General features: G+C 51.8%; 1 protein-coding gene across 1 annotated transcript; it reads left to right on the top strand.

The window, feature by feature from the left end:
* Positions 1-11,731: 11,731 nt before the first annotated feature.
* NTN3 (netrin 3) lies at positions 11,732-51,290 on the top strand. Its single transcript, XM_026071632.1, has 6 exons — positions 11,732-12,698; positions 24,318-24,506; positions 36,061-36,210; positions 37,548-37,601; positions 49,238-49,312; positions 50,962-51,290. The coding sequence occupies exons 1-6, from the start codon at positions 11,732-11,734 to the stop codon at positions 51,288-51,290; spliced, it is 1,764 nt and encodes a 587-aa protein (XP_025927417.1).
* The last annotated feature ends 19,093 nt before the right edge of the window (positions 51,291-70,383 follow it).

Here is a 70,383-nt window from a genome sequence, read left to right as displayed (position 1 = left end):
GGGGCATGAAATATTGTACCAATAGCCACGGAGAAAAAATGAGATGTCAAAGTGGTGTGTGTTTCCGGCCCTGTTGTCATGAGCTGTCCTGTACCCTATGTGAGAGATCTTTCAAAGCTGGCCAAATGTTGTCATCTCTGAATACCATTTTAAATATTCATCCAGACTATTTTCAACATCTGTGCCCGGCATGTTATGAAAAGGCAACAAGGGACGTTATGGAAACCAGACCACTTTATTCCCGTACGGAGTGGAAAGGGGCAGAAGTGATGAGGCCTTCTCTGATGGAACCACAAGAGTCCCATGCATCAGCTGGGATCAGCAGGAATAAAGCGCTCTGCATACCAAATGATATTCCTGGGAGCATGTGATGAATCCGAACAATGCAGCAGGAATGTGCAAAGGGGTTTAAGATGGCTAGGATGGGATTAAAGTCTTGTAAAGCAACAAGTCAAGCAGTAGTAGATGTTAATAAAACGGGGTTGCATTGAGGCAACCATGCTTTATGCTCCTTTGAGAATGGTGGCTCCAGATGTCTCCTTTAGCTGCTGTTGCATTAGGAGCGTTAGGAGTAGAACTCCAACATGCATTGGTGGGAAGCACTGGCCAAGGAATGCAACAAATTGAGTGTCACACAAAAAGGATTCAGCTCCGTAGTGTGCAGATAATACCATGCATAAATCTCACCTCCTGGTCTCCTCCAGGGAGAGAGGGGCTGGCTTCATCCAGGGCTTCTGGTGAGCCAGGTGGACTTGGGAGGATCCAATGGCAAACCTATGGACGCTACTGTGGTCTGCATAGCTTTATCTGTCTTTCCTGTGGACACTGTGACTTATGAATTACCAAAATGGGTAACTAATAATGCATTTAAGGATCCATTCTTTGACAGCTCTTTGCACATGTTTGAGTAGTCCTTGGACTGTTTGTTTCTTGGTGGATTTCTTCCTGCGTTTTCGATAACCTAGGAAATCTGGGCTCTGTTTCTTCTTTTTGCAACATCAGTCTGAAATTAATTCAAGCCAGGCCAGATTCTGACCACAGGTATGCCAGTGTAAATTTGAATGGAGTCGCTTACGTCTTGTTTGGCCTGATCTGAATGGAGTTGCTTCTGTTTGGTGCCAAAGGGGCTGAGGTCAGAATCTGGCCCATCCTTTCCTGCATGCAGTGTAATTTGTATGTGTCTCCTGGCACCGCAGTGGTATCATATGGCTTGTGTAATGCTGTCTCTGGCCTGTCAAAGTGCATTGCAATATCTATCACTGTGAGTGCCTGTTTCGGAAATACGGTCTGTCTCGTAATTGCCCACATGAATTGCGCATACTTTGCAAAGCAGAGGCTGAAAGCCCAAGGAACCTTTCTGATCTGAGGAGCCGCACAGTGTAACTGGCTTCACAAGTAAAAATGGATGAAAGTATGTATATATTTTTAGACTTCTGATATTTAAATTAAAAATGGACACAGAGGAGGGAGCTCATAAAGAATTAGTGCCACAGAGATAGAACACGCTGCACTGTGCAGGAGCCATTAGCCATGTCCCAAGTGGGCACCAATCATTCCATTAACACGGGCTGGAAATGCGATTAGCTCTGCTGCTCCCTCTGCCCCTCCTGCTCGCAACGTCTGCACCCCTCTGGCTTCTCTTCTCCAAGCCCTGATGCGCACTGCCCCTCACGCGCTCGGCCTGCCACCGTTTGCTTGCTTTTGCTCTCCTCTGCCTTGCTCCCTTCCGTCAGAAGGCCGAGCCTGGTCTCAGCGCCTTGGCTGTGTGGGGTTTTTCCTTTCATTTTAAATATTTCTCAGTTGTGTTTTTGTCCCTGCGACACATGGAATGATTTATCCGTGTCCGGAGCTGAGTTTGGTCTTGACGCATTCCGCTTGTCGGATGGGGGCCGAAACATTCCCCAGCTGGCACTGGGCTCCTCATGCAAGGGACCAGCACCCGCAGGCGGGTGCAAAGAGGAGGGAGGCCAGTGGGGAGGCTGGGGGCCCTGTCTGCTCCCCTGGAGGGGTCCCAGTTATGGGGGACTGGGGCAGGTCTGAAATGGGTAACTTCCTCAACACAGGTGTCAAGGTTGTGGGTTTGCCTTCATTAAAAAGGGCCTATAATGAGATGGTAACCTGCAAGTTCTGGTAGCAGATGTATCCCATTTAAGGGACACACTCTGGTCGTTCACACCCGTTCGCAGCTTCTCCACTGCCCTCAGCTATCTCCTACCTCCAACTGCATCTCCCTTGGGAGCTGTGCTGACATCTAGGCTGAGCGTGGCCACAGCGAGAGGAGCTGGGCTGAGAGAGGGCTCGGAGCGAGGTGGGCTGGGGTGCTTCTGTGAGCTGTTGGCCCTGGCCTTCTCTCAGGCCTCAGCATCTCTGCCCACTGCTGGCCCACCGCACCAGGCGAGTGGCGTGCCTGGATGTGTCGTGCTGCCGTGCAGTGAGTGCACCAGCACAGTGATCAGCCGGGGATCCGGGAACCCTAGAGGGTCCCTTCTCCAAGCGTTATGCAAGCACATCATTTCTCTTCTCCTTACAGTCCCCTTCCAGCCCTCCCAGTGCTTTCCTGCTCGGACAGTGCTTGAGCCGGGCTACAGGGCTTTTCTAGGGCTTTCCTGGGGCTTGCACAGCTCATGTACAACCAGTCCTTCAAGAACTGAATACTTTGGATCTGATCCCTAAATCCTTGTTTAGCCTCATGTGCTTGGGTCCTTTAGTCCCTGTTCGGGTGATTTCTGGAAACGTGCCCCTTGTTCCCTGGCAGGGCTGTGCTGCGAGGAGCATTTCAGTGCCCCTCAGGGGTGGGCACAAGCCTGCTCTTCCCTGCCGCGTGCCGCCTTCTCCCTGCCCAGTGCGCAAATCTAGGATCTCATGTCTGTGTGTGTGCAGGGTGAAGCAGCACTTTGAGGGGGATCAGACATCCCCTGTCCAAACTAATTCCAAATAAGGCCAAGTGCTTTCTTCAGGAATTGCTGGGGCAGAGTGAGTGTGAGCACCCCATGCACTGCTCTGCCCTGGCCCAGAGGAAAAAAAAGTCTCCTTTACTCTTATTGCAGTCTGACAGCATCAGAAAGGACCCACGGGGGAGCACTGTTGGTCCCTTGGAGGAGGGAAACACCTTTTCCCTGCCTTTGTTCGGGTGCTTTCCCCTGCCCCTCCCCTGGCAGTTCAGATGCAGTGCTGGCTGCTTGGGTTTAGCAATTGCCTGCCCTCTGTTAAAGACACATTTTTCAATGCGTGACTCAGGCCTCAAACGCGTTCTTGTGCGGATTAGCAAACGATATGCAATAACCCACTGCGGTGGCTGGGCTGCAGTGTGGAGAGCAGACTATTGCTGGGGTCAGCTTGCAGTTTCCCTCTCTGTTTTAATTGGAGAGGGCTGTTCCAGCATGGCAAAGGTCCTGGGTTCAAATCTGCCTAATAACTCCCTTCTCTTCCCTTCCCTCTCTCTGTTGTTCCACTTAATCCTGTAATTACCTCTGCAAAGCTACCACTGCCCTGATCTGTGCTGGGGTGACCCTGGGTCTGTTGTAGATCCTGGTGTCACTATTTGGGGAAATTTATTCTTTTTTGACTCACCTGCTGCACCTGTCTGTGTGCATTTGATCTTTGGAACAAGACCATTAAGCACCCAGATTACTGGGCTGCACTGGCACTGAAATGGGGAAGATCAGGGATGTGAATGGGTGCCTGATTTGCAAATACGCACCTAAACCCCAGTATTGCTCTCAAAGGTGGTGCTTCCCCTGGCAGGCAGTGGGGAAGGGGAGTCCCACAGAAGACCAGGCTGGAAGCATGGCCCCAGCAAGCCTCTCCTTAAGGTGTGGGATGCAAGGAAACACCACAGGTCGAGCTTATTAAAGTATTACTTTGAGGAGAAGTGGTGTGGAGGTGCTGTATGTAGTAGCTAATTTTTAAAGTGAAAAGCACTTCTGAGTGTTAAAGTATCATGATTTCCTTCCAAACCACATAGCCTATTAGCATTCCCCAAATAGAGAAGTGAGGAAATCGCCCACCTCAAAAATGCAGCCACTTCTGGGGAGGAGTGAAGCCGCAGCAGGGGCCTGAGACAGCGGGTGCTTCCTTGGGAAGGGTAAGCCCCAAACTGACATGCTTCCCCACAAGCCTCTCTCAGCTGCTGTGGCAGCATGAGCACTGATGATGGCTGAAAGCTGGTGACCATCAGAGATAACCTGATGGTCCTAATCCCACAGCAGAGTCAGGAAGACACTAGGGCACTTTCCCCTGCAATGCCATCTCTGCAGGCTTGGAGATCCACCCTGCTGCAGGCTTGTGTGTCAGGAGCCCGTATTCCTCCTTACACCAGATCCACGTGTCCTGTGCTGCTTTCAGCATCGCTGCTGGCATGCATGGGGCCAGACTCAGCCCCTTTCTCCTATGCTTAGTCAACAGTGTCTCCATTTGATTTGAACTGGGGGCAGTGAAGATGAGAAATGGAAGGGGGGCAGGTGGGAGCAGGGAGAGAAATACCCACTCCCGGGCCTCTCTGGCAGCTTGCCGGGAGTCCAGGGGTCATGCTGAATATGCATAAAACGGAGCAGATTGCAGCTGCCCTCCTTTCCGATACAGAGGTGAGGCCCGTGGAGACCGCAGGCCCCAGCTCTCTTTCAGCAGGATAATGGGGTGAGCTGAGTGCGGAGCATGTATGCATGTGTGTGGTCTCACAGATGATAATGATTTCCATTCATGCGATGCCTCCGGAGCGCTGATACACTGCTTGGCGAGCGCTGGAGCATTGGCTCCCAGGCGACTGCTCCCTGGCAAGAGCAGAGGCCTTAAAGGTTAGGCGTTAAACTTTTTGGAGCCCTTGCCCAGGTCCCCTGGCTTGGCTGGACTTGTGGGAGAGCTTCCAGGAACAGAACAGAAAAGCCTTTGCTCCGCTGGTGTCAGAAGTCAGCTGCCACAAGAGAAAGGGCAGAAAATGCTCCCGTTCCCCAGCACTCTGGACCTTGTCCCCAAGGCAGCATTAACCCTGGCCCATTGCTCCTGCCCTGCTCGTAACAAGCTGGCCTTCACGGGCCTTCATCTCCTCTGTGAACACCGGTGAGAGGCCAGCTGTGCTCTGGGCTTTTCCCTTGCTGTTATTTGATGTAAAGATATCAGGCCGGCTCTTTGGCTGGTGAAAAAGGGCCCTGCTCCGCTTGAAGGCAAGGAAGCTGTGTCCAGCTCTGGCCTGTTCTGGCCTAGTAGCAGTGTTCAGGCTTATTCCTGCAGCTTCTGCTGACAGATCCCAGCTGATGGTGATGTTTTTACATTTTGAGAGCTTTCATTCATTTTCAAGTGTTTTCACACTGTGCCTTGGGACACAAAGTGGGATGTGCTCTGGGGAAAGGAGCCGGCTGCTGGCTGCCCGTTCCCCACTGCAGATGACTGTGCTGTGCTGGGAAGGCATTTTCCAACATCTTCATTTACTAACAAATGGGGAATTGAAAGGTCTTTGCAGGTAGGAGACCTGATTATAGCCTTACTCATGCCTTCTTGCTGCCAGTGTAACAGAGAAGAGGTTATGGGGGTAAAAGACTTCTCTTTGGACGTGGTTTAGCTGGTGCCTCGTTAAATGCATCCTGAGCTGTCCTGGAGCAGATTGAGGTTGCTCCCAGTAGTTTCAGCTCAGGCAAGGAAAAAATCTTCCTGGCTGCTGGGAGATCTCTATAGGTTTCTCTCTCTCTTTCCTGTGTGCTTAGATGTTTTCCCATGTGGCTGTTCTTCCAGGGTTGCCTCGGTGCAAGATGCTGCCATGCGTCTGCTTTAGGGCCCCTGGCTGCAGGGTCCTGGGGAAGTGGCTGCACCCTGCTGGGTCTCTCTCCATGGCAGGAGGGAGAGGCCTCCTGCATGTTTGTGTGTGATGGGGATAGTGGGAGAACTGGAAGCATCACAGGGCTGTGCTGAGCATCTGCGGATATGCATGTGGTCAAGTCTCCAATGGCACTGCCAAGGGATTTGTGAGCATGTTGCAGGCTGCTGTGCTGGGAGAGAGGCCTGCACTGTGCCAAGTGCTTTCCCAGGGAGTGAAGAGAGGTGAGAGTTGGAGTCCCAGGCGCTATATGGGAGCTGGGACTCTCTGCCCGTGGGCTTGCAGAGGCTCTGGCTCTGTCCTCACGAAGTTCGGCTGCTTGGCACAAGGCAGGTAGTCCGGGAACAGCTGAAGCACCTGCTGACGCTTGCCTGCTGAGAATGTCCAGTAAGGCGGGGGGAAGGAGCTTTGTGCAGCAAAGGACACAAACCTGTAGGAAGTCAGGTTCACTAGTTCTACCATGATATAACTGATTTTTAAAGTAGGTCTCTCCTGTGGGAGAGCAGGTTTAAGGGCACTGGGATGCATGGTTAGTGAGTGTTCAGGTTTCCCCTTTCTCTGGAGAATGTGTGTTGCTTGTCCCTTCCCATGCAGGGCAGCAGTGTTGGCATAGCAGAAAGAGGGCAAGAAAGAAAGGACTGGCTCCTTGCCTTGGGAAAAAAGAGCCTGTAAGAGCCGCAGCTTCTTTGCCCAGGGCTGAGAGTGGGAGGGAGAGGGGACCTCTGTGCTGAAGGACAGAGATGTAATTGGGGATGCAGCTGGCAGACCCTTAGCCACACTCAGCCCACACTGAGCTGACTCAGCTCTCAGCAGCCCAACATTCCTGGCAGGTTTGTGCAGCGCATCCCAGTCTGTGCAGTCCATCCCATTGGGGCTGTGCAGTCCATCCCATTGGGTTTGCACAGTCCATCCCATCAGGTTTGCACAGTCCATCCCTTCAGGTTTGCGCAGTTCATCCCATCAGGACTATTTGGCCGATCCTATCAGGACCTGTGCAGTCTGTCCAGGTGGGTTTGTGCAGTCTATCCCATTGGAGCTGTGTGTGGTCTGTCCTATCATCAGCTTTGTGCAGTCTCTCCCGTTGGGGCTCTGCAGTCCACCCCATCGGGGGTCTGCAGTCCATCCTGTTAGGGCTCTGCGGTCTGTCCTGGTGGGGCTGTGCAGTCTGTCCATCCCATTGGGTTTGCACAGTCTGTCCCATTAGGATTCAGCACTGATCTGTGCTCTCTTGCTGGACAGTTCCCAGCGCACTGGACAGAGTAAAATTGGCAGTGTTCACCCTCCCCAGCACAGGCGGCCTGGTTGCTCAGCAAGGCCTATGGCCGCTGCTTCACCTCCCCCTCACTCTCGTCTCCCCACCTGGGAGGCAGCTGCCAGCCAGTGGGGCTGGGGGCTCCAGGCAGAGCACTGTCCTGCAGTGCAGGGGAGGCTCTTTATAGCTTGATGTTGGGGGGAGGGGGTTGGAAGGGCATTACTAATTTGCCAGGGACTAATGTCAAGCACTTGCTGGGGGACAAGAAAGAGGGGGTGTCTGCGTAATCAACTTGGGCTCAGTCTAGAAGCTGTTAGCAATGCAGAGAACAAGACCTCTCCAGTGTGTTTCTGCAGGCTGCCTTCATGGTCCCCCAGCAAACAGCGGTAGGAAACTGCTACCTAGCTGTAAGCCTGGGGCAGAGGCCCAGAGCAACTGTGAGCGCTGTGCCGTGTGCCTGCCCTGCCCCCTTTCCCAGCAGCAGCTATGGCTTCTCCCCCTTTCACCAGCAATGTGGTCCCACTTTGATCTCAGCAGGGCTGCAAGGCTCTTGCCATCATCCCTTGTGCACAAGCAAAACAGACATGCTTAGCTGCCGAACCGCGCCACTGCAAGCCCTGTTTGCCAGAGAGCAGGAGGGTGGTGTGGGGTCTCTATGGGGCATCTGGTGTGGGAGAGCACTGAAGGTGCAGGATGCAGACAGACTGGCTGATGTCCTGCACCACAGTGCCTGAAATAAGATTTAGCTGTGGTCTAGCAGCCGGGAGTGCTCAATTCTCTGCCTGCCCTGTGCAGCACAAAGCTATTGGGTTTGCTGGGGAGAGTATTTGCTTTGTACCTCCAAGGGAGCATTGGTCTGGTTTTCCTGATTGGAAAAGTTTCAGGGGAGCCCATTCACTCTTCTTCTGGAGAGATGCTCTCCTTTCGTACCTGATGCAGCAAATGGTGCAAACCCAACTGGAGGTGGTGAGGCACTGGCAGTGCCAAGCTGAGCACCATTGCTGTCTCTCGGCTACATGCTAGTCTTTCATCTCCCAACACTGCTGCCCTCTGGTTCCTGCTCTCCCTGTCTCTGCAAGGGTATTGCTCTGGGATTGCACATGACATGACAAGAAGCAGGAGGTGACTTCAAAGGCCCTCAGTCTCTGGCCCAACACAAGGTTGAATGAGTTGCAGCAGTGGGGCTGAACAGGCCAGCCCTAGCGAGCATAATGATCCTGCCAGTGCAGGAGCTGCTGGTGGATGGGCTCAGAGATGGGGTGGTAACACCTCTGCAGACACACATCACAGTCTGCCTGAGAAGAAGAGGGAATTACATGAGACACATCTCCTCCAGCTCCAGCTACTGGCCAGGGTTGGCACTCCCTGGTACGGCACTGCTTGCTCCAAGCCTGGCAGAGTGGCTCTTTGCTGCAGTGACTGGCATGTCCCCACCCTCTTTCTCAGAGGGTGAAGACAGCGCATGACCTGCAGGAACCTGCCTTCTCCCGCCAGCCTTTGAGTATGGCTTTGGGCAAGTGGTTTAACACTGGCCTCTGTTTCCACCTCTGCTCCTGCAACCCTTGTGTGTCTGCTACACTGATGGAGTACAGGGTTCCTGGTGCTCTGAGAGCCCAAGGGATCTCCCTGAAAAGCTCTGCAGCACTGCCAGATAGCAGAGGCTACACCTACTAGGGAGAAGCAAAGACCACCAAGGGAGCCTCTGAGTTTTAGCAGCAAATATCTCCTTTCCCATCAGCAATGGATGAAGCAGCAAGTAAATGGTACAGAAGTGGTGGGATCAGGAGTCCTTCTGGGGGAGATCTCTGGGGAAGGGATGAGATCCCTTTCCCTGCTCCCCCCTTGGCTCGCTCGGAGTCGCAACATCAGCTCTGCTTTTCCAGAGGAGCTGGCTGCATGGCTGTGCTTGGCTGGAAAGGGAGGAGCTTCCCGCCCCATTAGTGGTTTGGCAGTCAGGAAAGAGCAAGCTTTCTTCCAAAGCGACAGTTCCTTTTTTTGTGAAAGGAAAAAATCCCAGATCATTTCAAACTGGCTGTTCCCCGCCTGCCTCCTTCAGAAGGAACAGGCAGACGGATAGCCAGGAGCAGTGTTGGGGGCAGGGGTCTATAAATTAGTAGCAGAGGATTTGCCACATTGAGTCGTGCCTCTAGTGTTGGCCAAAGCTTCATTCCTGAGAGCAAAGTGCAAAACCCAAGTCATCCTGTAATGATTTACTAGTGGGAGAAGGGACGATGTGGGGGGGGGGGGGAGGGATCTCTTCCGCCTTCCCTTGCTTCAGCAAAGGACTGATGCTATTGAGAAGAGGCCAGAAAGTCTTGGCTTTGCAGGCAAGCCCTCTCTGAGGTTGGGCAGCAGTTGGCATTGCCCCTCCAGCTAAGTGAGTGCGGGGATGGCTCTCACTTGGCTGTGCAGGCAGGGCAGCGCAGCCAGTGCTAGCTGCCCAGCCTGGCTTCTTGAGGAAGATCTGCCCCTCTCCTGGTGGCTTGCAGCACTCAAGACATTTCCTCAGTAAATGTGAAACCTGGCTCCTTGGCACAGAGCCGCTCTCAAGGCTGAGGATGGGGTATGACTGTTTCATGTCTCACTGCTTCATGGGACAGTCCTGATTTGGTCAGAGCCAGAGGGAGATGAAATGACCTCACATCCCTCATCCATCCTTGAAGCCAACAGCACATCAGCAGCTCATAACTGGGTGATGTACCATGTCCTCTGGGAGCAACCCAGCATTACCTAGACCTGTCCTGCAGCTGCAGGGAGAGGAGCCTAGTAAAACCCTGAGATTTCTTTCTCTTGCTTTTTCTTTTATTAACACATGGGCCAGACCCAGACCTCAGTTTCTTGGGGACAAGGCCAGAATAATCTCTTTTGGCAAGTGGAGACACTCTGGTAGCATGGCAGTGTGACTCAGAGGAGATACGGCCCCAGGCTCATAATCCCCTCAGAGAAGGTGGTATGCTTGTGGCCAGCTGGATGGCCACACTGGGTGTTTGGAACAGCAGGGAAGGTGGTGCTGACCCCAGGAGCCCCAGCTGAGCCACTGGACTTAATCCTGGAGAGCTGCTGCCTGTCATAGAATGTCGCCACAACATGTTTTCACTGTTGTTCTTTTTCCTAGTGCTGACAGGAAGTGTTTCAGGCTGTGATTTGACAATACTGGGCTTTCTGTTGCTATCATGACTTAAAGATCTCCTCAGCCTCTTGGGTCCTCCTGCCCTATGGTGCCGCAAGCTGTGTTACTCCCCACAGCCCCTCCTGGGGCACTCAAACAGTGCAGAAGAGCTGAGTACTGACTCTCCTTTCTAAAGGTGTTTTCCTAAGTCTGGATCAATCCTCTGCTTCAGCTCCCAGTGGGGCTGACCACAGGAGAAGTGCAGGGAGGTGTGGGAGTCATGATGGCTGAGCCCCCATCTTGCCGAACAACTTCAGGGCTTGGGGGATAGTGCTGTCAGCAAATTCTACAGGGATGTAGCCCCTATCAGCAAAAAATGTGTTTTTCCAGCACAAGTTTTTGCATGCAGGCAAAGGGGGGCTCACCTGTCCCCCTTCTCCCTCTGTCCATTAACTCTGACAGGTGTTGTGAGTATGTTCTTGCAGGATAAACTGCCCATGCAGTGGGCTTAACTGGTGAAGGGATGTCAAAAAGATATTGTCTCATTCCCTCCTCTGTGGCATGGCTAAACCAGCCAATGCTTCTTGTGCAAGCCTGGCTGAAGAAGAAAGCCAGCAGCAAGGTGAGAGGATAGGAGAGATGGAGATTGCTTGATTAGCATCCCATCCGAGGAGGCAGCTCCAGCATTGCTGTCAGAAGTCCCATTCAGAGAGAGCGGCCACCAAGCAGACTGCCCTCAGTGCTGGCATGTTTGTGCCTCCCACGCCTTTGATGTAGCCTGCAGAATTTAGAGGTGGGCTGACTCCCATCTGGGAGCTTTGAGAGGTCAGTAAATCTTTGCAGCTCAATCGTCATTTGTGATGGGAACACACTGGCCTCAGGCTGGGGGCAAGAAGGACACCTGACGCTCTAGAGTCACAGAAAGGCAAAGGAAAACACAGTGGGGGTCTCGGCCAGCCACGCTAGCATCACTGGGCTAATTTGCCTCCTTCTCTGCTGTGTGACTTGAGCTGCTTCAGCTCAGGGACATTACCTTGCATGTATGGGGCTGTACATAAAAGCCTGGCAGCTGCAGGCAGGATGCTGGGCATTTGTTCCCCCTGCAAAAGGCTCTCAGGGGGTCTCAGAAGTCCCTGTCATGCCCAAGATCTGCAAGACATCTGTAAGAGTCCTGGGGAAGATCTGTGCACAAGTGCCTGGTTTGGACCTCCTTCATTCCTAAGCCCAGCTTGTTCTGTCACCTCCCCAGGTATTTCATTCCTGCTGAGGTATAGATGAGGGATTGCTGTAAATAGGATGTCCCAAATTAACTACCTTCTCCTTTCCCAGGATGCTCTTTCAGTGGAAACAGGATGGGAAGATGTGCACAAATCAAGGCCCAGGTATCTGGGTCTTCCACATGCCTTGCCAACCCCCACATACTGGCTTTGCTGTGCTGTTTTAGCCTCTGAGGTGGAGCAAGCGTGGGAACTGCTGTCCAGCTGACCTGGACATGAGCTGCTGCATGTATTCACCGCTCTTTGCTTTTCCTCCAGGAAGGATCTGGTTTTCTTGCCCCAGGAGGATGGAGGTCCTGCAGCTCCTGCGCCTGCTCCTCACTGCCTGCATGCTGGGCCTCTCCCAGACAGTAAACCCCTTTGTGGCCCAGCAGACACCCCCAGACCCTTGCTACGATGAGAATGGTGCTCCACGCCGCTGCATCCCTGAGTTTGTCAATGCTGCCTTCGGGAAGGAGGTGCAGGCCTCCAGCACATGCGGGAAGCCTCCGACACGGCACTGCAATGCCTCAGACCCCCGCAAAGCCCACCCGCCAGCCTACCTCACTGACCTCAACACTGCCTCCAACATGACGTGCTGGCGCTCGGAGACCCTGCACCACTCACCCCAGAATGTCACCCTCACCCTCTCCCTCGGCAAGAAGTTCGAGGTGGTGTATGTCAGTCTCCAGTTCTGCTCGCCCCGTCCCGAGTCCACCGCCATCTTCAAGTCCATGGATTATGGCAAGACATGGGTGCCATACCAGTACTACTCCTCTCAGTGCCGCAAGATCTATGGCAAGCCCAACAAAGCCACTGTCACCAAGCAGAACGAGCAGGAGGCCCTCTGCACCGATGGCCTCACTGACCTCTACCCCCTCACTGGGGGCCTCATTGCCTTCAGCACCCTCGATGGGCGGCCCTCTGCCCAAGACTTCGACAACAGCCCCGTGCTCCAGGACTGGGTGACAGCCACTGACATCCGGGTCATTTTCAGTCGCCCTCATCTCTTCCGTGATCTGGGGAGTCGCGACAATGAAGAGGAGGATGGAGGCACTGGCTCATCACCCTATTACTATGCAGTGGGTGAGCTGCAGGTTGGTGGGCGCTGCAAATGCAACGGGCACGCATCACGCTGCGTGAAGGACAAGGAGCAGAAGCTGGTGTGTGACTGCAAGCACAACACAGAAGGCCCTGAGTGTGACCGCTGTAAGCCCTTCCACTACGACCGCCCCTGGCAGCGGGCCAATGCCAGGGAGGCCAATGAGTGCCTCGGTAAGTGATTCCTCCCTCTCTGTATTCCCTGTCTCATTTTCTCCCTGCAGGCCATAACCCCAGAGATGAGTTGCAAAGGAAAGAAGTGACGGGATTGTGACAAACTTAAGAATTGTGCTTCTCTTGAGATGTTTTTCAAATTCCTGGTGCGCTTCCCTCTTTTGGAGGGCTGAGAAAGGCTCTGGCATCTGCTCTGTCTCTTCTTTGGGATATCTCCTCTGTAACTGCAGTGATTCAGTGACAAGCCAAAGCACCAAAACCCTCTGAAAAATTACTGTTTTTCAGCATGTCCGCACAGGCTGAGGAGGCATCAGCTGTGCTTGCAAAGGGGTGTTTCTCTTGGGTAGCAAACCAGTTGCCCCTGGACCAAGGGAAAAATCATGGAGGTTCCCCATTGAGATGTAGTTTGGGTCAGGGAGGAGGCAGTGTGGCTTAAAAAAAGCCAAGAGATTAAGGAAATATTTGGAATACCGTGTTTCAACATTTTATCATTCAAATTTGGTCTGGCACAGTGTTTTGCATGGCCATTTTAGCTTATCTGTTCTTTAAAAAGTTTATGTGAATTACAAATGTTGTAATCTAAATGAAACATTTCAAAAATATCAAAACGACATTGTTCAGTCACCACGCTTTGACATTTCTTTTTCTATGGGATTTTTGTGGAAGCTTTTGCCTTTTATCCTAATCTCTGATAGGTGGGGGGATGCCGGAGACTTATGAACTCCTGGGAGAGGTAAAAACAACCCCTTACCTCCTCCTGGACCAAAGCCCAGGTCCCAGAGGGTGGCACAAGGATGGAGACAGGGGAAGCCATACCGTTAATCAACCCATGAAAGGCTCAGTGGATGTGCCAGAGGTCAGAGGGACTTGTTAATATTTCTAATCRATGTCTTGTTGAGATCCCAGCTGTCAGCTTAAATATGTATGTTACATAAGATTTCTTCTAAGAATGGCCAGAAAGGCAGCTATTTCAAAAGAAGTGCTTGAGCTGGTATTTTAAAACACCATATGCCCTGTGGAAGTGTGTCAGCCCATTTGTTTTCCCCCTTGTCTCAGAAAGATAAGTTTTTGAGCAAAACTTGGAATGAAAAACAAATCCGCACCCCTGGTCGTTTCCAACTCCTCCAGTGGTCTATGTCCAGTGGAGATTAGCCTAGGAAGATTTCAGACTGGCAGATAGATGGGTCTAAAAGCACACTGAGGGGGCAGTGGTTGGGTGCATGTCCCACCTCATCTGCCTTGTCAAGGCTGCTGTCGTGATGGCCACCCTGCCCCAGATCAGCCTCTGCCTCTGGCTCTTATGCTTTGTTAAAACAGTGTGATTACAGCAGAACAACTCTGCTGGAGCTGGCATAGAGGGGACTCCTGCCTGATACTTTCAGAGAAGGAACTGGATTTGGGGAGAACTTTTGCAAACCTCCCATCCTTCCCATGGGGCCCGGACCCTAGCAAGAGCTGCTGCCACGGCTTGGGTGCCCTCAGACCAGGTGGCCGAGCTGAGCCAGCTGCATGGCTGAGCAGTCCTGCACGGGATTGGGAGCAAGGCCAGCACTCCCCAAGCATCCCTGTGGTGATCTGCATGCCCTCCCTGCCCCCAGCGAGGTCACCCCTTTGGCAGATGGGCCTGAAAAGATAAACGAGAGAGAAAAGAAAAACTGGGAGGAGGCAGGGGCGCAGAGCGGTCCCTTCAAGACACCCCTGACAAGCCCTGCACACAAAGGCCTGTAGCCGAGCTGCGTGTGAAAGTAGTTTTTCCTGTTGATTCGCTCGCCTTCTTTCTCCCTTTCCTCTCTCGGGCTTTGTGCCCTCTCTGAAGGGACCTGAAAGAGCTTCTCCATCACACGCCTCCAAAGGGCTTAGCGGCTGAAAGCTGGATTAGCTCTCGGAGCCTTCCCCTCTGTGCCTTTCAACAATGACATCTCCCCAGCCAGCATGAACAGACGCAGCAATTAGCACCAATTAAAAGGAGAGGGCCGCCCGGGAAGTTCCCTTTGCTCAGTCCAGGCTGTGGGTGTTTCCCTGACTCCATCCCCCTGCGAATGCAGCCCTGGACATGGCGCAGGGATCCATGCTGCTGGCCCAGCCTGGATCACTTTCAGATGAACCCGAACCCACCCATGGGAGCAGTGTGGGAGGGCCCTGGGTGTGAGGTGCCGTTGTGATGGAGACTCACATGGAGTAGTCGGCATCACATGGAGAGCTGAGGAGGAGGAGGCTGGACCCAGGAATCCTTGAAGCCTCATGGCAGTCCAGAGCTGATCCAAGGGGCAGAGTTACAGGGTAGTTTCCAGCACCCTGAGAGCTGCTTGAGATAGAGCTAAGGGTCTGCTGTAGCTTCTGACCATGTTGGGACTGTTGCTTCTTGCCTTGGTGCTCCAATGGTCAGGTCCTTCCCTTGCATAACTCAGAGCTGTCCTGCAAAGGGGATTATCCTTGCCTATTGCCCCCCCTCCCCCCACAAAGTCTCTAACTGCTCTGGGGTGATGATGAAGTAATGTCCTGTAACATGTCATGATACTGGGACAGCCATGCATGACTCTGGAGATGAGAACAAATAAACCAATCTGAGAAAACCCATCCCAGGTTTTCCTGGAATTTACACCAGAGGCTGAGCTGGCCCAAGGTGTCAGAGGAAGAGAGAGGACTCAGGGGGTGGCCACACATTTCAGGGTGGAGAGCCCACCAGAGCCCCTTTGGTTCTGCTTTAGTTATTTCACAAGATTTTCTGCTTTTTGCCTGTTCTTGGAAATGCAGAGGCGAAAAAATCAAAGATAAAATTTGAGCAGCAGTGTAGAGCATGACCATCATTTGGCCATCATAAGGTGGCCATGGTGTTCATGGGACGAGGTGGTCACCATACCACATTATTACAGGGGCAAATGTGACTTTGGAGTGCAGGCAGCGTTTGGGGGTGCTGCAGCCGGGATGTCAAGACTGGATTTGTCAGGTGGCATGCTGCAAGCTGAAGACAGTCATGCATCAGCAGTGTCCATCCACCATGTGGGCTGGCTGGAGTGCCATTGGCCCACTGGCACCACAGAACTCTCCTTGTGCCCTGAAAGGCCTGCTTGACTGGCAATGTGCTCGTCCTGCCAAAAACAGGACCCCACCTTGTACCCTCCAGGGCGCCTCTCTTCTCAACACAGTGCCAGGAGCTCCCAGGGCACTTCGCTGCCAAGGCTTTTCTTGTCCAGGCCTGTGGAAATAGGCCTGTCATTTGGGGTTCAGGTGGCTATTTCTGGCCTATTAAAACTAAAAAGCAGCTACCAGCTCAGCAGCCTTGTGCAAGGAGCAGCCCCATGGTGCTGAGCTGACTGAAAAGTTACCACTTCTGATCCTCCATTTGGGATAGGAGACCTGGGGATGGTCCCTGCCCAAAAGGAGAAGGCGTTCAAGGCATGGTGGAGAGGTGGAGAAGGAGCCTGGTGGCCAGCTTGCTGGTCCAGGGGAACCAAGCCAGATCAGGATGATGGGAGACGAGGGGAGGGGAGAGGCTGCCTGTCTTCAGGTGCATTGTTTTAGGTGGGTTTTCTTCATTTGCCAAACCCAGGTAGGACTATTTGTATTAAAAACTGCTTGAAACAGGGAAAAGAGAAGGGCACAGAATGAGAGAGGCTTTCTCCCCCCACACACACACCCTCTACTGCCATTGAGCCCCCAGTCTTTTAGCCTGGGACAGAGAAGAATAATCCCTGCAGAGGAGCCGATGGGAGCAGAATTGCCAAAATCCAGAGACCCCTGTGTGATGCATCAGCTTCATTCTCATAGACCTGTGCCTTCCCTTTCCCTGCTGCATCTGGGTGTGCCAAGATGGACTGACGAGGGGCCTGTCCCAGCTGTCATCCGTGCCTGGGGGAGGCAGGGCAATGCTTCCCCACAGCAGCAGCAGGTCTCTGCCTACGCACAAGGAGTTGCTTGGACTGGACTCCCACTGCCACAGTGAGACTGGTCATTGGGTCGGCAGGCTGTCCTTGAAAACACCCGGGGCTGGAGGGGAACAGATTAGTGCAGTGCAGCCACTGGAAGTAATTGATCCACTCCTTGGTAATTCTGGAGCTCTTGTTCCCATTGTTGCCACCACGGCTGGAGAGCCTTTCTGAACGCCATACAAAAGGGAAACCTTGCTCCAGCATGCAGAATCCGCTCCACAGAGCAAGAGGATAATACAAGGGGCTTGCTTTGATCCAGGGCTCTCCAGGGAAGTGGCTGCACTCTCTTATGAAGACCACGCTGGCCACAGTTCCCTCCACTTTGGGCTGGGTGGCAGAGTGGCTGGCGGGTCTATGGTGCTACAGCTGATCAATCCGTGACATTAGTACCCACAAATGCCACGTCCCAGGTTGGTGAAGGGGTTTGCAGGCACCTCTGTGCTTCACCCATCTCCTTTGCCCTCCCCTCCCTCCACATGTTTTCTTTCTTTTTTTATCTCAGTGACTTGGATGCAAAATTCTCTCAGAAAATGCCATTTTGAAACCAGTGAACTGGCCTGGGCTGTTTTACACTGGTGCAGCCTATGGTCAGATGAGAAGAGGATCCAAGCTGCCCATGGCCTACTGGCAATCACATCCGCAGGCACAGGATTAATGCCAAGAGGTGCAGAAGATCTGAGAGCTCAGTCTGTAGCTGGAATTGGGCCAAAGCACCCTTACAGCTTCAGCAAGTTAATTAGCCCCCTTCATCTTCTCCTGGCTGTCCTGGGTCAGCTGCTCATTCAACCCCTTTTGCAGCCTGTTTTCAGAGGCTGTGAGATGGCTCCCCATGAGCAACGACAAGGGAACCCAGCCTCTATGGAGGGGATTAATGCTCTGTCTGATGGTCCAGAATCCTTTTCTAGGGACAGGGCTGGGGAAGATCAGCCTTGTACCTCATGTTCCTGGCTGTCAGCTCTTGCCTCTCCCAGGCAGGCACTCAATTTTTCTTTTCTCCTGCTTTCTGGTATCAGAGGTAGGAGCCCTTGGCCCTTCTGTCCAGCATCTTCCCCGCGACCTTGGACCACATGTTCCTCTCTGTGAGAGTCCTCTGCACTGCTGGGGGAAAACAAACTAAGCAGTAATTAATGGGTGAGGAGGAAGGGACCACCCCAGAGAGGTGCCCAGCACAGAGTAGCCCATTGGTAGTGCCGGGGTGCTGCTGTCATCTCTTGTCCCAGGCTTGGCTGTGCCACCTTCCTGCAACCATGTGTGAATCACTCGCACCCTGCCTGCCCTGTGTCCTCTCCAGTGCAGCGGGTAGTGGGGCTGTCCTGCTTTGACGCAGGGGAAGCAAAGCCCTGCCGAAGGGCAGCAACAGAAAGGCACACAGGGAGGTAGTGTAAGATCATGTGACATGACCATGGCCGCACAGCCCCCAAACCCTCCAGGCTGTGGCTGCAGTGCTCTGAGGCAGGGCTTCTCCCTGCCCAACATGATGGATATGTTGTTAGGGTGAGAGAGGAAGGGGGTTTTCTGGTCTGGATTCCCCTTCCCTCAGGGTGGAGGTAACATCCCAACCGGGCACTCCTCCAGTGAAAGCAGGGGCGTAGCTCAAATCCACTGTGGGCTGGCAGCAGCAGCCAGTCTAAGGTTTCGCTGAGCCTGTTCCATTAACTAATTATTCCCAGGGAACTTGTCAGCACGGCAAGCCCCCTTGCATCCCATGCCCAAGCAGGCTTCATGGTCCCCAGAGGCACAGCGGGTGCCTCCTGCCCCCAAGGGCCTCACCCTGCTATGCGATGCTGGCTGGGTACATCACTGCCCATCCTGCACCCGCTCTGGCTCTGTCACACATGTGCCAAGGGCTCCTGCCCCAAGCGCACTTGTGCCCTGATACCCCAGGCTCTTCCACCTCTGCGAAGAGGAAACATTTCCCTTGTGCCCACTGTCATCTGCATTTTCTCAAGCCCAGGCTTGACATTTGCTCTTGTAGGGTACCAGCCTCACCTGTGCCTGGGTGCCTTGGGGCTGAATCCAGAGCTGTAGGGTCAGGTCACCCAGCAAGGGAGAAGGGTTGTGCGGCAGTCTTGCTGCAGGGCAAGGGGGAGGCTGCGGCCTGGTCAGGGGTTCAAAAACCATCAAAAAGGGTAAAGAAGGTTGCTCCATTGCAAGGTGTCGATGTTTAATTAGTCTATTATTGCAAAATATTAGATCTTGTGATTGTTTAATTGATCATATGATTGTTTAATTGGGCATACTGTACAAGGGCAGAAGCAAGCTACCACGTAATTAGCCCCAAACTGTGCAATTAAATTCTTATTAATACCCCAAACAGCAGGGAACATTCAAGCCTTTAATTAGTGATTAACAGGAGACAGACAGAGCTTGCAACCAAGTCAGCTCTGAGGAACAGTACAAACATTTAGCCCGGTACAAGGGGGGACCCGTCTGCTCTGATTAGCACTAGATGACTGCTTCAGGGGAAATAAGGAGAGAGTCACATGTATTCATGTAACCCTGTCCCAGAGATGGGGACAGCCACCATCCCAGTGAAGAGCTGTGAGGGAAAACCCAGCCAGATCTCCCAAGCTGGAGGAAATGCTGGGCTGCGGCAGGCTTTGCGTTCCTGCCTTCAGGGCCTTGCTGTGCTGCCTAGCATGGGGCACACACGCTTGGGGAGCCTCCACTTCTGACCTAGCATTTCTCAGTTAGTCTCCTGACTGTGTCCCTCCTGGCCTGTGAGCTCAACATCTGCAGCAACCTGGGGGCCGAATACCCTGGCCTTCCCTTCTGACTCTGGGGCAGTGCAAAGGAGGGAGCTTGCTGGCACTGAGCCCTTCCAGCATCATCTATTTGTCCCCTGTATTAGATGAGGTCCCTGCAATAGTGTATGCCACCCACGTGACCTTGAAGTCTCTTGTTGGCCTCACCAGCCTCATTGTGCTCCCTCATTTGTGCCCCTGCTGAGGGGCACAAAGTGGTCATTTGGAGGAGGACCTGCAGCCCATGTTAGCCTTGTCCTCACTGCCTGCTCTGTCCTCTGGGTGCTGAGACCCTGGTGGCAGCTCCGGTCTATCCATGCAGCAAGGACATGGTGCTGCCTGCAACCAGAACCAGGTCAGCATACCACTGCATTGCAGCTGGGCCCTGGCCTGCTCCTAGTTAGACACTTTCTGCAAGGTTATCTGAGTCACAGGATATCTGTGGCCTTCCTCCACCTTCAGAAGCTTTGCTCTTCCTCCCAGGTCTTGTCTGTTTAGCAGGTGCAAGTAGGAGGTCTGTCCCAATGCCAGCTCCTACCCCAGCACAAGGTATGCCATGCAGGTTAATGTGAGTGTGAACTCTGGCAGGGATCAGACTCAAATCCCTTTTTGGCTCCCCGTAAATCATTTCCCAGTGATGGGGGAACTGACACCCAGTCCATACCAGGAGCAACAAGCAAGAAAGGGCAGCATCTCTGCCACAGCCGGAAGGAAAGATGCTGAGAAGTGAAAGGAAGTTGCTAGACATTTCTCACCAAAGCTTGGCTCCTGAGCTGGGGTATGAGGTTTTGCCAGCAGGTTCCCAGGCTCTCACAGCTGGGGAAAGGCGGGCTCTTGTGGGCTGAGGACATGCCAGCAAGGTGGTCAGAAGTGCCTCCAGGCAAGGCTGGACCAAGGGACCCAGGCAGTGAGCCAGTCCCCTAGGGTAGGGGCCTGTGATGCCGCTTCTCCCTCTGCATCCCTGGTGCAAAAAGGCCAGGCCAGTTATTCTCTTACCAGTTAAACTGGAGGCAGAGGGACCCACAACGAGACTGGTGAATTATTTACATGACCTTTCTCCTCCCCTGCTCCTCACATCCCCTCTCAGCTTTGATTCCCTCTTCTTCCCAAGAGGATGCAAGTGGGTTTTCCTTTCCCAAGGGCAGCTGAGCAGAAACCCTGGCCTTGCGCTCTGGCAGTGCTAAGCCATGCGCTTCTGGCCTTGGAAACCTGCCTCAGAGAGTGATGCCAGGTATCATTCCCGTGTGTCCGGTTAGTGGGTTGCTGCTGAAGCAGGGCAGCTTTCCAGCTGCTCCAGGACACTTGCCTGCAGGCACTTCCCAGAATGAGAAAACCCCAGGGTGTTAGCAAGAGATGGGCACCTGAAGGGTGAAGCTCACTCAGAGCTTCGCTTCCTTGCACCTTGATAGTCCCAGCTGTCTTCTTGTGCAGCGGTTTCTCCTGGGGTAGCTCCAGGGATGCACAGGGATTCCCAGGAAGATGACAAAGCTGGCTTTTCAAGATGTCCGAACTGGCCTTTCACTATCATGGGAAGCAAAGGAAGAATTAGGGCCCTCTATATCCAAAAATTGCCCCTCTGCAGCAGTTGTATGTAACCTCCTTTATTCAGGAACATGGAGGCACACTAATTACACCAGCTTTCTTGTCCCCATCCTCTTAGCCGTATAAGGCAAGAGCAGCCTCTCTTTTGAAATACTTTGCCACATCTCTCCAGGTCCCCAGCAAAACCTGCGAGTGCAGCAGCATCACCACTCAGTCGTGTCAGGGCACCAGCAATATTTGATGCTTTTTCTTCAAGTGCCACATCCTGGATTCTAGCCGTGTTGTGAGAATTTGCCCTGAGAGTTTCTCTTTCTCACAGGCACCGAGAAAAAGTGAGCTTTAAAGGTGCAAACCCCAGAAGGCACCCACCACCGTGCCAAACTTGTTATTCTTATGCGTACCATGTGATTTTTTACACTAATCTCATAACTCAGGGGAGCTTTGGGGGAGCTGAGGTTTGAGTATGTGGTGTTAGTAGTACCAGGGCTCCTAACCAGCATTCACTAACTTCTTTAAACCTCTAGAAAGGCTCTTTTGGGTTTGAGGCTTGCTCCAGGAAGAAGGCTGACCTGCTTTCTTCCCACACCGTAAAAGGGGGTCTCCAGCCTCAGAGGCGAGGCTGGAAAGCCAAAGTGCGCGAGGGGCCTGGGTGCAAGGCAGCCAGCTGCCGTTTGATCTGCGGCGAGTTGAAGCTCCCACCTTCCTCCTGGCGGTGCTGCCAGGGCTGACGCAGGGAACAGGGAGGGAGGGCGGCGGGGGAAATTTCACACAAACGACAAGCAGGCCCAGCAGTTAAATCTGGGGCTGACATGTTAATGAATTTCACAGTATGCCTGGAAAAACTCTTACCCAGCCTCAATTTACCAGAGCTGGGAGGGCAGGGAAGGGGGGGACTGGGGGAGGGTGCCGCATTTAGCCAAAGGAAATCTTGTTCCCATTATCTTTTTGTGAGAGTGTTAAACAGGAACTGGCAGTGCTTTTCCTTTTTATCTCGCACACGTGGAATTGAAGGGAGGAGTGTCTTATTGGTTCCTGTGGCTAGTAAAAAAAATAAAAAGTGTGTGCATGTGTGTGTGCATGTGTGTGAATGTGCAAGCATCTGTGTGTGTGCATGATCATATGCATGCATGTATATGTGCATGCATGGTTTTGTGTGCATTCATATGTGAGCGTCTGTATGAATGTACGTGTTTGTGCATGTGTGCACATTTGTCTGCGTGTATGCATGTGCACATGAGCATGTGCGTGCATGTGCACATTTGTGTGTGCACAGAGCCTATGTGCACATCTATGTGAGGGTGCATGTGCACATTTGTGTGTGTGCACCTATGTTTGTGCATGTACATGCATGTGTCTCTTCTCTATATGGGGCTCTGCCTGTGTGCGTGCACATGCAGTCAGGTTAGAGCCTTAAACAAAACAAGTTTTGGGGCTCTGTTGCTGCCCAGCTCCCTGCTGGCAGTCCAGCACCCCGACTGCTACTGGCACTGCTCTCCCTCCGCGTCGAGGTTGGCACCAAGCAGGGCAGCCAGGGCTCTGCCTTCACAGCCCCTACAACCAGCACAAGGCGGGTGGTCTGCCAAAAGGGCAGGCCAGGGTCTGTCATTGAAACAGGCTGCTGGGGAAGGAGGGGGCAGGAAACTACAAAGGCAGCAAATGGCTCACTTCCCTCTTCGCTTCAACAACCAAATCCCAGCAAACCCAAACCAGGACCCAGCATGGTTTGGTTGTGCTGCTACAGGGGTTTGGGAGGGGGGGGAAGGCTTTGGGTCGCTGCATCATGAATGGCTGGTGTCCAAAAAGGGGGGGGGGGGAGGCTAGAGACTGTCAGGTGCCTCAGTCCCTAGGGATGCTGGCCCAGGGCTGGACCACAGTGCTTGGAGGCCTCCAGTCCCTTCCCGCATCTGCCACCTCCTCGGTTGCAGTCACGTCTGCCAGCAGCTCTGGCACTGGGAGTGAGGTGTGGGGGAGCAGGAGCTCAAATCCCTGAGGATGGCTGTGGGCAGAGCATCAGGAAACACTTCCATTGCTGCTCCTTGCCAAGAGGTGGACCAAAGCCTGAGTTGCCAGTGCAGCAAAGTGTGGGGGAGCAGGTGGGCTGGAGCTGCAGGCATCAGTGGTCTCATCAGTAGTCCTTTTGATAGCAGCCCATCCAGGATGCAGCTCGGTGCCCTCCTCCACACGCCCTGGCAGGCCCAGCCACCTCTTTTGGGCAGCACTGTGCTGTGGTGGCTGCCATCTGTTGGAGACAGTGGGGAGGAGGTGGCAGCAGGATGGCAGGTGCCCAGCTGGCGCTGCTGGCATTTCCCCTCAGCGTCTCACTGGAGCCATTCGTTCTGCACTTGTTTCTGATTTATGGCAGAGCAGCCCCCCCCTACCTTCCAGGTGCCCCCCGGCCCCACTCCCCACACATGCCCTTTCTTCTCTGCACTGACCTCCCCTGCACCCGGCCCCATGGGGGGCTGCGGATATTGCACATCTGGACAGCACATTGGAGCCGGCTGCACGGTGCCCTCCCTGGCTCTGCTCCGTTACCAGGAGGAATCCTGCAGCTGAGCTGGGAGAACCCATGGGGCAGCAGACAGCCCTGCCCCCTCCACCCCCCTGCAGCAGCGTGAGGACCTAGGCAACCCCTGTGCCCTGCTTTCAGGCTCCATCATTTCTGCCTGTTGACTTGGCCCTACCATCATCTCCTCTCCATTTCCTCAAGGAATATTTTCTCCTCCCTCACAGTGGAAAGAGCCTTCTACCACACACAGCTCCTGCCTGAAGCCCATTTACAGGGTGCACGCTAAGGGCCAGCACAGGGTCCTGCCAGGCTTGGGGTCATTCGTGTTGCCTGATACTCCTGTTCTGGACCATGCCTGTAAGCTTCCAATGCAAGACAGAGGGAGGGATCGCATGAATGAAGTGGGGGCAAGCACAGGGAGCAGTGTCCAAGTGCCCAGGTTGAAGGCCCAGGTGGACTTTTTGCTTGTCTGAACTGCATGGGTTCTTCTCACTGATCCCTGGCCCAGGCACTGGCACCACCATCATTTGAAGCTTGCGCATCTCACAGGACTTCCCGCCTGGAGGCTGGACTGCTCTCAGACAGTGCTGACATAGTGAACATCTTGATGGATAACTGGTCCCTTTGGATAAAAGCCATGAAAGGCATTTCTGTGTGGATGGAAGGGGCTAAGCAGAAGGGTCAGCACCTGCAGGGACACCTGTCTTTTGGCAGCAGTGCAGAGGAGCCCCAATACGAGGCATGGAGAGTCCTAGGGCATGGCCAGGGCAAGCGATCTGCCTGTGTGGCCCAGGACTGTGCAGTGGGCTGGGACCATCTCTCAGCATACAAGACAAGGGCACTTCAGCTGCTCCCCTGCCTTGTCCCCGCCTCACCCTCTCCCCTTCCCTTGCAGCCTGCAACTGCAACCTGCACGCCAGGCGCTGCCGTTTCAACATGGAGCTCTACAAGCTCTCAGGCAGGAAGAGCGGAGGAGTTTGCCTCAACTGCCGGCATAATACTGCAGGGCGGCATTGCCATTACTGCAAGGAGGGCTTCTACCGGGACCTGAGCAAGTCCATCACTGATCGCAAGGCCTGCAAAGGTAAGGTGGGGAGGTCTTCATGTGGACAGCACAAATAACATGGTCTCTCGGGGTCTCCCTCCTCTTTCCTTGCATTTCCCCCACCCAATCCCCCTGCTCTACTCAGAGTACAGCTGCTCCTTGCAACAGCTGTGGGTCACCTTGAACCTTTCCCAACTCAGCCTTTCTCTGCCTCCCCAAGGGAGGCAGCCAGGGAGATCTCTTTTGAGCTCAGTATCTCTGCAGGCTCCCAAAGCCCTGAGAGGTGGTGAGAACAACCCAAGGGAAGCAAACCAAATGGCAGGTTCCTGGGAGTACCTTCCACAAAGGGAGACACTGTTAGGGCTGTCTTGTTGCCTTGCAAAGACAGGGAGGATCTGAATGTGCATTTCCACTATGACCATGGTTTTGGTCTCTGGAAGTCAGTATTTGGAGAGCTGCTGGACTGGGCAGGTGTTGGAAAAGGGTATCACTAAACTCTCTGGAAAACAGTCTTGAGAGTCTTGGCTGTAGACACTCTCAGAAGTGTTTAGACTGCTTCACAAAATGATTTGCAATGGATTCCTTTTCATCGGAGGGCTGGAGTGTAGCTTACAGTGATTTCCATCTCCCTGCTGTGCTGTGATACAGGACACCAGGGCAATGTTTTTAACTATAGGCTGACTCTTTGGGCCTGTTTTTGCAGGGATGCTGATGCACAGGCAGGGTGGCTTGTCCTGTGAGTCAATGAAGAGCCACACTGGCCCTTAGGCAGCAAGCTGCAACCTGACCTCACAAGGCCTATGGCCTGTGAACAGAACCTCTCCTCTCCCTCCTTTTAGCTCTTGGCATAGTCCATCTGACCTGCATTCCCTCCCCTGTTCAGCCTCCTCTATGGAGCCTCTTTCCTCTGTGGAGCATCCAAACAACAGTTTCACCAAAATAGTTTAGCTAACAGAACAGCTTGACCATCTCCAAGGACCAACATTATCCAAGCTGAAATGCTGACCCGCTGAAGTGAAAGGGAGGTTTGCTGCAGACTTCTCCGAAGCCAGGAATTCACCCCTGATCCCTTTTTTCCAGCTTAGATTGCAAGTATCTCCCGGAAGGGAGTGCAGCTTCCTCTCTGGCAAGTAGTGCAGTGTCATGATGATAACAGCGGAAGCAAATGAATGGAGCATCCAGCTAAACCGCATGGCTGATCCTCAACAACTGGGGAGAAATGGCTGATGCAAGGCACCTTATCTGCATGTGCTGAAGAAGTAGTTGGGATCATATTGGCCTTTTCTTGCTTTGCCTCAAATAATTGAACACTTTTCAAGCAGAGGAGCTGGTGACACATGCCCTATGTGCACTGAGCTTCTTTGCGAGTGGGCTCTGAAGACAGATGCTAATGCCATTCTCCTCCCAGCTACCAATTCTTAAAGCAGATTTCCCTCATATGGGGTCAGATTTGCTGTCTGTCTCTTTTCCTTTGAGAAACATGCTTCCAAAGGCCAGGTTGCTTACTTCGTACTTCCAGCCTCTTTTTTCAAGCACAGCGGAATAGAGCGCTGAGCCCAAGCAGTTTCAATGCCCTGACGTTCACTGCAGGAAGAGCTCCCTCTGTCTCTCCCCACCACCAGAGGAGACACCAGATGGGAAAAGCTAACTCACCACCTCAAAGACTGGCTGCTGGGAGGTGGGGAGCAGCTCTCATTAACTGGTCTTGATCTGTGCACCTGACTGTGGCAGTGACACAGCTGCACTGCAACCGCCCAGGGTCCTCTGTGCCCCAGGCGCTTGGAGGAACCAGGGCAGGCCGTGAGGGCACAAACATCAGACTGCTTGCTTTGCTTAGGGGTGCTGCTGTGATACCATGATGCCAGCACCAGGGAAAAAAGTGTTTATGTAGGGCCTGCAGTGACTGCTGAAGCTGGTTTAGGACAGTTAACTTTGCGGCCATAAAACAAGTCTGGAGTTGAAGTATTTGGCTTGCAGGTATCCTCTCTCTAGTGTATTAGTGTCATTTCTAAGTACATCTCATTTGGGTCCAGGATGTGTCCTGGGCTGTGAATAGGCAAAATCCCTTCATTGCCCTTAGTGTATGATCCACCCCTCCTCCTCCCCATCCTTGTTCTCTTGAGGATGTTTGAGAGAACGAAGTGAAGGGTGAGGAGAGCCTTCACAGTTTTAACAAGCATCCCATAAAGTGCAATGCAGCAGCAGGAGTGTGGCTGAACAGGCGCTGGCAGGGAGAGCCAAGGCCTGCCTACAGTCAGCTAGTCAGCAATGAGCTAATCATTTTTAGTAACCCAAGCAGCCGACTTGGCAGGCTCCACCCCTCACCTCCCCAGCCTGCATCCCCTCCTCAGCCCAGGGGCATCAAGCACTGCTTCCCAGCACTCATGGCCATGGCAGCCCCTATGGCTGTGTCCAGGCTCCCATTGATGGGCCTTGCCCCAGATGGCAGTCAGGTCCCAAACTTATGGTAGGCACCATCATCCTTGGGTTGACATTGGGAGACACTGGGAGAGGAAGAAGAGGATGTATCCAGAGTGGGGATGGTGGGTGGGCTTATATCATAGCAGCCTGTGGCTGTGTCCTGTTCGTAGGAGGGGCTAGCAAGGGGTTCTGAGGGTCCCCATCGTGGCTTGCTCCCCACAGTTGCTGTGCTGTCTCTAGCCGATAGCAGCCCATTTTACCAGAGATTCAGCTGTTGCACAAAACAAGGCTGAGTGGTGACTTGGGAGGGACCCCTCTGAGAGGGCATTGGGCTGAGGAGACATGAAGAGAGGAGAAAGCCCTTCTTTTTGTTTAGTGGAGACAGCACAAAGCACCTCCCTGTGGCGTCTCCAGCCCTCTTTGGAGCATCTGCCGTTTATGGAAGCAATGGGACTGCTCAGACCTAGGGGTCCTGGCACTGACTCTGAAGCTGTGTGTGCCAGGATCAACCCTCCTGTCAGCTGTGGGCACAGATGCATGACCATGGTTCAGAGCCTGGTGTGGGAAGTAATGCCAGTAGCCCCCAGATCTTGCTGCAGCACAAGCAAACAGGGACAGCTGGAGCGAAAGTGTCTTTTCCTTGACGATTTTCTGCCCATTGCCACTAATCAGCAGGAACTGTGCTCAGCGCACCCTGTCTCTGAGGGTATTTCCCATCACCGGGTGCTCCAGCCAGCTATCTGCACTACTCTGACCTGGCATGTTCCCCACTGAAAAGGACTCCCTCCACATTGCAGCCCAGCACAAAAGTAGCAGGGCAGGCCGCAAAGTTGTCAGCTTGCACTTTCTCGAAAAAGCCCTGAGTCATTTCCTCTGGAGGGGCAGGGAGGGGATTTGCAAGAACTGGAGCTGCAGTGAAATCTCCCCCCTGCAACTCCTTCCTCCCTCCTCCCCTCTGTCTAACACACATGCATGCACACCTCCCAACCTTGCCATTCACAATTCAGTGCTGGGAGCCTGCTGACGGTGCTTTACTCCTGCTCTCACGTCACCTTTTGCAAATCTCCCATGGCTGCTTTCAGACGGTGAGCAGGGCAGGCAGGCCCCAGGCAGAGCTGGCTTCAGTGGCCTCAGCTTGGGAAGCAGAGACTCCTCAGGCAGTGGGGGCTCACAGGCAGTGGGGGCTCACCCCACAGGTGTTAGGGCTCATGGGGTGCTGGGGGCTTCTTTGTATCTCCCACACCTCTGTGAGTGCAGGGAGTCCCAAGCCAGGTTTGGAGCCCACTGCCTCTGCCTCACCTGGCTGATCATCCTCTGTGGGTAGAGCAGGATCCCCCATGCCTAAATGAGAGGTTTCTACCTCCCTTTGGGTCACTGGCTCCTTCCATCTTTGCTACAAAAATTATCTGATAAAATCCCAAGTAAACTGGAAGCCTTGAGGGCTTTTGCCTCCCACTTGGACCCTGGGGTCACCAAAACTGCCTCTCTTCCAGGCACTGAGGTCCCTGTTCCTGTTTCAGCTAGGGAGAGACCACTGACAAAAAAAAAGGGGGGGGGGGGAAAAAGCAGGATTTGACTAAATGCTGGAAACAGGAAGGCAGCAACTGCATACGGCCCAGCCTCAATGTTTGGGTCTCAGAGCTGGGTACAGATTTGTGGGAGGACTTTTCCTCCCTCAGTTTGTGCACAGCCCCCTTGGAGAGGCTCTCGTAACCAGGAGCAGCAGGAATGGCAGCCATTGGTACCCTGCCTGTGTTCTTTGCTTGGGATCGGATTGCCTTCATTGCTGAAGTCCTGTTTATCTGACAGCACACACCAGCCCGCAGGAGTTGCAAGAAACCCTTCAGGCATGAAGATACTCGCAGTGTGTGCGTGTGTGTGTGAGGACTCAGAGTACCCAGTGGATTTATTTCCACATGCTGCTAAGCCGTGGGAGGGGTTCAGCATATTTCCTATGCTGGCTGTGGTTCAGGTATCTTTATTTTCAGGGCTAAGGCTGGAAAAAATGGAGAGGCCTTGGCCTCCTCCAGCGAAGCACACCATGGTTTTGCCTGCCTAATCCATACAGCAATAGCAGCAGCCTGAAGTCTGTCAGGGCAAGTTCAGCTCTGACATCCTCAAAAGGGGGTAATTGCAGAGTATTAGGGCAATAGAAAGCAACTCCATTTAGAGGCAGTTCTACCATCATTTACAGTTAAACCACAGACCCTAATGTTCAGAGACAGGGGCTGAGCACATCCTTTCACTCCTCTGGGCAGATCATGGAGGGAGCTGGGATGCAAAGCACCCCGAGGTGCTCAGGAGCAGAGGGGAACGGGTGGGAACTGTCCTGTAGGGGCTGATACCACTTTGCTCCCAGGTCCCCCAAGGTTTGCATCCACTTGTTCAGCCTTGGCAGAAGCAGCAGGCATCCCAGTGAGGTGAGGGAGCAGAAGGAGCCTACAAACACAGCTTGCAGGTGCTGCCGTGTCCTTACAATAATGAAGGGCACATTGTTCTTGGAAGAGAGCAAATACCCTGGCATCCACTCTGCCAGGAGAAATGCCAATGTGCAATTCCACAGGCTCAGGCAAAGAGAAGGACTTGGGTACTTTAGCAGGTCCCCCCCCCTTGCAGAAAAACCTTCCCACCTGCTAGTCTGCACACCAAGCCAGAGGCAGCTTTCTGCCAGCCCGGTCTGCGGTTGCTGGTTCCTGAGGGCTGGCAGAATTTGCAAAGGATTTTGAAATGCTGCAAGGTTCAGCCCAGCCAGATGAACATGTGCACGAAGCCCGTCTCCTGCTATGGTGCATATGTTGAGGAGGATCTTGCAATAAAGGCAGTACCTTGGGTCTTAGGAGCCAGTGCCTGGCTCCGTCTCAGGGAATCGAAGGAATAAAATCCTTCGATGCTTCTGTTCCTTTGATCATCCTTCCCTTCATAAAACAGAGTATTTGTCCTTGTTTCTTGTACATATATAGCAGTGGATCCATTTAGATTGGGAGCCAGTTGGTTCAAAACTTGTCTCCTCCTAGGAGTCTGGATGCCCAGTGCAATGAATGGGCTCTGGAGCTGCTGAAAGGAAAAGCTAAAGTGGTACCACGGTGTCAGAGTTGCGGCGTTGCATGCTAGCTGTCTCGCTGGGCACTTGGGGATCCTCCCAGCTCAGCCATGAAAACGCCAAGTGGGACTCTACTGAGTCCCAGGTCTGTGCTGAGACATCACTATACAGGGAGCACTCTGACAGGAAGGTTTGCCAATGGGAGTTTGAGAACTGTAGCTGTGCTTCACTCCAGTGTGCGATCAACCCCACACACTAGGCCTGGGGGCCGTGCCGTGTTGTATTTAACCCATGCGAGCCTGGTGAGAGAGCTGCAGATTTGTTTCTAGGCCTAACATCAGCCAAAGTTTCTGATATTTGTCAGGACCATGAAATGAAGGAAATACAGTTCTACTTAGGTTGACAAGATGCAGAGTCAATCCACGCTGTGGTATTTTGATACTCTTTGGAAATTTCCTGATGGCAAAAGTTGCATTGCAGCAAGCGTGAAGAAGAGTGGGGACTGAAATGCTGCCCAGTAAATACACAGAGATGTGATGGTTTGTTTTTTCCAACAATGTATCAATAACCTAAAGAACAGAATATCTACATTCCTGCAAGAAAAAAGAAAAGAAAAATCAGGCCTTGACAGCAAATCTAAAAAGCATGTGTGGAGCAAGCTGCTGTGAACTGACAGCTGCAATGAGGCCATTACTGGCAGCTGCAGGCTTTGAACGAAGGTCTTCATGTGTATCACAGCATTAATGCAGGGCAGAAGCTGAGCAGCCCAACAAAGGGAAATGTTACAGGCTTTAGGAATGAAGCTTGTTTCATATTCAGGACTTGACAAACTAGTCCAGAGGCCAGTAACTATTACACTTTATTTAAACAAATCATGTTATTAAATAACATTCCAAACATGGTCTTTGCTAGGACTCAGTGTCTGTCCAGACCTAGAAGATAGGTACATAAATATTCCACAAACCCACATATCTCCATGGCACCTGAGCAGAGTCCTCAGCCACCTGCCAGTGACCAAAGAGGGCTTGAGGCTATCAACTCCAGCGCTCTGTCGGCCAGCAGACAGCATCAGGACTGGACTCTGTAACACAGAAAAGCTGGGAGGATGGAAAACACAGAACAACCTACAAGATTAATTCAATGGTGGTAATTGAAAAGTCAAATAAAGAATGGCTGTGCATTAATCCCTGTAATTTAAACAAAGCTGTAAAACGTGAGCTTTCTCCAATGAAAACTGGTGAAGCAGTAGCAGCTAAGCCTTAAGAAGCAAAAATACCCTCAAATTAGGTGCAAGACATGCTTTCTGGCAAGTAAAACTCGATGAGTTAAGCTCCAAGCTAGTGACTTAATCCACCAATCAAGCACTGAGGGCCAGATCCCGGCAATTCGCGGGACTACAAACAGCGCGGCTTGGTGTGTGGGCAGAGGTGTGTGAAGACGTGCTGTGGCTCCCTGCGTTTGCAGCACCGTGGTGCTCAGGACAGGACCCCAGACAGGCAGCGCCAAAGAGCAGGCAGGGGCCACTGCAGATGCCTCCGAGCAGCCTGGCAGCCCTCCTATCTGTGGGCCCAGGCAGCGGCAAGCAATGGCAGGACAAAGACAAGCATATAAAGGGCTTATGCTGCTTGTGCTGATTGGGTATGCCCCTTGCAGAGGTCATGCAACCAGACCTGTTGGAAATGGTTGTGCCTGACAGTGGAATCTATCCCGTTAAATGCACTGAGTGCTGTTTGGACTGGTTCTTGCCCTCAGGTACTGGAAAGGGTGATCAATCTTTGTGGAACTACAAGGCAATTAAATTATAGTGGGGTTAGGGATCCTAAAGAGCACAGTGAAAGCTAGAGGCTGGTCTCACAGAGACCAAGCTATCTACAGAAGAAATCTGATGTGACAGACCGTATCTATTGTGGACATAAGACGAGCAAAGCTGGTTTAGTTGCTGATCCAGAGAAAATATCAGGAGTCACTGAAAGCCATCTTCCACAATATGAAGAGGGATCCTCTTAAATGAATTGGGTCCTGACTGTACAGAGATTTATGTACGTGCTTGAACTTTACACCAGAAATACACCGCTGAGGCCCAAGAGATTATCCACAATGTGTGAAGCTAAGCACTTGTATAAATCTTTGCTGGAACCATGCCTTTAGCTGTAAATTTTTTAGGGCATGGACTGTCTTTTACTATGCATGCATAAAGCATAGTGGAAGACTGAAGTCTGCAATGACCTCTAAGCTTTACCTGAGCAGCTGCTGTAATAATACATTTCTCAGGTGATAAAGTATTTGGCAGGGTTTCTACCCAGTTGCTCTATGGCACATTAGACTTTGCAAGCTGGAAAACTGCATTGCATGGCATTAGGAAGGCAAACACACAAGTTGGTGGAACAGACCAACAGGCAGGTTTCACAGCATGATTGCACTGTCAGCCAAGGCTTCTCCAAGCACAGATATATGGTTTACACAGGGAAGCAGTGGAATAAGAGCACTTAAAGGAAGAGCACCAAGGGTGTGATGCTGGTGGGCGTGGGGCTGCTTTTTCCAACATGAGTGCTAGCAAGCAAGGACAGCACTTCATGCCCAGCCCTACCAATGATATCTAAGCCATTATTAACTAAAAAGAGACAAAGCAATGGACCTTTTCCAGGAGCAGACATACCTGCCAGTTCTTCAAGGGCACTTGCTTCCTCTGAGTGCCACAGGACTCAGCAGAGCCCTCGAGAAGAGGCTGTAGAATGGGCACACAGGGATCTTCAGGATGTGCTGGAAGTAGCTGGGACATCCCAGAGCACAGTGGATCAAGAAAGGGAGATAAGTCCATTACTCTATTCTAGAGGAAGGCAGAGCAGTAATGCTATTCTTGGTAAGTCATCCCAGGGCTGGCCAAGGACTGGACTGTTGCTGTCAGCTTTGTTCCAAGCAGTCACCTTGGATGGGCTCCTGATACAACCTGCTCACATCATTTCTATGAGAGGTTGTGATCCCTACAGTACCTTCACCCTCCCAGTATCTTCATCTCCCCACAACAGCCTGCTGGCAGTCCATCAGGCTTTCCCAGGGCTATGTTGCCTTTGGGGACAGCTGGGGTCATGTGGAGCTGTATGATGGTTTGGCACATTGCAGCATGCATGGCTGTGCTCCACTAGCCAAAGTTGTGGACTAGGGAAAGCCATAAAGGAGGAATCAATCCTCCCAGGAGAGGCTGGGGGGACACGGTAGCATAAGCCGAGTTTTCCCAGCTCAAGATAGCTGTTTGGGCAGGAGCACTTCTAAAAACCCAGAGCAGGGGGCTCTGGTACCTGCACCAACATTATCCACTTCATAACCACCCAGGAGCTGTTGGTTCAGGAAGGGTGTCTGTAGTGCAGCTGGTCATATCTCAGTATTGGAGACCTGTTGCACTGCAAATCAAGTCCAGGGACTGGATCATGCTGTGATCCCAGAGGCCTTTGAGGGGTCTCTGTTGACCTGACTACAGAGTGTTTCCAGGAGAGCTAGCAAAAGCCTCAGGTTGCTAAGTGAGGTGTTATGTGGCCCCAGCCATCCTGGCAAGAAAGTGTGTTGTGGCTGAAGAAAGGTCCTGTGTTTCTGGAGGCCTCACATTATGCCAAGACTCCCTCACTCACTGCCATTTGTTATCACAGCTGAGCCCCCAAAATATCCTTGTCAGAAACACGTCCGTTTCCAATCCCAGCCAAGATCTGATAAGGAGTGAAGCATCTGGTCCCCATTAGAGGCTGCTTGCTCTTGTTTCTCACCATGTAGGAGAAGGCCTGGGGAGCAGTGCTGTGGTGCTCTGACGAGGTCCCATCTGGTGAAAATTAGGGAAATGATAACATCAGGGGGTTGTGGGGGTGGGCAGAGGGAAGCTGTTTTTGTTTTGCTTTGGAATCACATTCAACTCTTACACTGATGGAGGCCCAGATAACCTCCTCCAGCACATAGCCAGACCCAGCCCTGGGAAGGCAGATGGGAAGGTCATCTCCTGATTGAACATTGTCTTCTTCTCCCACATGCCTCCTCTTAGACAACCCCCGGTGGGTCTGTCATCCAGACTAAGAACCTGTGCTGTTCTAATGAGCCAGTTAGGATATTTCCTGAGGGAAACTTTCACCCATCTCAGATGCGACCTGTCCCTTTGAGAAGCTGTGGTGGAAACCCATGGGGACAGCATCCTTCTGCCAGGGTGCTCCAGGAGAGAGGATGAGTTTGGGCGTTGCAGCTCATGTACTTGGGAAGCATTGAGACTACCCACTTCAGACTATCTTAAAACTAAAATGAACTCAAAATTTACATAAAAACTCAGTATTGGTTCAGCTCTGGAGTAGTTCAGGGGTGGGGGAGCAATTAGAGAAAATGCCTTTCACTGCCGCTATGGGACTGGGCATTGCCCTCTGGTTGAGGTGGCTTACTGCTGAGGGGAGAGCAGCCCCTGGTGTGTGTATAGACAGATTCTGTCCCTGCAGTGCCTTTGATCCCACCCCTGGCCCTACTTTTCCCTCTGCATGAGAGTTTTCACATCTCTATGTGACCTATGTGTCTCATTGCTGGCCACAACTTGGCCTGGAGTTTCATATCCCTCCCAAAGCTCTGCTGCTTGCAATCTGGGTGGTGGTAGTTTGGCTTGCTGATTCCACTGCCCTAGAACAGACCTCCCTCAAGTTACAATCATGCCTTCCCTGCCAGGTGATGACGTTGGCCCCTTCTCCGAGGCCTCCACCCCATACCAGGGCTTCCTCCCTTGTCTTCACTGGAGACGGATGGGTATCATGAAGGCCAAAAATAACCAGAAAACCTGACCAGTGCAGTCTAGTGCAGGCACTCAGGCTGCAAGTGCTACCTCTGCAGAGCATGGGGGCATTGGTATGGATGGTCTCCTCCATTCTGGTGGGCCATGGCATTCACCATCTCTTCTCCCCTGTGCCAGGACTGCTGGCTCCATTCACTTCCTTACCAGGAAAACCTAGCAGAGCCGTATACACTGATTTCCTCTTTTTTTCTCTCTGACACAAACCAGGTCTGGATGGAGTTCTGTATTAAACACATTTAAAACATATTTTTTCCAAAATCCCCTCTTGGAAACCAGCATTTTTATTTCCCTCTCTCTCTCTCTTTCCCTCCTGTCACCAAGTAGCAATTAGCTACCTTAATGAGCCTTAGCCCTCCTCCTACCAATTCAGGCTTGCCCCGCTACCTTTGCCTGTTCAGGACAAGGCTGGCAGCAGTAACTGTGCAGCCCATGGAAATCCCTTCTCCTTCCCGCATGGGTCAGACTATCCCCAAACCAGCTGCCTGCAAAGTGGAGGTGGGAAGAAACTATTCTTTTCATATCCAGACCTTAAATGGTAGCTGGCAGCTGCAAGGGCCCATTGGAGCTCCTGAATCTCCAAGAGCTTAATCTGAACTGCACCATAAGCAGAAGCTGTGCCCTGGCCCAAGGCTTTCATTCAATCACCCTCCTTCCCAGGCCAGTCACAGCACATGATAGTGCCACAGCCCAACATGAACTCATAGGATGGTGGGGGATCTGGGCAGTGCTGGATCTAAAGGCATGTGCATCCTATCCAATGCATTGGAAGAATCTATCTCTTCCTTGGGTTTGCACACCTCTTCAAGGAGGTCTGGACAGCCCCTTGGGTCTGCCTGTGGCTCCACTCCTGTTTTGTTCCATTCATATTCTCACTTTGAGATTTTGTCCAGCAAACAAAGCCCTGCTGCAGATGCTGTGGGAGAGCTCCAACTTCTTAATGTTTCATCCCTGGCCTCACCGATGGAGCATACACATAGTCCTGGCACTGCTCCCCTGACCCACAGCAGTACTCTTGGGGGCACTGCTGTGTCATCCATCTGTCTCTGTCTTCCATGCTGATGTGCCCATGCTTGGTTATCTCTGTCATGGACCTCCCCATGCCCAATCCCAACCTTGCCACCATGTGCAAAGCATAGCCTTCTTCCCACTTCTTCTGCCCACCCACACTGCAGCCTAAGATCAATGGCAGAGGGACAGGGTTGTAGTTTGGTTGAAATTTTGGCCTGTCACTAACTAAACCTCAGGCTCAGCATGTTAGTGTGGACAGTTTGTGTGTCAGGTGTGTTGCCCTTGTAACTGGAACTTTTTCTCTCTCTCCTGTTCAGCCTGCGACTGCCACCCTGTTGGGGCAGCTGGTAAAACCTGCAACCAGACCACGGGACAGTGTCCATGCAAAGACGGTGTGACAGGCCTCACGTGTAACCGCTGCGCCAAGGGCTACCAGCAGAGCCGCTCACCAGTGGCACCCTGCATCAGTGAGTACTGCTACACTCTCTGTGTTGTTCTTCCCTGTGTTTCAGGGCTGCCATGCTCTCAGCACCTCCCCAAGTAGCACCTTGGTGCCCTCACTTGAAACCACCCTGGTATGCTGGATCCAGGGAATGGCTCTCTTCCCCAACCCTGAGCTCATGGAGATCTTGTGCCAAGTGGAAATGCTCTGAAGTAGTCAAGACAAGGGGTTCTCCATCAGCAACAGCCATCCTCCAAGAGGTGGCCAAGACAGAATGGCTGAATTGTGTTCTGGAGGTGACTGTGTTTCACTCCATTAGCCAGAGAGGGTCTAAAAGGCTCGCTTGAATTCGTGCTCACTTTCAGTCAGCTAAAATAAGTGCTGATGAATCCTATCTTCATTTGCAACAAGGTACCTTTCTCTCTCATGGCTGAGTTCTGTGCAAGGTCAGTCAGATTTGGAGCAAGGGCAGGTCTTGGATGCACTGAAGTCAGTGTAAAACTATCTTTATTTTTCAGGGGATCCAAATTTGACCCAAATGATAGAGGAACAACTTCCCTCCCTCCAGCATCCACTGAATGTGCTGGAATAGTAGCAGTGGGAGTTAAAGCCAATGAGCTTTCAATTACTCTGGATTCACCTTGTGACAACAGAACAGTGTCCCCTCTGAACAGTGGCCCTATGTCCAGAAACAGGCTTCCCAAGAAGGTTGGCTGGTGTCACTTGCTCATGTCCCTTGAGACAGGATTACTGTTCCCTGGACTTGGGGTTAGGACAGAATTTCTCCAAGGTTTTATTGACAGGAGTCCTGAGAAAATATTGTCTTTCCCCACACTTATAGCTGTGCTGTGCAGCATGGAGAACCACTCAGGTCACCCAAGTGTCTTTCAACCCCTGGAGCATGTCTTCTGCAGCAGTGACTTAGGACTCTTGAGGATTGCAGTGCCTCAACATATCCCAATTTATTAAGCTCAGTTTGGAAATTTCCAGGTGCATTTAATAGCCTGTGATATCTAGATCAGGCTTGTTCAGTCTGTTGTCTTTCTCAGCTTATTTCCTGGGAGATGACCTCCCAAATCCCCTCTGCACCTTGTTTGTGGAGGGCTTTCATCTGTGTGTTGTCCTCAGAGCCTTCCCTGGCTTCCAGGGAGCTCCTGGAGCTCCTTAACAAAGCAGCAGAGGCATGGAGACCTCACAGGGGGAAGTTCCCTCTCAGGAGCTCTCAGTTTGGCTCCTTTGCCCAGATAAGAAGTGTTACCCCAGTAGTGGGCTGGGAGGAAAGAGAAGAAGTACCCTGGGGTCTGACCCTTCCCAAGGCTGGCATCCCTCTTTCCTTCAGACATCTCTCCCTTTCTCTTCCAGAGATCCCTGCCATCAACCCAACCTCCCTCATCACCAGCACAGAAGCACCTGCAGGTAAGTGGTCTGCACCCTGGACCAGGTCAGGCCCATGGCTCCAGGCCTGCCCAGTGACATCTCCTCTCCTCTCCTCACCTCACCTTGCCTCACCTCACCTCTCATCTCCCCCCACCGAGACGCCCAGAGACCAAGTGCTGAGCCACCTCTCCAAACCCAGATCACCAACCACAAGGTTGCCTGCAACAAAAAAATTAATGAGATTTGAAATCCTATTTATTTCTGGAAAGTGACAAGCAAAACTTGACATGAGTTTCTTTATCACCTCCATGGAAAATAAAGATCCTGACACACCTAGCAGCCCATCCAGGCCTCTCTCCCCCTCGCCAGACCATGGCAGGGAGGTTTATGGCATATGACACCTATTGCTTTCTCTCAGTGCATGTCTGGGGGTTTGTTTCTTTAATGTCTTGGTGATCTAAGTTCTCTTACTGATTTCAGTGCAAAAGGTTTCTCCTCAGCACCCTTTGCCTCTGCATGGCACTGGCTTTCCGAACTGGCACTGGGACTGTGCCGGTTTGGCAGGCCGTCCATGCTGGCTCTGTTGCAGGCAGGCTCAGGAACACCTTATGCTGGGGCACACACTGCCAGTTCTCCCACTCAGGCGTGGGCTACATAGGATTTGCCCCATCTAGGTCTGAAAAAGTGAAGTGGTTGGGTCTCAAATGGTCACCACTGGCTCGTCTCTTAGCCACAACGATGCAGGATGGTAGGATCATGAGATCACTAGGACTGGAGGATCACTATCACAGCTTCTGCGTGGAGCAATGTAGCACCCTCTCCTGCCCGGCAGGACATGCCAGTACTAATACTCTGCTCTGGCATCCAGGTCCAGTGTAGCACTGAAGGAGAGTCTGCTGCTGCCATCCCTTCACACTGAGTGTAGCACGTGGGAGAGAATCACTGCTGCAGAGGGGCAGCTCCTTGAGCAAGCTTTAGGCTTTGCATATGTAAGGGAGATACTTCCGATGTGAAAACCTCTGCCATTAGACCTCTTCAAGAACAACCCCTTTTTATCCCCAGACTGGAGAGGCAAGAGTCTAATTTCCATGCAGTGTCCTGGATTTGCTCAAGCTCTTGTAGAAGCTGTAGCTTGGACACAGCCTGGATACCAGGATGCTTAGTGCAATGCAGATGCCTGGATTGATGGATTAGGTTCCCTCTTCCAGTCTGGCTCCTGCTGCCAGGGCCCCACAGAAGTCACCTCAGATCCCATCAATCTCTGACACAAAGCATGCCGATAGCACCACACAGTGGTGTGTCACTGGTCTCAGAGTCCAGAGAAGAGCTGAGCTGAGGCAGCAGCCAGCTTGCAGTGCCCTGGATGGCTCTGCAGGATGTGCCCTGACAGATGCTATGGCAGACGGTAAAACAGCCTCTTTGCATGTCTCATCCGAAGCCTCCTTTCTTTAATAGGCCATCTCTCCCTCTCCTAGACCTGTCTAATTCTGCCATCTAATCCATCTTCTTGTCATCTCTGTTTCTTACGTGATTATCATCAGTGGTCAGAGTGGATGGGGTGTGCCAGTGCTGGGCCAGCTCTTTAAAGGCACGTACGAGCATTTTTGTGCACAAGAAATAGAGCATAGCAGGACTTTTCTCTCCCTTACTACTCTTTCTGGAGTTCCATTTTGACCCCATTAGCACCACAGTGTGGCTGTTTCTAGCAATCCCCTTGTGTATCCATCTGTAGGGATCCTTCCTGGCTTGGCCAGGACAAGTGCGAAGAAATTAAGAGAAGAAGAGGCCGCTTCTCTTCTCAGGCCACCATTTGCCCTGCTACTCTCAAGACATTGGTCCTTTCACACATCCCAGCATGAAAGACAAGAAATCCTATGCTGTTCTCTACTCTAGCCCATGGTACTTATGGTCCCAAGAAGACACCCAAGAAACCTCCTGTGTCAGCTTCTCAGGGGCTTCCTGTGCCCATATTTATTGAGAAGCTTCCCCCCGGCCCTGTTCAGGGTACATCCGTGACAGGGAAAGACTCCTAGGAGACCCTCGTGCCCTTGCCTCCAACTCCCCTGTATGTAGCCACCTCATGTGGAAATGGTGTGAAATGCCAACACCTATTTACCCCTTCCCAGGGTGGCTCATGACGAGGGCCATCTTCCTCAGCTTTTTGGGAATGTCTGTTAGCACACTTTGGTGGCTCCCTTCCCTTAGCCTACCCCCTTGTATTTAGCTCTCTGCGATGAGCAGTATTTTAGCTTGGTTTCCTGTGGCTGTGTGCATGCACTCATGTGGCTGTGAGTGTGCTTAGTAACTGAGTCTGTAGGAGTTTGACGAGGAGGAGAGGTTTCAAAGCTACTGAGTTGCTACAAGAGAAATGTGTACAGATAGCGAGGGAGAGGAGGGAGGCTTTCTTACTGATTGTGGAGGAGAAGGCTAATAGATGGCCCTGCTTCATTAACTCGGCTCCTCGCAGAGCAGAGCTGGCAGACGTGCACAGAGGGATGTGGCATCACCGCGTTTTTGTGGAAGGGCTCAGAGCAATGCACAGACCAGACCCCCACCTGGTGCAACCTGGCACAGCTTCTCTCACTCTCCCAGGCCTGCACTGGCTTGCACAACAGAGGTTCTGGCCCCTCCGTCCTGGTTATAGCAAGAAATGAGGTGTTATCAATATATGAATTTTATCCTGTGTCAAGCAGCTCTGAATGGATCTAACAGAGATTTGATTTTATGCTTTGGTTGTGGAAGAGAGCCAGTCCTCTGTAAATCATGCATTTCGTACAGTGTAATGGGACAATAATAAGATCTGAGCTATCTGTGATGGTAATTCTGCCAGGGAGGCTGACCGGGACAGGACAGCTTGCAGACTGACACCACCTCTGCTTCTACCCTGCCTCCTTTTGGGGATTGCAATGACTCCTCCACATGCTCCTTCACGGGTGACTACAACAAGGGAGCAGAGGCTCAGCATTGTGGCCCATCTGCATGGGCCTGGAGTAGCTGGGAGACCCCAGCCAGAGCCCCTGGTCCCTGTGGTGCTCCCAGTTTGGAGCTCTTGAAGCCAGTTGGAATCAGGGAGGGATGACAGCGCTGGATGGGAGCCCCTTCCTGCTCCCTGGCACCCAGGGGTCCTTCAGGGTCTCCTTTCCATCAGGGCTCTTGGCAAGCAGAGCGGGAGGGAGCTGAATGTGGATGTTTGTCTTTCCTTTGGCTCTGGTTTGGACAAGAAGGCTTATGGGAAATTAATTCAAGACTATTCTCCAGTTCATTTTGAAACAGGAACTTTTTGCTTTTTGGCCATGAAGCTCCTAACTGGGAGCTGGGAACACCAAAGAAGGGGCTTTGGGAAAAGGGGGAGAAAAGAGGATTTGGAAGGTTTTATTGCAAACACAGAGCAACACATGGAGCAATGTTAATCAAGGTGACTCCCCTTCAGTGCTTTATAAATAGGAACATTCTTAGAATTACATCTGATATTTTCAGCTGCATAAAAATAAATGGCACTCAATGGAGACCCTGGTGTTTACCTTGTTTTACTGAAGAAGGTCTCTCTTAAACTGCCTGCAGTTTTATCTGTGGGTTTGTTGTTTTAAGATTTCCGGCTTCTATCTCAAACATCTTTAATGCAAAGTAGTTTGCCTTTGCTCAGAGTCTGCTCCAGGAGAGCATAGGACCCAGCTAGGGTCCTGCTCCTCTAGGACATGCTCCCCCATTCACATGATGAGTGGGGATCGAAAGACATTCTTGCCTTGTCCATCTCTGCCCAGGGGTTTTCCAGCCTCCTGATGCTGTTCCCCTAGAGCAGGGCTGGCTGTGGCAGTGCTGTCTGCACCCTCTGCCCCCCTGTCTGCAGCCTGCTGCCTTGTTGCCTGCACCCTGTTGCCTGTACCTTGTTGCCTGAAACCTTCTGCTCTGCTGCTTGTACCCTGCTACAGTGCTGCCTGCACCCCTCTGTCAGCACTCTCCTGCCTGCACCCTCTGCCCCTCTGCCTGTACCCGCTGTCCCTCTGCCCCGCTTCCCTGCACCCTCCACCCTGCTGCCTCTACCCTCCTGCCTGCCAGCACCCTCTGCCTTAGGGCTGGCTAGGGGACTGCTCTGCAGTCAGATCCTGGCAGGGATCACAAAATAAGCAGGAGGGTCAGACCCCAGGGGAACTTTGCCTGTCACAGCAGTGTGGCTGCGCACCAGGACTGGGGGAACAGAGAGGATACACAGCAAGCCCCAGAATTAGCTGGGGATGGCAGAGAGGCTGGTGACAGAGGGGCAAGGGCTGGCATCCGTGGGAGCAGCATGGGGCCCACAGGGTCCCAAGGGGAAGCTCTCTAGGGTTTTGCCTCTCCCTGGCCACCCCTGAGAGGGGCTTTTGGCTGCTGGCCCTCAGGGGCTGGCCCCGGGCGCCCCGTCCTATGCCCGGTGGTCACCAGCTTTGCCATCCCATCACAACCCAGGCAAGCCTCAGAGCACCTCCTCCTCCTCTCTTCTGCATCTCCCTCCCTCCTTCGCCACCCGTTAACGCAGCGCGAGAGCCTTGCCGAGGCCGCAGCAGGTGTGCCTGGCTCTTTGAGGGGTCTGGTAACAGGGTTTCATTGTTTGAAGCCCTCCGGTTTTCAGGTGTTCTGCTGCCCCTCCCCTCCCTGTCTGTCTCCCACACCTCCCCCCGCTGGGGACCCTTTCCCTGAGTGAGTCACAGCTTTTTGCTGACATTTACCATCCTCTCCCTTGGTCCAGCAGCTTTTCTTACTTCCTGGCTTTCTCCTGCCTCTCTGGGCCTTCATGACCTTCAAAGTCCAGCTTTGATCTTTCTGCCCAAGTGGTGGACTAGCTCTGTAACAAAATGTCCCGGGTCTATTTTTTTGTGATTATTATTATTATTATTTTAAAATATTTCCACTTAGTGAAAGAGAAAATTTGTGTTCCCGGTTAGCAGAATTAACAAAACTAACGGAGTGCAAAACAGGGCTTTAGAGGAATTCAAAGTCAGCAGTAAAAGATTTGCAGCCATAACACCTAATTAAGTTACATCTCTCTTAAAACAAAATATTCGTTCTATTTTCAAGTCAAGGAGAAGTAAACCAGATGTGCAAACTCACTGCCTCTCACACACGTCCCCCTCCCCCCACCCCACATGAAGGCCAGTCTGTGCTGGCCCTTGGAAATCAGGGGTGCTTGCCCCTCACCGTTTGTGTCCACTCGTGCTCCCTCATCCCATGTCTCTCAGCATCTGCCTCCCTTCATCCCTCTCGCACACCAACCCTTCTGCGCTACCTTGTCTCAGCCAGGCAGGCTTTTCCCTCTCCCCCACCAGCCTGTTGCTCCTACATGTGGTTTAGCAGCCGCTCGCACGTGGCGGGCTGCTCTACATGTCTGTACCGGAAACTGGTGCAAAACTAATGTTGGCAGGCAGCAATTCAGGCCCTTCTCCACCTTCTCGTATGGCCCAGCTCATGCACACACACATATACTCCTGTCCTTGTACACACTTGCTAACACAAGTGACAGCTATTTCCTTTCTGTGCCCACCTGGCAGCATGCCCCAGCACAGTCCCCTGCTGAGCACAGCACATTCACATCATTCCTGGGGGTGGTGAAAGCTCCAGGCTGGGCCATGGAGCCTGACTTAAGTGGAAAAAGCAGTTTAGGGCAATGGAGAAGCAGGGAGGGGGTGAACCGGAGAGTGTGTGCGCTGGAAGGAGAAAAAAGGGGGATTAGGGAGGCTGACTCTGGGAATGCGTCCATGGAGAGGAGGAAGGGGTGCCGAAGGCAGCCATGCGGCAGAAGCAAGTCTGCTTCTAATCTGGTTCTCCCCTTTAATTCAAGAAAGCTCTTGCATGGTGACACAGGTGAGCAGCCCAACTGTGAAAGCAGAGAGCAGGGTGGCAGGGATGCACGTAGCTGCACACTGAGCGCTGGGTGTGAGTGGGAGTGCAGGTGTGAGTGTGGGTGCCAGGTGTGCTTATATGGTTTCTTGTGGAGGAGCCTGACAACAGCCCTGCTTGTCCCTCCATGACATGCCTGGCATTTGTAGCCCTTCAGCTCCTTGGCACTGTGGGATTAACCTGCACCAGTGTCTCAGTTTCCCCTGCACCTGATCTCATTTCCCTTCTCATCTATGCCTCTAAGGAGGGCACTGTCTGCCTACCGCTCGGCCGGGTGAGGGATGAGGCTGCTCCCACCCCATTAAGAGGGATCATGGAGCTGCATGAAGCAATTTCTGGACAACCCCAGCACAGCCGGTGATTAGGCTAGTGCATGCGATCATAATGCAGTGGCCAAAATCCAAGTGTGTAAAGGGACTATGTGCTACTGAGGGATGCAGCGGCAGTGGGGAATGGGGGAAGAGAGCTCTTCCAGGATGGCAGATGTGACAGAGCTGTGTCTCAGAGTGGGACCTCACACAGGGAGGGCCCTTTCATGTAGCAAGAGGGGATGGAGACGTGTGTCAGGGCCAGGACTGCAGCGTATCCTGGGGGAAACAGCAATGTCTCAGGCTGAGGGATACATATCCCAGGGGATGCAGCTGCACCTCGGGGCTGGCACTTTTGGGGGCTGCGATGTTGGTGGCCTGGGGACAGGTCCAGCAGGAGTACAGCAGACAGGAGACGGGAGCAGATGGGGGCTAGGTGGGAAGGGCAGCTGCGGGGGAGGCAGGCAGGTGCGTACCTGTGCAGCCAGCGTGAGATCTGGGGAGCCGTTGAGGCTTAACTTGATCTTCTTTCCAAATCCCCTTAGCAAGTATAACACCACATCCAGGAAGTTTAAAAGGGAGCTGGGAAGGTGGGGGAGATACTCCGGGAGCTGGCAAGGGGGAGAAGCACTTGAGAAACAGCTTCTCTGATGGCTGTCCAACTTCTCCTGACATTTTTATAGGGTTACCCTTCAGGATTGATAGCAAGCGTGTAGCCGAGTCTGGCTCACGGCACAGGCAAAGCCGCTCACTTGGCTCCTTCCCAGTGCCTGGCCACGGGAAGAGCCCTGCTTCCCTTCTCCGGCCACCCTCCCCTCTCCCTCCCAAGTTTTTCCTTTCACCATGTGCCAGGGCCTCGGCATCACCTCTGCAGCCCCAGCCCCGGAGCTGCGACCCATCACTCGGCATCTCCTCACCACAGAGCAGACGTGGCCACTCAGCCTGGGGCAGCTCCCCATAGCCGGGCACCATGCTGGGGTCACCACCGTGGGAGGTTGCGGGGGGCTTCTCCCACCCAACACCGCCCTGCCTTCTGGGAATTAAACCCCCACGGACAGGGAGCTTGGCTGTGAGGTGGTTTGCAGCACACCCAGGCAAGCCCTGCTCACCCTTTAGATGGTGTCTAAGCCCTGGGAGTGGGGAGGGCAATCCCCACTGGCTGGGGCTGGTTTAATCCCTCTCAACCCTCACAAAGCTGTTTTCTACACTGCAGCAATACAAACCAACCCTGAGTGCATGGCAATGAAGGCCATGTGTTCAGAGGCAAGGAAGGGAAATAAATGCCTTGCGTCACTTGGGCTTTTTTTTCTGTTTCTTACATAAATTGAGGCAGAAATTGATTTTATATTTGAGGAATGTTCCTCAGCACAAAGCTGAGGTTGAAAGTCCCCAAACTAATCCCAAATTGTTAATTCCAAACACCATTTCTGGCTCTTCAGAATCACAGTTTTATTATGTTAATCATGAGCGGGAGCCCAGGGCAGTTATTGTTTTTCTTTCTTCTTTTCTTTCTTTCTTTTGTTAATGAACGATAGAGCGGAGGGCTGGCGGGGAGAGCAGTTTGGCAAAGGTTGCCCCTCCAGCCCCCTCACACCCCACTGCCTCGCACTCTGTGGGCCCTGCGTACTCGGGACCAGCCTAGCATCAGCGTTGGTGTGCCAGCGGCACTGCAGCTGCCCTGGGCTGTCCTCTTGCCAGATGCTGCAATAAACCCAGGTTTGTGCCCTCTGGGCTAAAAAGCTACATGCCGTCCTCCTCTCCCACATGAAACCCAGCTCACCCCAGTGGCAGGGGCAGCTCCCTGCTAATGCGGGACCCGTGGCTGAGCCATGGCCATTCCCAAATGTAGACAGGTTTTCCACTCCCTGAGGCTTCCTCCTTTCGTTGCCTAGCCCTCCATTTGTGATGCTGGCTAACTTTTTTGGTGGCTTGGCTCCCGAGCCTCGTTTCCAGCAGTGAGGTGGGACCACAGGCCCATATGTTCCTACGTGTCCTTGTGAAAATGCAGCTTGGCTCAATCCGCTCTGGCTGAATTTGTAGGAGCTGAGAGCAGCCCTAGTGGGATTTTTTTCTTTAGACCCCTAAAAACACGGCCCACTTTGAAGATATTACCCATGGTCACCCGCACCATGCGGTTCTCCTCTGGTTCCTGCCCCTGCAGCCACCTCTTGGGTCTGCAGCTCTGGCAGAGGTTGTCCCCAGCCCTCGCTCTGTGTCCCCCCAGCTTGAGTGCCTGGGCCAGACCATGCATGAGGAGGCTGGGACAGAGCAGAGCTCTTGGGCTGGGACACTGCTGAAACTTTGGACAGTCTTTTGAGCTGCAAGAATACTGTTGGTATTCATTTCTGATTCTCCTCCTTTTTTTTTCCCTTTTGCCCTGAAACCGTTCTAGTTTCTTCAAGAGAAATCACTCCAATCCTGGAAAGGTGTTTTCTGACCCTGCAGATCACTTTACAGCTTGTGGCACTTTAAAATCATTCTTATACAGAAAGGCTCAGCTTTATGGGCATCTCTCCAGGGTTCGATCCCTGGCAGTGCTCTTCAGCTTTAACTCCTGCCTTGCCAAAGGTCCCTGCTGCTACTAGGTCTGCCTTGTCCCTGCTACTGCTCCCTGGGGAGCTGCCAGCAGCCCTGCCTGCAGCCTGCATGGTCCCTCCACACCTCCCAGCACAGGCACACTCATGCTGTCCTGACCTTCATCAAAGGCTTGCACTGGGGTCAGCACCCTGGCAGGACCCTGCAGCAAGGGAGATGCCCAGGAGGGAAGGACCTGGGGTGGCATGGTCTGGAGGGTGGCGTGGCCTGGGCACATGGACAGCCTCCTCCCACTCTCCTTGCTAAAGAAAAGGGTAATTCCCCTCCTGTCTCTCTTGGGCTTGTGAAGAAAGCAGCACATTTGGGTGCCAGAACTTGGCTGGGGGCAACCAGAAGAGTTGCTTTGCTTGGCCAGGGTGCCCCGAGGCCATGCTGGAACTGCTGACACAAGTTCTGCCAGCCTCAAACACTCCCCAGGCAACAGGAGGGAAATACAGCCTTTGCCTCTGGACTGCTTGGGCCTGGGTTTTTACTTTTAAGAGCCCTGGATCTGTCCTGTAAGCAGAGGCGTAGCTGTCATGTGCCGTGGGCCATGCTCAAAGCAGAACTGAGTACTTAAGATGCACTCAGGAGCTACCACAGTGTTTAAAATACAGGGCTTCAGGCAGCCAACCACCCAGCAGTGCCAAACCCTGCCTCTGCACCACCAGCAGGATAAGGTGGCCTGACATGGCCCCCGCATCATGTCCATGCCTATCCGCAACTACCACCATCATCCCCTCGGCCCTGGGAGGGAAGTGGAGATCCGGCAGCGGGTGCCCGCCAATGTGAGCCCACGTGGAAGGGCAGTGAGGCAGTGACAGCACCACTCAGCAGGCAGCAGGGAAAGCTGAGCTGAAGAGCAGGGCTCACCCCCCTCTGCCCAGGAATTAGCTTCGTGCTGAGCCATTTCTATCAATGACAAATTTGGAACAGGCATCACAAAGTCCCCAATAAAAGGGAGTCAGGCAGAAAAGAAGAAAGCAGGAGAGTCCAGGACGAGTTTGTGCATTTCTGGGTCTCTTTCTTTCTTCTTTTTTCTTCCTCCTCTTGGCACAGGGCAGCTGCTATTCCCCTCTCTTTCCCCAAACCTTCACTCCCTCCCTCCATCCCCCTGTCTCCATCCAAAATGATCTCTGTGGCAACCCACAAACAAAGACAACTTCAGTGACTGCTTGCTCTGTCTCAGGGGAAGTGGAGTCGGCTCTGCCAAGCTGGACAGAGAACCTGAGTGATGGAAAGAAAGGAAGAAAGATGGGCTTGGAAAAACATGCCATTTGGAAAGAGACAAATTGAGATTTCAAAAGAAGATGGCAGGGGCAAAGAAAGGAAGAGAACTGGGCTGCTTCGGGCAATTGTTGGGATCAAAGCCTTTGGGGAGAAGGAAAGAGGCATTCCAGGCCTGCCCTCACTTTTCTTGAGATGCAAATCTGGGGCCTTTAGAAATGCACAGGGAAAAAAAAAAAAAAAAAAAACTTGAGGACATGAGCTTTTCCCTGGGGGTGGAGGCCAGGAGCCTGAGGGAAGTCAGGCAGAGATGCTGCAGGCCCAGGGATGCTGCATGCCCACAGAGGGCAGCATGGTGACCTTTTCTGCCATCCTCACAGTCAGGGTGATGCTCAGGCAGTTGAGAGTGACCTGTATTGCAGGAGAGCTTCTTTCCTAGCCTGCCTGCTCCTTTAGGGTCCAGAGTCATCTTCTCCAGCTTTGGTACCCTACTGAGGAGTGAATCTTTGGAGGGCTTGCCCAAAGGGAGAAGTTCCTTGCTCCCCTGGATCCTGAGGACTGAACTGCCCCTGAAGAGTTCAAGTCTGAGGGTGGCCATGCCTCTCACCTCAGCCCCTTATCTGGAGTGACTTGAGATGTGTTTATACCTAACCCCTTGCCTTTGGTCTGGATTCAGACTTTCCTTTGGGTCTCTTGTCCAGAGAGTCAATGGCAGGGTTGATGCTGAGTCCTCTGTTTACTTCATCTCCCATGTTTGCAGGGCTGCATCTTTCCTCTTGACTCTCCTTTGCTCTGCTCTTGTGTGATCTTCCTTTTGGTCTCCACTGCCTAATCTGTCCAGAGTGAGACCCTCAGATGCCTGCAGCCCTCACCATGGAGGGCACCCCTATCAGCACCCCATTTCTTGGGCCAAACTACCCTTTGAGCCGTGACACCATTCAAAACTATTGTGCTACTTCGGGATGAATTTGGCACAATGGATTGTCCAGCTCCATGGGATTTCCTCACATCCAGCCTGTAGGGCCTGCAGTAAACCAGAAAAAGGAGTGAATTTATCAGGGTGAGACAACAGTGCCCCAGCTGGGGATGTGGGTCCTGTTCTCTCTCAGCTCCTGGAGTACCAACCACCCTCTGTCATCCTGGGGATGGAGCAAGCAGGGCCCTTCTTGGCTCTGCAGGAGCATTTACCTGCATTTCTCCCCATCCATCTCCTTCTGAGTCCCAAAGAAGGATCCTCAGGCTCTCTCTGCCGTTCTTGTTGTGATTATTCAGCAGACTCCCTAGGAGACCATTAAGATCTGCTCGATACAAGAGTGGACACAGCCTGTCTGGTAAGCCCAAAACTGCTGCCACTTAGTTTCTCTTCCCAGCTGCTGAGGCTTTACTATTAGTGGTGCAGTTTGAGTGTTCACAGCATGGCCAATACACAATTAATGTGAGCTTCTACGGCTCGGCTGAAGTCAAAGTAGCAAAGTAATCAATTCATAACAATTAAGGTTTTGCACAGAAGCCTCCTGGAGGGCATTCGGATTTGGTGTATATGCCATCTTCTGCAGGAGCTGGGTTTTACTGGTCTCTCTCCACCATATCTACCCACCCCATCCCCCTGCCTTCCCCTTCTGGTTGGGACAGGATTGCACTTACAATGGTTGCTTCAAATCATTCAGGACTCAGCCCTTTCTTCCTTCTCTGCAGACTGTGACTCGTACTGCAAACCAGCCAAAGGCAACTACAAGATTAATATGAAAAAGTACTGCAAGAAGGACTATGGTAAGGACCTTCTTCCTTACTAGATCAAGCTCAGCTTTGTTGAGGAGGGAGCTCCGGAGCCAAGGGCAGGCTTCAGTCTGACCGTGGCAGGGTGAGATGAAGGTCTCCATGGGCACATACCTCTGGCCATGGGCAGCTCCCATAGCCAGATGAGCACACCAGGACCCCCAGCTCCCTGCCCCAGACACAGGCCTGGCCTTTTGGCATTCTCCGATGACCTTCCATGCTCACAGTGGCCTCAGCCCCCCTCCCCATGGGCTCTGGGCTTCAGTGCCCCCAGGACAATGCTTCTGTCCCAGCTCAGTGTCGCATGTTACGAACGAGAGTGCTTCTCTTCAGGGGACCTGAATGGGAGGCCAAGGCGCCCTGCAAAGGGGTTTTGCTCCAGAGATCTGGTCTGCATGTGCTGGCAGGGAGATAGGTCCTCCACTCCCAAGTGGATGCCTTTTCACCCCTGCAGGAGTACCAGATCTCCCAGCCACATGGAGCTTACCAAAAAATGAGTCAGCCCTATCAGTTCCCCCTCAATCGCCAAGCCCACCTCTGCTTGCAGGCTGCTTGAAGGTGGAGGTGCTGGGGTAGCTTGGCCATCACCATCCTTACTGTGCCAGCCATCCACCATCAGGAGGGAATGGCACTCCCCAGGGCTGTCAGTCCAGCCCCATCCACCAGCACAAAGTTTAGGAAAAAATAAAATATCTTAAAAAAAACAAAAACAAAATGAAGATCCTGCATCCTCTCTCCTTCCCCATCTCTCTCCTTGCCTGCCAAATATGTTAAAAATGAATATTTTCTTCATATGGCTGTTTTCTGGAAGGTCCAGAGAGCATATGTCAATCACTTACCGCTGAGACTGGGGCTCAGGAGCTAGCAACTGCTTGTTGTGATTTGCCTTGACACAAGAGCATTGTGGAGCATTGTGAAGCCTCCTACAACTGGTGGAGGGGTTGCAATTTGTCTTCCACAGGAACCATCCACTCTGACAGAAAAGATGGTTTGGGGCAAGGGAGCAGTAGAAAATGGCTGCCTCTGAGCAGGGTCCCAGAGGGGAGAGAAAGAGGCGTCTGGAAGGAATACGAATGCTGGGGTGAGAAGGGTACAGCTCTCCAAAATATTTTGCCCTCTGTTCAGCCAGGACCACTTTGGTTTCTCCATGCTCCTGGTGGGAGGGGACCGCATGGCTTGTGCAGACCATGCCCCTTCATGCTGCCCTCTTCCCCAGGTGTCCTGGGAGCTGGGCAGTGCGGGACAAGGAACACTCAAAGTAGGGAGGAAAGCCACTCTCAGGGTGTTCAGCACCCAGTGTAGCTTGAACAGAAGAACATTTGTTCTCATCAAAAAGCTCCTTTTAACCCTTCTCTCTACGCAAAAGATAAAACATTTGGAAAGAAAAATGTCTGCTTCCTAATGATATGGTGAGGAGCAATGATCCCAGCTCTCTGAATCAGCCTTCCCAGAAGGTGCAGTGGAGCAAGACAGATGGGGCTGTTAAGGGATCAGCAGTTCTCATTCTGGAGCAGGAACAATCATGTACACAATGAGCTAAGGCAATCTGTCTGTCACCAGAACTTCCTTGAGGGAGCAAGGCAAAGCATCTCCCCATCAGCTGCACCCTCAGTCATTGTATTTCTCTCTTTCTTTTCCCTTAGTGGTCCAAGTGAACATCTTAGAAATGGAGACTGTGGCCAACTGGGCCAAGTTCACCATCAATATTCTCTCTGTCTACAAGTGCCGTGACGAGCGGGTCAAGCGCGGCGACAACTTCCTGTGGATTCACATGAAAGACCTGTCCTGCAAGTGTCCCAAGATTCAGATCAGCAAGAAGTACTTGGTCATGGGGATCAGTGAAAACTCCACTGATCGGCCAGGACTGATGGCCGATAAGAATAGCTTGGTCATTCAGTGGAGGGATGCTTGGACTCGTCGCCTTCGGAAACTGCAACGGCGGGAGAAGAAAGGGAAGTGTGTGAAACCATGAGGAGTTTCATATCTGTCCCTTACCTAAGCCCTCAACCCTGCCTGTGCACACTGCCTAGACTGCTCCCAGAGACTCTGTATATATACATAGTATGAACGGACTCTTCTGTCTATAGTGTATATTTTGGCAATGATTTTCCTTTTGTGTATGTGTGCATGCGTGAGTGTGCGTGTGGGTCTTTTTCTCTTAATGTGTATTAAAAATAACGCAGTAACGACAAACCTTTAATGAGGAGCAAAGTGGAGAGAGATCCTCTTGGTGCTTGTTGCCTGAAGGAGCTCAAAGGGGGTTGGTTTTCTGCTCCAGATATGTTGTTCATAGCTCTCATTTTCTAGTCTTTTTTTGCTCTTCAACAAAATCTTTTTCTGCCCAGTGATGATGTCTGAGTTGACAGCTTTCCTTTTCCAGGATCCAGGGCCTGCCTCTTTGATACTCTCTGAAAGTGGGCTGTCATTAACTCTCTATGCCCTTTTTTCTTGCCCAATAGAAATATGATGTCAGATTCTTGTCTTCATCCCAGTGTACATGTGGACTAGCTCAATGGAAGCCATCCAGTACTGGAGAGAGATCAGCCCCAGGAGCTCCACTAGGAAGAACGAAATGAACTTTTGCAAAACTTAATTCACTGGTGACCTCAGCTTTACACTGACCCTGTGCCCTAGCCTGGGGTAGAACCACTGTGCTGCTGAAGAATCACCGTGAGGAGTCAGGCCCTGGCAACTGGGTTGGTGACCACTGCCAAGCAGAGATGTGTTCCCCAGGGAAAAAGGGGCAGATTTCACAATGGCCCTGGCCATTATCTGTCCTAGTGTGTGACCCACATGACCCAACAGGGAAGACCTGGAGACACCCTTTTTCCACCCACATCTCATAAAGGCCTGCCCTGCCAGTACCCAGGACTTGGGGTAGAGTGGAGAGGCTGACCTAAGCAATCTTGTATTATCTTGCATGTGTGTGGGTCTATATCCTCAGCTGGTACTGACTAGCATAGTTCCATTGATTTCTGTTGAGTTGATACAAAGTGACTGTCTGGCTTGATGTGCATCATTCAGAGCTGGCCTGACTCCATGCTTTCGTGAAAAGTATTACTGTGGCCAGGGTTGCCTTGGGAGGTACACAAGGCAGAGTTGGCAGGAAGAGAGAAGAATTTTCATTGATCAGCCTGCGTGGGCATTTTCTTTTATTTCTTCTCGTAGTGTATTAGCCTCCAGTTCAAACAAACAGCATCATTATCTTCCCATGTTGAGGTAGTGGCAGTCTTAGCATAATAAATGTGAGTGGAAATAAGAGTTGATATGATAAAAGATATTCCTTCCCCTTCAAAACTTGCCTTTCTTAGGAACATCAAATGGCTTGGTGAGGTATTGTAGCCTACTCTACAGCCTTCCAGTTCACTAGGATGATGGCTTTGCCCTTTGAGTCAGTGACAGCCTGCACAGACTTCCCATCCCATGGGCGGTTTGGTGCTTCTAGGCCCAGACTGGTAGGGCTGGGTGGTGTTGTAGCCTGCAGTTGAAGAGACTGGCAGAGTACTGTGGTGATTCAGGACAGGGGAGTTTGGGCAGTGAGAATCTAGGAACGGGGGAATGTCTGTGTGGACATGCAGATGTTCCAGCCTACGATTTCAGTGTTGGTGGAGCTGCTTGAGGTGCTGGAAGTGGCTTCTCAGAGATGCATGAGGCCAGGAGTGTCACCTTTCAGGCCCCGTGAATGCTGGAATGCTTTCACAGGGCATGGGAAGAGCTGGGGGGGAGGCCAGAAGCAGAGCAGCAAAAGATGTGTGGGATTGAGGCTGAGGTGTGACTGAGATGGTTTGGACGAGCTGGTCCTATGTCATGCTCCTGGCAGAGAGCCTCCTTCCCTGTTTCTGTTGACCTGAGGAGACTGATACTTCTTGTTCTGGTTGTGATGGGCCATCAGCCTCTGCCACAAGATGGCCCTTGAACCACATAGGCCATCTATCCTTCTTCTTCCTCCCACCACTGCTTGCACCCAGGAGTCCTAGAATCAGTGCTGCTGGCATTGCCTCGAGCTCACTTGCTATCCTTTGTACCCAGCAGTTGTCACTCAGAAGTCAGTGGCAAAATAGTCTTCAGTTGGTAGATAATGTAAAGCAAGTTGCCTGCACAATCTCATGCATAGATGGGACTCCCATTAGGGTCATCCACATGGCCTCAGTGCTAGGGGGCTGCTCAGCATTGCCCCGCTGAATGCTAGTGTCTCGCCAGCTCTTCTCAGTGACTGAAGCCCAAGAGCAGAAATGGCACTACTCCTCCACAGACACAGGCGCTCAGAGGGTAGGGCTGCAGAAGACACATGCTTTCTGCAAGCAAATACAGCCTTTGGGAGAGACATAAAGTGTCTCTGCTCCCCAAACAGCACTCTGCACAGCTTGCTAGGGCAAGAGGCTCCCAGGTTCCTCTGGCACCTGATTCCTCTTCACTTGGAAGCCCAATACCTAAAACACTTTGAGGACTTAGGTGTTGGTGGTTGCTGTACTTGATTTCACAGAATCACAGAATGGTTGAGGTTGGAAGGGACCTTTAAAATTCATCTAGTCCAACTGATATTTATCCTCCCCTCTTGTTTCCAGCTCTGCTGCCTCGAGCTGGGAGCGGGGATGAAGAGGGATGTCTCCCAGCTGCTGTCTTTTAGTACAAATGCTTGTCCTGCGAGATGTGTGTCTCTGTACCAGCACTGAGATCAGAGACATCCAGAGAGGACAACCAAGTACCCTGCAGGCTGCCACTGGGAAGAGAAGCTTCCCCTCTTTAGCTAAAGAAAGTCCTAAAAATCCTGGCCAAAGGACTGGAACAGGATACCTCAGTTAAAGCTGTTGCCTGGAAGATGTTTTCCTGCCTTTTCTCTGCTTTTGACACTCCAAAAGCCAAAGCAAGAATTAATCTTATTTTTTCCTCTTACTTTGCCGTGATAGACTGACTCATAAGTTCTTCCCGCCAGGTGAGTTCACAGGAAGCTGCTTAGGTTGGCCATGAAAGGGCACCAGCCTTTCCCTGGTGCAGCTGGCTGGAAATTCCCCATAGGGTCATTAATCTGCGTCTGGGACACCAGCGCTGGGTTGCTGCAGAGCTGTGTGCTGGGGGTGAAAAGAGCAGTGATGTGAGCATCCCATGGATGTGCAGAAGCACTGCTGGCCCCTTTCTGCAGCTCAGGGCAGGGCTACCGCGAAGGCCCTCTCAGCACAGACACAACAGCAGGCAGAATTCAGGGAGCTGCAAAACTATAGACTGCTTTTTCCCCTGTGACATCCCCACAGGCAATGCTGCCAGGAGTTGCTGACTGACTCTCATAACCATGCTTTTCCATGCCCTGTTTGCCATTTGAGCAGCTCTCTGGAGAAAAATGGTGCTTTTGTGGACAGGGCTAGTGACATACAGCCTAGCATCTCATCCCACCTGTGTGCTTGCCTTGCACTGACCTCTGTGCCTGAGCAAATAGGCACTGCTGTAACTCTCTTCTATCAGCAATAAGCTGAAGCCAGGTACTGAATGCCACTGAAGGAATCCCCAGATCCAGGAGGGGCAAAACCAGCCAGGGAACACAGCCTGAAAAGCTATGCCTTAAGCCTGTTGCACATGTAGGCTCAGTGGATGTTTTGGGAGAAGCAATGCTTTCCAGAGGATTTAGATATGGAGCTGCTTGAAGATGCATATTTAACCCCCCACATACAGCCACATGCCTTTGGTCGTCTTTTTCTGTTTACTTTATAATTTAATGTATGATGAGACGGAGCAGATCCAGGACGCTGGTGGAAGCCTTTATGAGGCCCCTGTGTGCCCCTGCAGATCTGAGGGGCGGGCTCTGCTGTGCTCTCGGGGCTACCCCAGGACTGGCTGCTGAGACCTGTGTCCTGTAAATACCATCCCAAGCATGCCCACGCAGAGGCACCAGGACCTGCAATGTGGAGGCTATAGGAAGCCTCTGTGAAATCCTTGTTGAATATGTAAAAAGAAAAGCCAGCAAATGCTATGGACCATAATGTAACATATATAAGATACGTATGTTTTGGGGTCTTATTATTATTTTATTATTATTATTATTTTTAATAACACAAATCTAATAAGTACCATCTGCCTAATTCTGTGTTTTCTTTGCATGTACATGCAGTTTGCCCATGGTCTGAGAAGTCAAGAGCTTTGTTGCTCCTCCATCCCATTGCCCCCAGCTCTGTGGGCTGGGGCTTTGCTGGCTTACAGGTTTTCACAAGTCTGGTAGGAACTTTATCACACCTTTATTTTTTGACTAAAGTGGGCCAAGGGGTTCAGGAGCCCCAGGGATGCTGTAGAGCCTGCTCTGAGCACTGCCTGATGCACCAGGAAGCTCTCCAGTGGAAATTTATGGCAGTGACACAGGCTGTGGGGTTGGTGGCTGCTCCTGGTCCTCCGTGCCCCATAGACTTTTCTCCATGTTTGTCCAAGTGTCCGGGCAGACATGGCAGCATCACCTCCAAGCATGGCAAGTGGTCGGCATGGCCCCTTCAGCTGACTGGCCAGTCTTGGCACAGCAGATACTATGGACCTCAGAAAAGTCTTCCATCTCTCCAGGACTGGGCCACCCACCACTGAGGGGAGGGCAGCCCACGATAGGCTTATTTGTTCTCATTGGATTCATCAAGCAACTGGGGGGCCCTCTCCAACCCCCCATCCACATCCACTTCTCAGGCACCTCAAGCATTTGGAATTACTCAAAACCTGTAGGGTATTGCATCCATGAAGGTTAAACAGCTGGAAAAAACTGCTTTCAGCTTAAGTCTTTGGAAGGCTTCATACACTGTTCTGTCTTCTCATCACAACTCTTATTGCAAGAGTTATAATTGAACAAAGCAGGAATACTAATGATATTACTTGCTGTTTATTTTATTTAGGTATTGTTTTTATATAATTATTGATGGTTTATGTAATTATTTTATTGCTATTCATAATACTAATATTTAAACAAAGCCACAGTTAAAACAAAGAGCAATCAGGCCAAATTTCCAGTAGGTTTAACTTCTTTCAAAGCCAGTTTCAGGGAGGAAAAAAGGATAATTAGCAATCAAGCAAGGAATTGCCTTCTTGCCTCTGCTGATGCAATTGGAGGCTGGTTTGTGCAAGCTCTGGCAGGCTGAAGCTGTACTGGGGGCATTTCCAAGTCTGCCTGCATCCATGTAACCCCAGCAGTGCTGCACAATGCATGGTGCTGCTGCCCAGAACAGGCTCCCAGAAGGTACCGGGGTGACTTATCACTCGGGCCACCCAATGGACACAAGAACAGCTCTGAGGAATTAATTGTAGGAAAAACCCACCCTCTCGACTTATTAACCCTCCTGCACTGCATGACCACAGGTCTTTCAAACAGATACCATCTTGTTTGGTGGTGGGGATTTCTTGCCACCATGGAGTGCTGCCAGGGTCAGCGGGTGACACTTCAGTCCAGAGGGGCTTCAGTAGCAGCAGGGGACACCCTGGGGTCCTTGTGCCCAGGGTCAGCAGCTTGCAAGCACTGTGGCTTTGCAAAGGCCAGCGGCACCACAGTGCAAACACTCCTTGCTAGAATAAAGGCAGATAGTTTCTAAAACAAACTCTTAAAGAAAAAGAAAATTATTACAGTAAAAGAGCTGCAAATACTCCAGTATACTCCAGACCAAAGACCTAACACAGCAACAGCAGTTCTTTGAAATCAGGTATATTCTTAGAAAGGTCTCACTGAGACAAGCCCCTCTGGGGATTCATTTTCCCTCATGGGAAATGCCAAAACAGCTAAGCATCTTCTGCGGGAATATTTTTTTTAAAAAGACCTTTTGGACTTTCCATGGTATTCTTCAGTTAGCTGGGCAAAATATCTCCAGTTGAAAATACTACTGGAAGAGAGGCCAACTTTGCAAACTTCCCCCTGCTTTGGGACTGAATTTTGCAGCTGGTTGAAATTTTTCTCATTTCAAAATGCTGATAGACATTTTTCATGGAAACCCGGAATCTGGCCAAGGAAAGAAGCAAATGCAGGAATAGTACAGAAAATTTGATGCTCTTTTTCCATGTTTTCCAGCCAACTCCAGTCACAAGAGATCTCTAGAGTGTGAACAGCTGAACCCCAACCTTAGCACACAGACAGTTGGATGGACAGACAGATGGATACAGAAATTATTTCCCATTACTTTGTTCTTGGTAACCTGAAGTCCATATACATAAAAATAGTTCTGAATCCTCTAAGGAAACACCTCCCTTGGATTAAGAAATGGCCAGTTCAGTAAAGCAAAGGGAAATGTGTTTTGCTCAGCTAAAGGAGCATGTTTCAGTGCAGGGATCTGGGAACATACCGTTTGGTGAGGTGTTGGGCCTCTAAGTAGGGACAAGACCATTGCTCGGCCCCTTTCCCTGCCTTGGCATGACTTGGCATGGTCGCCTTGCTGTCCTTGCTCCCTTCATGCTCTTTGGTATACAGAGCAATTTCCTCTCTCTCTCCTGTGATGCAGATCCATCTGGGTCTTGGAAGTGACTCCTGCTCTCTGAGAGGAGTGATGGCGGCATTTTCATGCATCTGTTGCTAGTAACATGGAATAATGGTGCTTTTTATCCTGCAGAGCTGTTGCATTGGGGAAGGGTGGCCTGCTGCCATCTTTCAGGCATGGTGACTTTCCACCCACCCTATTCATTGCTAAAGACTGCACTGTGCTGAGAAATGACTTCTGGTCTTGGCAGCCCCAGGGGATAGTATGGAAAGGAAACAGAGCACACAACAGTGGGTGTAGCCCTATGGCAAAGCCCTGGTTCTGGTGCTATGGGGAACTGAGGCTCTGTACTCTTCTCTAGTGGCTAGGAATCCCCATCTCCTCCATCCACCTCAATATGATGGAAAGATTTCAAGCGAGGGGTATTGTGGCATGAGGAGAGAGAAGCCCCTCCAGGATGGTTGAGGATTCCAAGAAGTCCTCTCTGGTGGCTTTGGTGCTCAGGAGCTGTGTCCCTTAGTAGCAGGCTGTGGTGGAGCAGTGAGGAGGACAGATGTGTGGCAGCTCTAGTTTGCAAACATTATTTTTCCCCTCTTCTTTTTCCAGCCTTCCCCTCAAGCAGATTTACCTGGATTTGGGGATATTGAGTTGTCCTTCTCTCCCCCAGCCCAAACCAGCTACAGCCCTCCTGCTGAACCTGCTAGCCATGCTCTGCTCCCTGTTCTCCTTTTCCTTCTCCCAGTGGGAATCATTCATGTAGACATTCAGGACATACAAAAAGTGAGGCTTCTTTTCCTCCTCCTTCATTTGCTTTGCCCTTGCACCCCTCAGATCTGGCTGGGTCATGGGCCAAACATGTCTCTTCAAACACAGAAAGAAAAGCAAGTTACAGAAAAGAAAAACCCAACAGAATGAGTGGCAGATGAGAAGTGAGATGACCACCCAAGAAAGTGCTGAAAGTGGGCTTGGAAGTATTCTTCCCTTTTGTTTTCAGGGGGTGGATTTCCTAGTGCATGTGGGAAGTGCATGTATGTGGGGATGCGTGTGGTGTAAGCACCAGTTATTGGCCTGGATTTTCCCTGATGAATGGTTACCAGATCTGCTTTGTTGCTTGTGCTGAGCTAGCCATGGAGCACCAGGGCTGCTGGATGGCTCTGAGTGGCAACCAAGTGTGGCTCACAGCAGAACAGGGTCTGGAACAGCAAAACAAGCATGGGTTCTGCCAGGATGAACACCAACGGGCCCTTGGTGCTGCAATATTTCATCTACCATCCGCTTCCCTCAGCACTTCATTTTACTTGGTGCTTTACAACCCTCACAAGCCTTATTAACCTCCCTAATTTTGCTTCCTGAGCAAATCTCTGACCCTGCATTTATCAGTCCTCCTCCCAGTGAGTGAGTCAGTGTAGCAGCTCCCTCCTCTGCCTTGCCAACCCCAAATGTGGCGCCTCTGGCCTTGACCACAACCACCTAGGCCTCTTGCCAAAGATGCCTTTTGTTCAGTGCATGATGTACCTCGTTCCAGCCAGTTGCTGACTTTCCTCATGGCCATTAGTGAAGACCTTCAGTGAAACGTAGAGGTTGAACTATTCCAGTCTTCTTGTTGCAAAGGTTTTGAGGTGAGTGGAGAGAAATAGGTTATTCTTCAAAATGTCACGTGTATTGTTACAAGCATTCAGGGCATTTGCTACCCCAGAGTTAATCACAATGTCATTCATTCATTTGTTCATTCACTCATTCATTCAATATTTATGTCTGTCTATCTATCTATCTATCTGTTTATCTGTTTTAGGCCACAATTCACTAGCTAAACATAGGCACCCAGGATATCAGACACCCACATGGGGCTGGTTGATACAACAGGACAGTCACAGGAAAGGCAGCTGGAGGTGTTGAGGGATTCCTGAGGGCATTTCCAATGGCACCAGACAGTTGCCTCAGGACAGTTGAACTGAGCCTTTCAGGTGTCTCTCTTCAGAACACCTAAACACAACTAAGAGTTGCCTTGTAGCTGGCTGTAGAAGATGCTACTCTCTTGAATCCTTCATTTCAGCCACTGTAAGCAGAAGACTTTGTCCTCCTGCTTCTCCGGGCCCAGTCCCAAATGCAGGGTCAGACAGGCCATTAGAGAAGGATTCTTCTAGGAGACAGAACCATTGTGCTTGGTCAGAAAACACATTTCTCCCAGTTTGTGTGGGAACTCTGTGCACTTCTGGAGATGTCTTCAGAGACCATCCTGTCCCTCACCCAAGAGGAATATGGCTTTGCTTGGGACAGCAGTTATGTAGTATGCAGGAGAGTTTGGGTCATATCTTCCCATTTTGCAGCACCAGGGGAAGCATCCCCCTCCCCAGAAGAGCTCAATGCTGAGTGAAATACCCTGGCAGACCTCCCCAGTGCTTGGGGTTTCCCAAACTCACTGAAAGAGCAACAAACCCCCAAGTGCATCTGGGAGAGATTTGAAATCTTGACTTCCTCACTGTGAGCAGCACAGGCAACGTAAACCACAGAGCCCTCTGGCCTCCTGTGTGCTGGCAGCAGTCAGCTCTTCCCAAAATGTGTGCCATATCCACCCACACACTGAACTGTCTGATGCCTGGGGGCAGGGTGCATTTCCTTTGCTTGTAGGGCTTGGCAAGGGAAGGCAGAGGGCTTGGTTTGTCAGTTTGGGTAATCACCTCCGCACCTTTCCCAGAAATAATTCACCTTCTCCAGGCAGTTTTACAGCCTCCCCTAGCGTAAAAAACAAACCCCCCAAAAAAGAGGGAGCTGCCCTCCTGCCAAGTCACAGAGAGCAAGTCGACTGGGAGCAAGGAAGGAGTTTTCCCACATCAGGCCGAGCACTCAGGGAACATGAGGAAACCATTAATTGATTGGCTGGCCTGCACTGTGTTTTCCTAAGGAAGAGTTAAAGACGGGGAACGGCTGGGGTCAGTGGGGCAGCCATCTGGCAAAATCCATCGGCTTCCTTCTGTGAGTGTTTTCCCACCTCAATGCTGATGGAGAGAATGAGGTAAAAGAAAAGAAGAACAATCCCCCCACCAACCCTCTGGGGATACAGAGCCATCCTGAGCTGGGACCCTACCTCACAGGCCAGCTATGCTCCCTGGCCTCAGGCAGACTGTGTCCTTCTTCCCCTTGGTGAGGACTCTCCAGCAGGTCTGTCTGGGAGCCGCATCATTTATCAGTCCAGAGCCAGCACTTGGAGGTATAGGGAGAGGCAGGCAAGTGGGCAGCCATCTCCTGCTCTGCCCAGCCTGAGGCTGGCTACAGCTCTTTAGGTGGGTGCAAGCCAAGGTTGGGGAGGAACACCCAGAGATGGGATGTCTCTCCCCCTCCATCAGCTATCCAGGGAGCCCTGGGTAACAGCCAAGCTCGGACATTAGTGATTGAGAAGGCTTGTGGTAGGTGGGATGAGTCCTGTATGCTGCAGAGCTCAAGGGAGCTGTTGGTATCTGCCCAGGTACAACTTCATAAGGCAAACCCCTTGCTTTCTGCCTCTGTGGTTGAACCATGAGAGCTGGAACAGGCACCTCTGCAGGGGTTCTTCAGATGGAAGATCCTTTGGGACAGGGTGTGGCTCATACATGAGCAGTGGTGCATCATCCTGCACCCTGCTCTAGATGAACATTTGCACATGCAAACATTGCTCGGCCTGCATGGGATGGCTGTCTACACTAGCAAGTAAAGCAGAGCAGCCACGTCTCCCCTGCTGAAGGCTGACCCATGCTAGAGCTGACCCATCCCGTCCACACTACATTGCACTGACTCTAAGACATCACTGTGATTTTTGTGCAGAAAGGTTTTCTGAGTCTAAAGTGTCTAAAATAGCACAAAGCTGTGCCAAAGCCTACCTGAGAGGTTGCTTGGTACAAAACTAAAGGGACGAGTTGCCAGCCATGGGGCCTGGTGTCCAGCTGGGCTGGTGCAGGAGACAGAGCTGCTTCAGTTCCACCTATGCTGCCTTTCAGAGTGAAGAGCAATAGACCCCCACTGGGTTTTGTGTCTCCACTCCACTGCAGGGGACACGATTCTCTTCCTGGAGCTGAAAAGGGCCAGACTAGGCCAGCAACAGCAATTTGCTGCTGCTCAGTCTGCCTGGGCAGCAAGCCCGGGAGTGCAGTGACATAGGCTCTGTCTTATTGCACCTTCTTCCAGGCTTTCACTGCTGTTACCCCACAGCAGGCTCATCCCTTCTGTTTCATTCGCTGCCATTCTTTTGTCAAGCCTAGAAGGCACTGGGGGTTGGTGGGATTGCTTGTTCACAGAGATGCTACATCTCTACTAAGTCAATGACAGCCAAGGAGCCTCAGGGCCCTCTGCACAGGGCAGGATCAGCCCTTCATTGCAGAGCCACCCGCCAGCATCTGTTGAAACAAGTCTTCTATTTACACAGTCAATGCGAGATTCAAATAAACGACTGATGTTTTCATCTTGGACAACACACACTACCCAGAAAGCTTAGAGAATAGGCCTCTCTGCTGTCAAAATAAACACCACCCACTGCTTCCCCCCTCAGAGGACCCACGCAATGGGAAATAATCGGCTTTTGTTTATTGCAAGTACTGGGGAGATGAAGAACTCCCAGAACATGGCTGGTGTTGGAGAAACTCAGAAGAAAGAGTGCTTGAAGGAGAGCCAGCAGCAGACAGAAAACGCACACACAGTCATTATATAATGTATGGGTTTATTATGCCAGTGTGTGTGCAGCAATTTAAAGTGCCTGGTCACACCTCCAGCACAGGGATCACCCTGCACTGTGGGAAGGAAAGGGCTGCCTGCTAGAGGAGCCTAGGGAGTATATGGGGGAGAGTGGACATTAGCTCAGCACATCCTGGGGGACAAGCGGCATCTGAGGTGGGTTTGTCTCAAGGACTGGAGTCACCACAGAGACATTTTGAGCAAGACAGTATAAAGTCAGGTGTTGTGTCCTGCCTGTAGCCTGCTTGGGCCACCACAGGGCAAATGGCCTGCGAGAGCAGGGCTGCTCAGGTGCTAATGCATCAGATAATTTAGCATGCAGGACCATGAGCTCTGGGGCTGTCCATGCCGGGTTGCTGAGCAAGTGCAGCCTTGCAGGCCATTTGAGGGGCCCCCCCACACACACACAGTGTGCGGTGAGTCCTAAGTGTCCATTTCTGGTGCTGTTGGCATCCCACACCATGATCCCTGCAGAGCCATGAGGCATGGAGCATGGACAGGACTGGGTTGGTGTTGTTCAGGTCTGTGTGCACTGGGAGCTCTTAACACTCTCTGGCTGGTGACCACCAGCTTATCCATCCTCAGGCCCAGCAGAGCCAGGCAGGATCTGACTCATATCTTGAGTCAGAAATTGAGGTGTTTTTGGCCAGTCCAATGATATGGAGCTTCATGTTGTCTCTTTTCCAGCAAAGCTGAATGGTGTCATGTCTCTTGTGGAGTGAGGCTGGGCTGGCACAAGAGCTTGGCGTGAAGCATGGCAGAGCTAGCTGAAAGGAGACTGGGGTGGGGGCTCTGGGCAGCACTCTCCCTGTCACCAGCAAGGCTCACCCTTTCATCCTGCCGTGTCCAGGGTTTGAGTCCTATCCAGCAGCAGCACTAGGACGGGTGTTGCTCAGCTCTCTGGGATGCTGACAAGGCAAATGTTGGTTCCTGCTTCCCATTCTGTCTTTGCTCCAGTGCCTTGCCTTTTGAGAGAAATTCCTTTCCAACAACCTGCCAGCTTACATGGGGAAATTCCCAGTCTCATCCATTACGCAAAATTAGCTTTCAGGGAGTGCCTGGTGAAATGGCAGGCCTTTGTCTTCTAAGGATGCTTTCACGCTTTTCCCTGGCACCCACTGGGATGGCCATAAATCTCTGCTACTGCCTCCAAGTTGAACATTTCCTCCGAGCCCCATTATTAATTTTCTGAAAGATCCCATAAACCCCCAGATGGAAAAATACAGAGATATTTGCACATGTGCCGTAAAACACATTGCCCATCTATTTCAAATAGATGTGGCAATATATAAAACATACTTAGTGCATGAGCCAGGTTTCACGGTATTTAAACAAGGCAGCATGATGTAATTGGAATTTACAGTATAGAAGCAGATTGAAGCTGGGACTTGGTTACATACCATATATCTTTGATATCCTGAAGATTTGGACTGCTTAATAATGCCAAAAGCCTTTTGTACTTGTCGTCTATATTTTAAGTGGATGAACAGTGCCTTTTGTGAAATATAATGGTTTGAAAAATGTATATTTTTCCATCTGATTCTCACATCCTCTCCAAAGAAATGAAATCTACCCTGTCTCCTTGCAGACAGTGGATCGTGCATATTCCCAGGGAGCTAATACGAGGCCTACAGGGCGTTCAACAGGTGTCTCAGAACTTCAGCTTCCCATGTCTTCCTCCCCAGACATCTCACGTCTCTGGGGAGCACAGTGCCATGGCCTCTCTCCTGCACCAGGTCCTCATGGCCAGCCTGCTGCTGAGTGCAGTCCATGGCAGGCTCTGCCTCTGCATTGGGCTGGGATGAGAGGGCCTGGTGGGGTCTGGTGCTACTTACACTGGGCAAAAGATGACAGAGAGATCCTGTTGCTGCCCCTGGATGTGTTGTGGTGTCAGAGGCTGCTTATGTTCCCTCCTGAACTGCAGAGACGGCCAGCTGGCCTGGAGTGCAAAGGCACAAGCCAGGGGACAGCCCCATGTTCATTCCCATTAACGACTGCATCTCCCTCAAGCTGAGGCCAGGGTAGACAGGCAGACCACCCCCCAACATGCTGGGGTCATGCCCAGCCTCAGTGCTGGGATGGGTCAGTCTCCCCATGGAAATAGCTGCTGGGCTTGCAGGAGTCTGCTTGCATGGGGTGTGGGCTGGAGCTGCTCTGGGCAGAGGCCCCAGCCCCTGGAAGAGGTGTTTAAGTGTAGTCAGGCCCTCTGAAAAAGCTGTTCTGGTGAAAACTATTAGAGGTGTCCCCACGTCTCTGTAGCCCCTTGATGCCAGGCAAGGGGTACCAGTAGGAGTGGGGAGGGCCTGTGTTTGAGGCAGGGCCAGGCATACTCTGTCCCAGGCCTCCCACTAAAAACAGAGGAGGAGTGTGCAGCACATACCAGCACTGTGAGCCACCATAGGACTTGAGCCAGCCTGGGGGATGAGGGACAGTGACACAGCAGCCACAGTGACGGGAGGGCTCTCTGACCCACATCTGCCCTGCCAGCCTCTCTCCCTGCGGTATGAGCCACCAAGAACTGGGCTATGGTTCTGCTTCCCAAGCCAGCAAAAAGCTTTCCCCATAGCTAACACTAGCACCCCTCTGCCACCTTCCACCAGAGTCAAGGATGGGCACACTAGTGTAGCAGGTGCTCTTTAGCCATGCTGGCTTCATCCTTCCAGCCTGGAGGAGGGGCAAAGCCCTTGGCTTGGGGGCTCAGCTCCAACTGACCATAGACACTAGCTTGTGTTGCATTCTTCATTCCTATGCCAGTCAGTGCAAAGCTGAGGAATTTTCAGCTCAGGCAACCTGGTTCCTCCCAGCAAGGTCCTGGTTTCTCCACTTCATTTCATTGCCCCACTCTGCTCAGAACCCCCGCAGTGTGTCACTGCTTTAGGGGATCTCCAGGGAGGTGGTGGGCCCCGAGGGGTTTGCAGCAGAGCTGTTCCCTGCCTGCTGCACCCACTCTTCCTGCTTCACTCTTGCCCTTCCCATGGTGCCATCCAGTCTCAGGGAGAACTGAGAACAGCACTGGGGGCTATACCTTTGCATGGACAAAAGCAGCAAGCACAAATGGCAGGGTCTATGCTGTGCAAGGCCTGGCTGTCTGAAGCCCAGTGGGGAGATGAGGGTAATGTTGCTACAGGGTCTCTGACCTTGCCAGCTGGAGCCCTGGTACCCAAAATGGCACTCTGCTTCCCACAGTACAGAAGGCTACTGAGGGCAGGAACGGCCACCCTGGACCCTGCATTGACCCCAGTGATAGATGAACTTGGACACAGCTGCTTTCTTGACAGACAGAGAAGGAAAGATAGCCTGAACAAAGCCAGTCCGATACAGAAGAGGGTGTGATGTCTGTGCCCCAGCCCCCATGCGGGAAGATGTGGCCCCTGCAGTTAGGACAGGGAGTTGGTTATACACCTTGCTTTGGCATGGTGTTCTGAGGGGCCTGTCCACTCTTCATGGCTTGTAAACCTCTTGCCAGGGTTCACCGAGCCAAAGGGAAAGGCAAAAAGTACGGAAACATACAAATCAAAACTTTCCACACAGGCTTCCCATACCCAGGATGGGACCATAGCTCCATCCCAACCAGTCTTGTGAGCAGGCAGTGGCTTCTGGGCTAGGGACTCAGGGCTTAAGACACTTCTGCCACTAGCCTATGAGTGCCAAGGAGTGGCATGAAGGCTCTGGAGGTGTCTGTAGGTGTTCACAAGAAGTACTGGGGAGCCCACCAGGTCTCAAAAGCTAACAGTTGGCAATGACAGTCCCAGTTCCCACTACACACACCCCAGCCAGGCCCTCATACATCTAAGCCCTGGCTGGGTAGAAGGTGTCAGGAGCTGGACATCATCTGACCTCTCTGTATGCAGCTTGCTCCCAGAGGGAGGTGCATTGGCCGACAGTAGTGAGGGCTCCTGGCAGTCATAGGTGCCCTCTCAGGGCTCCTTTGAATGACACCCATGGTCACAGAGCTGGGCACAGCACTTTGGAGCTGTATACCCCCAAAACTCCATGCACAGGCTCTATCCTGCTCTAGCAGATTAGAATGATAGTGATAGGCATGAGTGTTGCCTTCAGCTTTGCTCTGGGCTGGACCCTTCCCAACCCTCGTGTTTGGAGCTGCCAAGCAGGCTGCAGCTCTTGTCCTGTCCCTCCCTCCAAGTGGGTGACCTGTGCGTCAGGTCATAAAATGCCACCCATGCCTTCTCATAGGGGAATGGGTGACTGAAGTCATGGAAGACCTGCGGTAGGGTGTACACCTTCACACACAGCTCCATAGACGGCTTTTCCTTTCTCGCCCCCAGCACAGTACTGCATCTTCTCCTTCCCTCCCTCTTGGAGCCAAACTGCCAGCAAAGCTGCCTGGCAGGTCATCGATGAGGCTGACCTGCTGCATCTAGCCCAGGGCATGTGCGAGACACAGTGCACTGAAGAAGGAAGGTGTGGGGCAGGGGCTGTGAGCACCTCCTGCTCAAATGTGACTTGAATCAGGTCTCCACGGCTGCTTTCCCCTGTTTAGCCAGTCATCTCCCTGCCTGTGCTGCAATTCCACCTTCCCTCGTGCTCCTGTTTGGGGATCAGGTGATTCTGCACTGTACATCCCTCTGAGACAAGTTCATCTGCTGCACGGTGCCGAACCAGCCTGCAGCTCAACTCAGGCCCTGTAGTGACCAGCAGTAACCTTCCCTTCAGCTGCACAAGAAGGGACCGAGCTACCACGAGCGCTACCCAGGTGAACTGAGCTTATCTGAAGCAGACCAGGGTGTGCATGAATTCACTAATTATTCCACAGTACCATTCCTTTGCATTTGGAAAGACAGGTCACAAAAGAGCACTCTGTCAGGATGGGCTGAAGCAGCTGGTCTGGACAAATTCATTGGGGATAGTATCGGGCCCTCTCTCTGCTCTCCTCTAAGCATCTAGGGGAGTTCAGATAAGGCTGTTTGTTCCCCTGCTTGGGGAATTAACATCTTGAGGGCTTGCTTACCATGAAGTGGATGCTGTTTTCAAATGGATGCAGTGGTCAAAAGCTGGAACTTTCCTTACTTAGGAATTCTTGAAAAATGAATAAATCAAGTTGTTCCCTTCTGGCAGAAGGCAAAGCCCTCCAAAAAATGTCAGTTAGAAATAATCCAAATGATTTGTTTGGAAAATTTTGAAGCACAGGTTCTCCTGAGAGCCAGGATGGCCTCTTGGCCTCACACTCCAGAGCCAGAAACCAAGATCCTGAGACCCCTGGCTCCAGGGCAGGGAGCTTAGAAACTCTCATAGCCACATCTCAAGCTGGAGCCCAAAGGAAATGCAGGCCACCTGCAGCTGAGCCAGGACCAAGAGCCCACAAACCCACGTGGAGCCAAAACTCAGATTCACAGGGCTCCTGAGCTGCCAAACCTGGTGCACGGGTCCCAGCCTACTTCAGAGCTGGGACTTCCCTCAGCACTGTGGTTCTACTTGGTGGCCCTCAGCTGGGCTGAATGCTGAAGAGATGGGCCAGTGAGTTGGTTCAGTTTAAGCAAACTGGCTTTTTCAGAGGAAAAAAAAAGTTTGTCTGGGAATTTTCTAACTAGCCATAGTTCTTTATCATCATGGAACGGTGCTGGCCACAATTGCATGAGGCACTTAGGCTGGTGCGTGCTCTCTCCTGGTGTGGAGACCAGGTTTTTTCTCCTTGATAGCCATTGAAAGTGCTGGAGTTCCCATGTACATGCCACACCAATACCAGCACCTGAGGCGGTGGCCTGCAAGACATTTTCCTGCTCCATATCTCCAGACCTCATTCTTGCATAAGGATGAGCTTAATTACTCTGCAGAACTGTGTAAGCAGTCATTTGTTAGCTTCGAGAGATCTCCTCTATCATTTTCTGAGGAGCTTTTAGTACCAAACAGAAGGTCTCGGAGCATTTCTCACGAGCTTCAGCTGGGTACAGTGCAGTGCAAACTCCCCAACACGGTTGTGTGTGCATAAGTTTCCAGGATTCCAGCCCTGAGACCTCTTGGAGACCCAACTATCAGATGATGTTGAGCATCAGCTCTTTAAAAACCACGAGCCTTTCTGTAATTGCCATGAGGGTGGCTGAATAGGCAGGCATCTGGACCACTTCTCATGCTTGATACTTTGGCCTTCACCAGACTGAAGCATCAGCCTCATTTGCCAAATTTTTGGAGTATGGATAATTCTCATGGGATGTGTCTTGCCGAGGTGTTGGCAAGACCAGATTAGCATCATGCAGTGTGCACTTTATTAGAATTACTTAGTGGAAATGCTTGGCTCGTCAGTTGCTCCAGGGTCAATGATAGGTTTCTGGCATAGGCTAAAATAAAATAGAGGTGGGCTCTTTCATACTAAAATCCCTTTTAATAGCATGTTTCTCTGAGACTAGCTCTCTCAGGTTTTTGGGTACAGTCCTGTACAGCATATACTAGTATGCCACAAGATTGCTTCTCTTATTTGACTTATTTGACAGAGGTCATCTAATATTTTGCTTCATTACTTCTAAGAGGAACAGAAATGCAGCAATATTAACTTTTCCTCTGCTACCTTGATCACACTTTTGTCAGGGTGACTTTACAAATGTAAGTAGAGAAGAAAGCAGATAGTTTAAGCTTTGTGGTTTTACTTAAGGCATCTACAAAGCCACAGGGAAGGGGTGAGGCTTGGGACATTCAAACCTATGCAAAGCAACTTAGACACATTGATGGAGCTGGAACCGATGGTTCATGAGGGAATAGAGTAGGTGCTAGGAGACAGGCACCAAGCTAGTGTTTCTCTGTCTGAAGAGATTTCAGACTGAGCAGCTATGGGACGTCAGAGATGCTTCAGCCCTTCAGCTATGTTGAACACTATTGTTGTTGACGCTGAGGGGCTGGGAAAAACAGGACAGATCTGCAGCAGGAGTCGAGAAATATGTCAGAGAAGCCATGTTTCTGTATCTCGGGATTCTTCTCTAACATTCTCACCACTCTCCTCCATCTTTCTCTTCTTACTCATCTCTCTCACCTATGACTTCTCCTTCTCCCCTCCTCCCTCCGAGCTTTCCCTTTTTCCAAGTTTCTTGCTGTTTGGCTGCTCATGCTCTCTTTCCCGTCAGTGATGATAAATCACCTCTTTGGATAAACATCATCAACATACCAGACTCATCCTTCTTTTGACCTTCTAGGCTCTGAGCCACATCCAGAAGGTAAGAACTGGATCCAAGTATGCTGGAGAGGAGATCACCAGTCAACCCAGTGAAACAGGAACTGATCCTTTCCCCTTTTCTTCCAGTCACAAATCCTGCCCTTGACACTCCTGTACGTTCAGTGGAGACTTTACATTCCTCAGGCCATCATGCTGTGGACTCATCTGGGACACCTCAGGTTAAAGACATAGCCATGTATATATGCCTCTCTCTCTTCCTCTTGTTCTCCCTTACCTTGCCCCTCTTTCCCTCCCCCAACACACATCTGCTCACACAGTTACAGAGAATTCATTTCATCTCACCATTGAGTCATTTATTTCTTTCCAGAGAGTTAAAAGCCTGTCTCCCTTGATTTAGTGACTCAAGAGTGGCTGGGAGGGAGGGGGAGAAGAGAAGAATGAAAGAAAAAAAGAAAGAAAGAAAGAAAATAATGAAAAAAAGGTCTTGGAAACATCTGGAGTTGCTCTTAAGCAAGCTGCAATATTCTCAGACAGATGTTGAGTGGCTGGCTTCTACTTGGGAAACGTCAACATGTCAAACGTTGAAATTCCACCCAACACCACCTTTCCATGCCCCTCCTCAGCTGCCTCCTTGCCAACCTTTTGTTGTGCTTCCCACAGCAGCCCCCTCTGATAGCATTGAGAGGAAGGAGTGATTTGTTCAGGGCCTTGCTGAGTGTCATGGGGAAGCACCAATGGGCTCAGCTTTTGACTTGAAAACTAACAGTTTATCAGGTTGAGGGATATGCAGAGGTTGGCCAAGCTTCCCATGGTGCTGTTTGGGA

The sequence above is a fragment of the Apteryx rowi genome, unplaced genomic scaffold (genome assembly GCF_003343035.1).
Source record: "Apteryx rowi isolate R43461 unplaced genomic scaffold, aptRow1 scaffold_329, whole genome shotgun sequence".
In the NCBI taxonomy this organism is placed as follows: domain Eukaryota; kingdom Metazoa; phylum Chordata; class Aves; order Apterygiformes; family Apterygidae; genus Apteryx; species Apteryx rowi.
This window is presented reverse-complemented; position numbering and strand designations above follow the sequence as displayed.

Bases quoted from the DNA above. Each gene is read 5' to 3' on its own strand.
- NTN3 (XM_026071632.1), top strand. From the start codon at position 11,732: ATGGAGGTCCTGCAGCTCCTGCGCCTGCTCCTCACTGCCTGCATGCTG. The intron at 12,699-24,317 runs GTAAGTGATTCC...CTTCCCTTGCAG, and splicing joins GGAGGCCAATGAGTGCCTCG to CCTGCAACTGCAACCTGCAC. The intron at 49,313-50,961 runs GTAAGGACCTTC...CTTTTCCCTTAG, and splicing joins GTACTGCAAGAAGGACTATG to TGGTCCAAGTGAACATCTTA.